This window comes from Merops nubicus, unplaced genomic scaffold (genome assembly GCF_000691845.1).
Source record: "Merops nubicus isolate BGI_N331 unplaced genomic scaffold, ASM69184v1 scaffold19844, whole genome shotgun sequence".
Classification (NCBI taxonomy): Eukaryota; Metazoa; Chordata; class Aves; order Coraciiformes; family Meropidae; genus Merops; species Merops nubicus.
Window position 1 is genome coordinate 1,427 of NW_008606472.1, and position 52,085 is coordinate 53,511.

The following is a 52,085-nucleotide window of genomic DNA, read 5'->3' on the forward strand; positions in this document are numbered from 1 at the left end:
CACCGGGCCCCGGCCCTTCCAGTGCCACCTCTGCGACAGGGCCTTCTCCCGGTCGGACCACCTGGCCCTGCACATGAAGCGGCACATGTAGCCCGGGGGCCGGCCGCGGGCGCTTTCACTGCTCAGGGGCGGAGGTGGGGCAGAGCGGTAGCTGGTACTACGCAGGGAGCCCCCGGCGCCCCGGCCGCGGGAGCTGGGGAGGACTCGACACGAGGAGACTGAGCCGCTCATCTCCTGCAGCGCATCCGACGGGACTGTCACAGCCCCTGCCCGGCGCGGGCGGGGGGACGGGAGTTATTTATGCAGCTTCTGGGAAGGGCAAACTCCATAAAACTGTATAGATTGTATAGAAGAAGCTGTAAATATGTTTTGTTGTTGTTTTCTGATTTTTAACTGCCCAGTCCTAGGCTTTACGAGACAATGTTTGTATGGAAACTGCCTGAAGTTGACCCTAGACGAGATTAACTGAACGTTACTGTAGCTACCGATGTTATTTTAGACCCCAGTCGAAGGCATGGCTAAGAGAACACTCCTATTGTTAGACTGTTTGTTTCACAGGTGCAATAATATTCTTGTCTGCCATGATCTACACTAGAAGTACAGGGCTTGATGTCTTGTAAGAAAATAACCTATTTTACTGTAATTTTTTTTTTATATATTGTAAATAATTTTATACGATGAGAAATATTGTATATGTAAATAGGAGACAAATGGGTATTCTGCCCATTTCTGTTTTTATAAAAACGTAATTTTTCAATGTTTGAAAACTTCTTATCTTTTTAATAAAATAAGTTTTTAACTGCTGTGATTTTTCTTCTCCTTCGAGACCTCCCTGTTAACTTTTTCCCTTGATAGGCTGGACCAACAACCACCTGGTTATGCTTTAAATTGTAAGAAGACTGGAAGAAGATGCTGAAAAAATCTGAGCTCTGGAATTTTCCAAATTAGATAACAGAGTAGGTGATTCATCCTCAGTGGTAAACAAGACACAGTATGGTGTTTTATCAAAAAAATCAAATAAAGTAGATTACATTCAAAATACACTTCCTAAAAATGGTTAAGTAAGCAACACTGTAATTTCAGTCTCATTTCTAGTTTATGCTAGACTATTTTAATAGCATCCTTAATGTTTTCCAGATGCAGTTATAGTTTTGCCAGCAGTGTGTGGGTTTTTACTATAAATTTAAACACTGCATTTTTGTAATTACGGGGGCTTATTTTAAGGCATTCTTGTACATAAATTATCCTTGCTCTCAGGAGCTCGGTGCAGAATTCCACTAGAACAGTAGTGGAATTCAAACATAAATTCACAACACGGGTTAAAATACCTTCATAACTCATTCCCCAAAACTTCACTTCGAAATTTGCAGCCCCACCTTGATTTCAGGAGTTAAGAATGATATTAACTGTTGGGGAGGAATAGAAGGTAGCCACGAATCCAGCTTCTGAAAACTGATTTTAAATAAGCTGGATACTACAATTCTTATAGCAGGAAAGAGCTGCAACAAGTTAATGGAGCTCCCACCCCCCAGCTCTTCCACAGCTGTAAATGAGATCACAACTCCAAGTAGTATTTCTATGCAATCACTCTGAAAAGCTGATGAGGATCCTCTGTTTTTACAGCTACGGTTTAGTGGTGAGCCTTGATACTTGTAGAACAAAATCAGTGTTAATTAAGTATGCAGAGTCAGCTTAATATTGAAGCATTTTTCTGGAACATCTGGATGCTTGGCACTTGGTTTTAATCAAGGTTGTGACATTTTTCTGACTTTACAAGTTAGAATACACGAGAATGAAATCAACAGGAATACATTTAAAGTAAGTACAAATATAGCTATTCTTCTGTGAAAGCAGAGCCTGCAGTTGCTCATGTGGAACAGATGTATTTTGGGCCTCTAATCATTGACATGGAAGAATGAGTACCACATTTCACTTTTATAGCTCTTTCAGAGTGAAATATAAGGGAGATTTAACATTTCTTCATTAAAAACAAAACTCATTTATCTGCTAGAAAAAAAAAAAAACAAAAAAACTTGCACAATTTAATTCCAGAAAGTGAGGATGACTTAAAGATGTTCTAAAATTAGCACATTCTTTGTTGCAACAGTTCTAGGTATTTCCTTCTCTTTCCCCATAGCCGAAGATTTTCATATTTCAGCCCATCCTTTGGTGTTTATACCCTTAAGAGCACAATTTTTGAAATTAATTCTTACCCTTCCCTTTCCAGAGCCACCTGGCTTTCTCTTGCTCTTTCTGAAGAACTGACAATGTTTTTCAGTCATTTCCAGGCTTCAATGATACACCACAACCTTAAACTAGTCCCTCTTTCGAAAAGTAACTCCAAAAATCAGAGTTTTTCCCCCTTGCTGCTGTGGGCACTGCCACCCCGCAGCAGGCAGCCCCACATCTGCCTCAGGAAGGTCCCCAGAGAGAGCTCTCCAGCACTGGGGGAGAGCCTGGAAGCTTCACAACGTGCTCATCTGGCTCTGCTCAGCCCCAGCCGTCTCTGGGTTGCTGGGCTAGGTGGCCCTTTGGTCTGGCCACTTTTTTGTCCCCCCAGATGACCAGGGTGGAAGATGGCTGCAGCCAGTGAAGCAGCACGAAGTGCACGGGTGCTGCACGGTGCCTGCACGCAGAGAGAGACCTAACTGCCTTCACCAGCCCCAAAAAAACCTCATGTGGCTCCTCCACAGCACCCACCCAACGGGTGCTCCTCCTCCCTCCTCCAGCATCTCTGCACCAAGACATCCAAGCTTCCCTCTGCTCCACTCTAGCTCTAAAGGTCATAACCTCTGTTCCCTCTGCTCCTGTTCACTAGAAGGTCCTCTGATAAGAGACTTGTTATCTGCATGACACTGTGTCACCAGACAGCTCTCAGATCAGGCTGAACAGTGCAGACATGTTCTGCTGTGTGTCGCTCACCCTGTGGAGATGAGCAGCTTGTGTCCTCTGAGCTTCTAGCTGCAACTCAGCTGAGAAGACAGCAAAGCTATCCTCCCATAGAAACATAAAACCCCCCCTCAACATTCATAAATACAGGCCTCTCGACGTGGGGAGGGGCAAAACACTGATAAAAGCTCATGACCAGCTTTATTTTAGATGGGTAAGAGAGGGCATCTATGATAATTTCTGTGTGGTCTTTACAGGAAACTGCAGGTTCTTGAATCTCAAGATAATCTTGTAGCAGAAAGAAAGAGATGCTGATCTCATTCTTCTCACATTCTATTATGAGTAATTGTCAACTCTTTTTTTTTTTAATTGTGTTAAATTACTACATCCAGAGCTGTGTCAATGTGATTCCACCAATGTATCAAAGCCTCCCCTGGCCGGCAGGAAATCACTAACGCTCTGCAACCTGCTAATAATAGACCATCAGCTCGTCATCTTCTAAGTAATTTTGTCCTAATTAACACCAAAGACCCGGAATCCAGCTGCCTCCTAGGGAGTGTGCAGCAAAGCCCTGCCCTCCCCATCTGCAGCTCTCCTGGATTCGATTCTGACACACTAGGGAAGGACAAAAAAAAAGAAGTTGTAGTTATACCCGATGGGAGGAAATGTAGAGTCCGTTGTAAACAACAATTTCACACATATTCTTATAAGATACCACAGTGATGGGCTCACTATACTTGCAAGATAGATTGCCAGATTAGATAGAGCACGTTAAGTACAGAAAGCAGCAAATCCTGCACAAGGTTCCTAGTGAAAGTTGTAGCAAGTATTTCTGAACTCGAGACACCATCCAGAGGAGCTACTGTTGAAAGTCAGTTAATTCCATTCTGGGTTTCAGAGCTTTGTGTTTCGCTCACTGAAAACGGTTTTTCTCTCACCTGCTGCCTGCAGAAGAGTCAGTTAAACCTGCCCTGCACGGGAACCCAGCTCCAGACAACACCCCAGCGCCGGGACGGCTGCTGCTGACCCAGCCCTGCACCAGCACCCCCCAGCAAGGGGGCACGGAGCCTCCAAATCCAGGGGTTTCAACCCCAAAGAAGTGGAAGGCTGGACTAAACCCCCCCCTCGCCCAGCTTTTCTGAAAGTTGATGTTAGATTTGCAGAGGAACGGGGATGGGGGAGTTCTAGCTTTAATTCTGGCCGTAGCTCACCTTGCAGGGGGATGGGGGATTTCAGCCTCTGAGAGTCCTTGGTTACAAACGGCCTGAAAACATCGACTCGCTCTAAACTTTGGTCCTCCATCTGCAAGAAGTGCCAAAAAAAGTTTGTCCATTCTTCAAATTATAGGATTGTGCGGTTCTGTGGTTTTCTGTGGTAGAGGCACTGTGGTTTCTAAAGCTATTTTGTGCACCTATAACACAGAGTAGCTGTTAGGCTTTTCTTAAATTGAATTTTCGAAGCCAGAATCCCAAGCTCCAGCAATTTCTTTTGCTATATTTAAATAAAACAACTACAACGAAGTCATGTAGCCATTGCCATGGTAACAAGCAGTGTTGGGGGGAAACATAAAGAGGAAAATTCAATCCAAACCCCATGTAATTTAATAGGGAGAAAGCTCTCCTTGTTGCTAACATCCAAAACATACTTGGTGGCCTCCACAAACCTTAAAATTCCTGCGTGTCCTTGAAGCAGCCGCTCTCAGCTGGGGCTCTAACGGGTCCCACCTGCCCGGGACTCATCCTGTGTGCCAAGAGCAGAGTGGTTAGAGCTCCTGAAAAACCCTGGCACTGCAGCAACCCCTCTCTGCCCTGAGCAAAGCCCCAAGCTGAGGCACACCCCCATTCAGAAACGTGCTTCCTATAGATTTAGAGGAGAAGGAATAGGTTTAAAAGCCAAACACCGGTAACCTAAAGCACGTGGCCATACGCAATTCACGGGCTCTGGAGGTAACTGGCTCAACTTATTGATTCCCAGAGACTCCTTAAAGCTCCACTGGTCCCAGGCAGCCAATTCCCCCTCGCCTCGGCTCAGATTTGGCACCGCCTCTGTCACCGAACGGTGCTCGAAGCTTGAAGTGTGCAGAGGAAGCAGGGATTTATCCTAAACTTGTTAGGCAGAAAATACGTTTGATTTAATCTTTTGAGGTCTGACTTTTCAGCCACAATTATTTGATCTTATAATATTTTATGTAGACATGAAAAAAAATGAGTCATATGCACTGCTTTATATGAAGATGCACTAGCTTTACCCAAACCACCTTTCCAAGCACAAGGAGAGCAGCAGCATCAAAGTTTTCATTTACTCTGTCACCAGTGTTAGCATTAGTTACCTGCTTATTTACCTGCTTCAATCATAATTCCTTTTAGCAAATCAAAAGTATTCTGCCCTTTGTTGTAAGCATAAATTCAGCAACACAGAAATTGTAGATGAACTGACCTATTACAGGGTTGTAATTAAATAGGGTATCCCTTTAAATCACTTCTACTTTGGTTTCTTGTACTTCTTACAGCTCAGAGCATTCCTGGAGTTCTGACCTATCATTATGTCATCAGGAAATATCACGTTGGACGTCCCCTGTGACATTTAATATATTAGGTGAGAAGCTACTGAGCCTTAAACACAAAACAAAACACACACCAAACAAATCCTCCAATCCCAACAACCTCTTCTTTTGCAGCCCATCCACGATGACAGCATGAGTGGGTTTTGATGTATTGATGATTTTATATGGTAAGCACTTATAAAACAAGGTGTATGATACCTGGGTGCCTTCCTGTGGGTGCAAGGCATGGGCAGAGAGGGCACGGGGCTTAATTCTTCTGTACAGTTGCCTTCTGAAAGGTTGTGATTGAGGACAACATTTATAGAGCATTAAACAGCAGAAATAAGTTATGTTTGCAGCTGGCAAAGAGTTACGAGAATTTATCAATAGGGAAGAACAGCATTTGTAAGAAATGCTGTATCAGCACCAATAAAAAGTTTTAATTGTGGTCATTACATTAAAAAAATGCTAACCAGACAGGAGGTAAAAGATAGTCAGAGTGACTACATCGATAGTCACGTCCAGCAGGCAGGAGATTCGGCAAGTTTCTCCCCATAGCACCTCCCTCAGAAACGTCCAACCACAGTTCCTGGGGCAGGGAGGGCAGCAAGGGCTCAGGCTTTCACAACACGGGCTGGGCTCGGGGAGATCTGAGGTACAGTAAACACGTTACCTACATTTGCTTCTGAGGTTTAACAGCTGGAGGCTTAGAGTCGCTTTATGCTCGAGGTTCCACTGGTCAATGCTTCTCCCCTTCCCCATGAAAGGGCCTCTCCTCGCTGCCTGGGACAGGGAGTTCTTCTGGGAATGGCATGGGAAGTATTTGGGAAAGTGCAAGGATGAGGACACTGTATATGCCAGACTCCAAAAACTCAGGTGGGAGCAAGACCCTGAGCTGTGGCCGTGGTTTTGGGAGCGAAGAGCACGACGCGACGAGAGAAGCTGGGTAGGAAGTTGTGCCTGGATGTGACACGCCACAGGCAAATCCTGGCTCCCAAATGTCAACATACTAAAAATATTGCTGGAGAGCAATTTCAAGAGCAACCTGCCTCGGCGATCCGTCCTGAGCCGTGCCAGCCTGTGCAGAAGCAGAGCAAATAAAACAAACAGACGGGAGAATAATGAGTCAAAGTGAATAACGTCGAAAAGCATGATGGTGAGGTGTGTTTTTCCAGCAGGCAGAGAGGGTTTGTCTCTGGTGAGCTCTGTAACCCCTCCCAGTGTACACGGCCTGGATGTTTAGCATTGCACACAAATTGTTTTGGAAAGGGTGTGGTGTTGGATTTTCTGACTGGTCTGTACAGACCAAACGTGGCCGGGACAAGAGAAGAGGAAGGACAGCACAGAAAACAGCACGTCGAGGGCATCAGCCCAAGGCATAAAGATCCCAACACTGAGAATTCATCTAAGGAAGAGTCACAAGTTTGACTCCAAAGCTTGTGAATCCACAGAAAACTAACAACAAAAAAAGAGTAAAGAAAGATTGTCGAAGTCTCAGAGCTCCAAAAAGTAACTTCTCATTTATTATATTAAACAATAACATTTCTCTTATTAAACAATAAACACACGAGATGGGTTAAAATTAAAATACCTTTCAATTTGTTACGATATTTGAAAGATAAATATAACTACAATAATGTACATATTTGGAGATATTAGTCAAATTTAGGCCAACATTGCAGTTTCCACTTTGTGTTTCCACCTATTTTAGGTCAGATTAAGGAACATCATATTAAAAGGGATACCAGAAGAGCACTCTATAGTTGTAACAGCAGAAGGAACCACAGTCACTAGGAGTTTTCCTTTGGAAGTTAAACTTAAAAGGGGAGGCAGAAGTTGGAAAAATGAACATTCCATTTTATAACAAATTAGCCTTTATTTATAAAACTTTCAAGTAAAAAGAATAGCATATCAACTGATAAAACAGGTGTGTCAATGAATAATAGTTAACATATTTAATCTAAAAATAAATCTTCTATGATTCCACCATACTCCAAGCAAAAGTCCTTTCTAAGAAAAGAGTTTTGTTGTGAAGTCTACGGGAGGTGAAATGGTTGACACAGAATGGAAATGGAGCTGTTCCTCTGGGACAGGGAGATATCTGAACTAGAGCATTATCATCACAGATCAATCCACTCTGACAGAGTTCCAACTCTAAATGAGGATTAAACAGAAATGAAATTCCTGAGAGGAAGGAAAAAAATGTAGAAGGAGGGAGAAATCAAACTCTCACACGAGGGAAAGCAACAATTCTACTTGGACCAAAATTCCTTGGGCCTCAGTTCTACAGAATAAATACTCTTCTCAATGGAGAAACACTAAACGAGCAATAGTAACCCCAAAAGGATTATAAGAAGAATCCAAGAAAAGTGCATTATCTTTGAGCATAAGATGACAAAATAACTTCTACAAAATTTCTGCAACAGATTTCACAGACAGGAATTAAAAAAAAAAAAAATAAATTAAAAGTTAGTCAGACCCAGCTTGGAATTTCCTACACTTTGAGAGCACATTACAGGAAACAAAATACAGTAAGGACTGATGATCCTCATAGGGCAGGGATTTCATAAGGAAAAATTTGCCAATATAAAAATATTTCATCTGTAGAAGCACTGCTTTTATGAGCATCTGTTTTTATTGCAGAATGACTGGTATGTTTTACAAGACTGTTTGGATATAACTTAGGGAAACCACTGGAGGCAAAGTGAACGTCCTGCTCTCTAAAGGACCACGTGGGTAACTCAGTACCTGTGTCCTACTTGCAAAGTTTGCCTGCGTAGGTTCAGCGTGGGTTATTGTCTGTCTTTCCTGCTCGAGCTGTTGTGCCTCAGTGCTGGGTGCAATCCACACTTTTCCATGAGTCATTCCAGCAGTGACGGCACTCGGTGTAAAACACACGTGTGCCACTATAAAAGGCTACTAAACTCTTTGTGATTGCTCAACGTACCACAGAGCCTAATAATTTATCTGAGGAGAAAGTAGAATCACCTCCATTCTTCCCTCAAAGCCAAGAATGCAGTGGGTAGTCGTTCCTCCTGAAGGAAAAGCTCAGGTGGAAACGGAGGAAAAACAGAGCTGAAATCCAGATGACGATTCTGTGCAACCTATACAACTGGAATGAAGCAAGAAAAACGTGTTTTCCACCTTAGCCTGTGACTGTTTGGGGTGTACATGTGGAGGGGAGTAGAAAGGGGAAAAAAAAAAAGCATTTCTAAGGAAGGAGGGTAAAAAAAAAATAGGAAGAAGTGAAACTACAAGCAAATGTAGGAGAAACATTATTGCCTCAGCCTAGAGAAAAAAGCAAAGATGACACCACCTGACCACCACACGCCAGGAGATCAGAAATTGAGCCTGCAGTTCAAAAAGACACTTCAAAAAGTCAAAAGAATGTGAGAGCTCATCCAGAGCAGATGACACCTACTTTCTGCCAGGTCTCCTGTGCACTGGGCACTGCCAGGGAACACAGCCTTTCAAGCCAATGAAACTAATCTGGAAACAAATTTATTAGAAGTAATTATTTCTCCTTTTTTTTTTTTTTTCTCTTTCACCAGAACTTTGAAATTCTAAGAGCCATGTCCTAATCTGCATGTCTGTAAAAATTCCATTTCTGTATCCACCTCTGCTCAGCGAATACACAGAGACACACAAGCCTCAATATATAGAATATATAGGTATATTCTACATAGCCATTGTATATACACAGTTATGTACAGCACAAGCAACTATATAGGAGACATTTATAGTATGTGGACGTATATAGTATATACACACACTATTATTACATTATACAGTACACTATATATATATATATACACACAGACACAAATCATATGGATCTCATCATGTACACTCTGTCTGCTTTGGGTATACTCACATTTTATGTCTTGCATTGTACAGGTTTTCTCTGCCCAAATAGCAACAGGCCTATTTGTGCTTTAAATTTCACTGTTCTGGAGGGAGAAGGAGACCAATGTCTTGTGAAAAGAGGTTTCTCTTAGAGGAACAAGTGGAGGTATTGTACAAGACATGGAGTTACAAGAGAAGAATGTGGGTAATCTGCCTTTTTCTAAAGAAAGCTGTATTAAATATGATTGGAGAAATCACAGCTAGCTTCTCTTCTCCTGCAGGGTCTAGCATTTGGAGGGAAGTGTTTCAGTAAAGCTAAAGTCACTAAATCTAACACACTGTGCACAGAGAACGTGTTCTGTCCTTCATTTGCTTGATCTTCTGGTACTGTCCAAGCAAACATGAAGAATGAGTCAACAAGGAAATGGGGAAATGAGCAGTTAGTTCTAACGCTATGTGGAATGCTAGATTAATTCACATTTCTGGCTTCCTGCTACTGCTGAACATCTTGAAAACACCAACTCACTGCCTTAGAAGCATGATAAATTACAGTGTTTTAGAGCACTGACAAAGTAGCAGAAAGTCTTGTTATGGTACATAACTCAGAAAATGAATCAAGCTATTTAGCTCATCCACCCCGTCCCACTGGAGTGACATCAGCCAAGGAGTAGTCCAAAAGTGGTTTTCCTTTCTAAAATGGCACTACACATGAATGGGGGTTTATTGTAGCAGAAGAGACACCACACTCCCAAAAGAAAATGAAAAGGGGAATCTTACACATGGATACAATTTGTTCAGCTTCACTAAGAATCCTGCACCCATTCAATTTTGAAAACTGCTCTTTCATAGCAAATGTTTTATCTCACGTTAGCTACACACACACCCAAGTTTGCTCTCAGAGACTTCAAGTCCTGTAGACCAACAGCATTTGTTGCCATTTTAGTGTGTTTCAACATTTAATCTAACATATTTTAGAGAAAAATAACCACAATGGAAAGAGATTTCAAACCAGGTTCTGCAAAAATTAGAGATATCTCCTACTGCACTTCAAAATAGTCATTAAAAGACAGCACTAAAGATGATTATATGCTTAGGTTTGATACCAGAATGACTCTTCTCCCTTTCTAAGGGGAATGACTGATTCTCATTAGTTGCAGTACCATTAGCACTGGAGACACAAAGCAGGCAGGGAACTGTGGCTCCTAAACCTGCCTTTGGAGATCTGGGGTTTCAGGTTAGTCTGTGTAAATGGGTGGATGTGTGTGTACACGTACAGACACGCACTCACCCATCAACCTACTCACAGAAGCCTGAGACAACAAATGCCACATCTTAGCTGCATTTCTGAGCTGAAAACTACTAAGAAGATTAAAATGACCCAATCTGATTCTTATCTCTGTGTAAGGAAAGCAGCCAGAGTAAGGCAATTACAACAGAACAGGGAAGGATCGCTTTCATCCAGTCAACAGGCACTATCATTGTATTGTGAAAAATAAAAGTAAGGAAGCGAGGACATAAAACATAGAAATGCATTAAAGATGCTGAAGGAATACCACATTTTCAAATAAAATAGAGAAACTGTTATAAGGGATGACTCAGTAAAAACACAAGACTCTTAAGATTTGTATTCCTAGAGAGCCAAGGACAGGAAAGCAGATCTACATTAAGGATATTTTAAAACTTTTACACTAGATGCCTACTCTATTTAGACATAAAAGTCCAAGGCAGAGACAACTGAAGTTTTCAAATTCCTGAAATCAGAAAAGGCATTTTTAGCAAGTAAATAATTCACAGACTTATCGTAAGGACTTATTTTATATGTGACATGTAAATCACACTGTGGTACCCTTACCAGAGGGAAGTTGTGAGTTCTACAGGTGTATATAAAAACTGTTCTGTGCTTGGACTCACTACTGCAAGCCGTGCTGTAAAGCCACTCCAGCCTACCAGTACTTCTCCAACCTACACATGAACCTGTATTTGGCAAATAAAATCTATTTCAGCTTAGCCAGATTTCAGCTAAATGATGTTTGATCTGTAACCGTGTAATAGAAGCGAGGTGGAATTAAAGAAGCAGAGGTAGGGGCTGTCTCATGCAGCCAGTGGGTCACACCAAGAACGTGGTCTATGTTCTGGGAGTAAAAGAGGGGAAAAAGAGCTGTAGAGATGAACACTGCTCAAGCTTAGGAAGTTTTCCACTGCTTGATTTTACATGAAAGCAGCACTCAAACTCATATCACAATCCTGCCATCAGATTTGCTTATGGGATAAAGCAAGATTTTACCTAATGGTTTAATTGCCAAATCATTTGTCTGATTTACTACAACTGAATGAACTCCCTCTTTTACAACTCTGCACACAGTCATTAAAACTCGATGCAAACAAATGTTTGAATTAGAAGAACTACTTCAAATGGGTAATACTTCACAGTTCACTATTTTTGTACTCATTGTATGCAAACTGTCAGATTCTTTTGTAAAAGCCACACCTCCTGGCTAAAAAGGGACCATCTAATAATGAACTTACTCTGAAGACTTTGACAGAGATGGCAGAGGTGACATACTGATTAGCCTACAATGAATTATTAAATAAATGTAACAAGTAAAAGCTAATTCTATAAATATTATCTTTTGATGACATTTTCTTTGAAATTCATACTGCAGCCTCAAAAAGTCAATGGAATTCAGGTAATAAAAAGCCAGACTCACAAGTTGCAGTTTACTAGATGCAACCTTGTCTTCCAGATAAAGAAACTTTGCTTTCAGTATCTTAGGATCATACATTAAATTTCTTACAAGCAGTAAATTTTATCTAGAACATATAATACAGCTTATACAGTGCTTCCTGCATATTATGCACTTGAAAAGCCACACAGAGCCCAGGTTGACGTAACCAGCCAGTCTTGTTTAGAGTTGAAGGTGACTTAAAGTTATTTTCACAACATAAACCAAGAATTTAGTAATTTTTATAAAAGCCACATTTAAGGGTTCCACTTGGAGAGGGGGGAGCCAAAACCCCCTGTTTAAGAGTTGGGCATATCAGCCTTACTGAGTGCAATAGCCAACTCAAGGTCTTCTTGTTCTTGTCTCCGCAACCGAGCTAGTCTTTCTTGCTCTGCCTTTTCACTCTCACGTTTTGCCCATGCCAGCTGCTGTTCTTCATTTCCAAACTAAAAAATGAAAATGGAAAACAAATTAATACATTTACCGAAAAGCTAGAGGAAATTAATGTGAAAAATACAACGAAGCAGAGTGATTAAATATATGAATCAAGTATACCAAGCTGTCTGCGGGTAGTTCTTCTGGATTAAGATAAAAATGCACTCACTGATTTCCTGACTTCATCCTTTAATTTATTTCCTTAATTTCTTCCTCCTCCCACCAGGAAACTAACCCATCTGGGCTGCACGTCCCTGCATCCATGTCTCAGTTTTGTATGAAAATGGCCAGGGGACTGGAGCCAAACAAAAACTCCACAAACACAAAAAAAAGCAAGTTAGTGGTTTAGGAGCATAACAACCTACATCCATTTTTAAGTATAGTAAATAGCTGTTAAAAAACAAGAGTTATTTACTCTTGTGCAACTCTGTTGCAGAGTTTTATTGTAGTAGTTCCTGCTAAGGGTGAGAGGGTTTAATAATGACTCTGGAGACTGCGGATTTGTGGGAAGTTTCATCACCAAATCAAAAGTTACAAAAAGTGCCTCTGTCACTGTTCATAAAAACACTTGCAGAGTTTTTCCAGTAAGAAATAACGTAAGAGAATCCAATTTACTTCAGCAGAAAACACTAAGGAAATAAAATGCATTGCAACATCCAGCTTCTAAGCCTGGTTGAGCTCCCCAAAACACATTTAAATCCACTGCAGCAAAACTACTCCAAAACTATATTCCAGTATTTACCACTGCTTGATGCAGGAGGTTTGCTTCTTTGATTTTTTTTTTGCACAAAATATGAAAACAGTTTATTGAAACTGTAACAATTAAAAAACTAAAATATAATTGGTGTTTAATTTTAGCCTTCCCTGAAGAGGATGATGGTAACAGAAGTGTTTGCAGAGCTGCAGGCAAGTGCTTGCATTAGATGTCACTTCTAAAATTTGCTTGACTGTTCCAGACAACACCTGATGGACCCTCCCCAGCCTCTGCCCCAGCGCTGTAATTCCTACCTTCTAAATAAATGCACTTATTTGAGTTTCAACCCAAGTCCAATCCCTATTTACTCATCATCTAAATTATGCTTCATCTCTGTGCTTGTGGATGCTCATGATTCCTCATTTCATTTCTCTCAATACGATTTTTCAGATGATTTGATGTAAGAAAAGGATTCTTTTAAAATTACTTTTCTTCAAACAATACCTCTGCTTTCATCGCTATCAAAATTTAGATGAGGACCTTTGCATTCAATGTTATTAAAATACAATAAAAGTGCTGCTCATTTTATGATATTTTGCTTCCAAAATGAAGAAAACCTACTATTGCTCCTCATTTGAATAATGACAGCTGACAGGTAGGGTTTAAAAGCTCACTAAGACTTAAAATAGATTTTTTTAAGATACAGTAAAAACGGCCTCAAATGGAAGCAGGACTTCCCCACTTATTCCAAGAAATCAAAAAGATCATATAAGCCAGGATGGAAAAGAACAGTTACTATTTTCAGAAATAAAATAAGCTTCGGTCAAACCCTCTGGGGTGTCTTTTTTTTAAAAAATAAAAATTTAAGAGAGCAGTTTTACTTCTATAGCTTGGATCTTAGGATAAGTCTTCCACAGCTTGCAAGAGTCCCAATCATGACTTGTTTATTTTACATAAGTTATGTTTTTGTGGTTAAAACTGCTGAGTGAAAACAAAAAAACCAACAACAACAGAAAAGGAAAAACAGGCAAGTGATTCATTTGAAACAAATCTGGATGTGGCTTATTAGAAATTGTTAGCAGGAAGTCAAGTTTTCAGGAGCATGACTCTGACCATCAGTGGGATACAGAAGAGTTCATTAACGCCACTGACTCTTGCACAGGTTGCCTATAAAAAGGTAACATAACTGAATGATAAGTCATTTCATACAATAACAACTGTTTTTTCACTTGTCCAGGTTTCAAGATGTCTATAAATATTTATCACAGATCTGCCTTTTCATTAAACCCTTTTCTTGAGACTGAAGGCATAAATGAGGAAAAAAGCAGACCAGCAAAACTGAGCAAATGCACAAAAGGTTACATGGACTTGGGCTTGGCTCAATTACCAGCTGGTATTAGGAGAAAAATTGGAGTTTAGTTCTCAGTGCTCTGTGTCTTGGAAATTTAAACGCTTTCTGTTGGCAGAAAGGTTGCTTTGCTTGTTGCTCTGTAAACTGAAGCTGGAACCTAGAAATACCTGAATTATGAGCTACCAAAAGATTTTGTTTTGTTCCAAAGAGTCACATTTAATGACAGTGGAAAAGTTAAGAGTGCAAGGAGAATATACTTAAACTCGGTGCATCTGTTTGCCAGTGTCTCAGAAAAAAAAAAAGCCAAATTTTCTAGGGTGCTACTAAAATCTAGTGAAGGTTCTCATGTTAATTCTTTGCAATAGTAAAGAATTCCAATTAAAAATCAGGTTATTCAATTATTCAAACTTACATGATGCTATGATTCTGTTCTCAGATTCCATTGACTCAAACTATGTGTCAAAAAAGCTTCTGTAAGTAAAATTGCTTTTTTCATTTCTGTTATCAACAAAGTTTCCCAAACATCAGGCACAGAGAAGCACATTCTTGCTGATCACAAGGTTAACAAATGTATTTAAATCTTCATATAGAAGGATTAGGAATGATCAAATGCAGTAAAATAACTGTGTTATAGGCAAGCAAAGAAAACAACCAACGAACTGACAAGGGATCAAGTCTTTGTCTTTTCAGCCAGATTCAGTTAGTACTTTTTTTTCTTACAGCAGTAGAAATTCACAAAACCAAAAAATTCATTTCATTTGATGAAGTGCCACTTAATAGTAATTATAAGTGGCTACTGCTCAAGATCTGATTTCTCCTAATCTTCTAAAGTTAATCTCACCTCCTGAAAACCTGATGGCACAGCAAATTTAATAGTAAAGCACCCACTGGGATGGGGATCAGAGATTTTGGTTAATCATTTGATACAATCAGTTGGTGTAAGCCACACTTTTAAGTTAGGAAATGCAGTCTGCAAAGTCAGATGACAATAGCTGGGTAACAGTCACTCCATTCCATTATTGGTCTTTCATTGAAGGAAGAGATTAGATGTTGGTCAAGAAATTGCAGATAAAGCAAGTTTTGTGTCTTGTTTTTATTAAGAATGTCACCATTTTGTATTACAATCACAGAATTTAACTGTGCAAATTCAACAGGCTAGTACTAACTGTGGTAAAGCATACATCATATTTGGAGCTTGGACATCTTCAGTATCATAGATAAATTAAAGCACTGAGGCCAGCCAGAAGTATGCAGAGATGACCTCCACTAACAATATCAAATAGGAAGGTGATACACATTTACTGTTGGCTACTAACTAGGGGGGAAAACATTAAAAATAAGCAACCTGAAAGATTCGGCTTAAAGATCTCCACTTGTTGAACACTGAACTCTGCCCACCAGACTTCAGCACCAGGGTAAGCTGGCAGCAACAGAACAGAAACGTGAAGGGAGGAAGGAGCCAGGGGCTGTGGATGGAGCAGATTCCTATCTCCTCAGGGAAGCAACAGGAACCACACTGCTGCTCATTGACAGGGATTTCCAACCCAGGGAGGCACCTGCCAGCACTGGAAACAGAGCCGGGCTCTTAGAAACCCTCTGTTTTATAGGGAATGGGTGCTTGGCTTGGCTTTCAGAGCTCCTCACACTGTCTTTTGTAGCAGTATGGGCGTTTCTCTGTCGGTTCTACAAACCCGTTTTGTTTTCTTTGTCTAACAAGGGCTTTTCTACAGTAGCAGGAATTGGAACAAAATTCAACAGCTGAACTTTCAATCTCTGTCGGGTATATGTATCCTTACGATCACATTTCATCATATACAGCAAACATTGTGACAGGATTGTCAGAACCTTTTTCACAAACAATTACAAATACTTTGTGGAATCCTTCCCTTTATGGATCTGCTTCTCAGGATATGGTAAAATTGCTATATAAATGTTTTCAACAGTTGTTTTTGAATCTTTACAGCATTGGCTTCCAAAAAATCAGTTTACAAAATAGCCTCCATGCAACAAAAACAATACACAGATTCTGCTACAAAGAATTTGTGAGTAAAGGCACACTGTACTAAAATAATTTAAATGCAAGTAAACCCTTTAAAATTTAGTATGAAACTTCTTTTTTTTTATTGAAATAATGCCTTTTTATTACAGAAATATTAATACAAAAACAACGAGGACAGCATGAAGGTACTAAGAGACAGAAGCCAGTGAACAGTAGGTTTGCAGTTAAAACAAAAACCCAAAAGATTGCTGCAAGCAGAGCAGAAAGTGGTTGCTCAGAGACAATGAACTTAACTTACAGAGCTGAAGTCTGCAAACCCCAAGGAAGAGTCTTTAGAAGTTTTACTTGAAGAGGAAGGAGCAAATGGATCTTTTCCACTAAATGGGTCCCCAAACCCCTTTTTACTTTGAAACGGGTCACTGCTGTCAGCCCCAAATGGCTGGAATGGATCATGGGGCTTGGGAAAATCTGAAGACCCAAGGTGGCTTACAGGAGTACTTTTACCTGGAAAGTTTAGGAAAACAAAACAAAACAAAAAACAAAAGGAGAAAAAGAGAAGTTACTTACCATGGACAATGCAACCCCCTTACACAGGACACTGTTCTGATACACTATAGCATCATCCATTCCTCCTGGGGTGGTTTAAAGTTTAACCAAATATAATTCTCATTTCTGAATATAAATCATCTCAAACAGTTGATTTATTTGAATGGATTTGTTACCTTACCTATACGTAAAGCAATTTTAATACCATCAAGATTTTAAATGATAAAACTCAATATAAAGACATTTGGTCAGAAGAATTTGACAAGTATGACTTCAGTTCATTTTCCAGGATTAGAAATATTTCACGTTTGAGTCTTGGATTATATAAAAGACAAAGTACTTTAAAATATATATCACTAAAGACACATAACTGATCATGTTAAAGAGAATTAAATCGTAACTTATCTGTGACTTTACAGAATGCATGCATCCTGGTTTTTCCTGGAATTGGTTTATCCTCCTACCACCACTCTTACATGAGAAAGGAGATTGATTTTAAAAAATCTCCTTGTTGTGGGGTGCTTTCTGTGCAACCCACCTTCAGCAGGTGACTGCTCATTCTTACATTCCACCCCAAGAACAAATGGAATCACAGCAACTATTGTGTGTGCTCACAATTACTTGTTGCAGTTAGAACCTCAGTGGTTAATTTTTAACTCCCCTCACAAAAAACGCACTACTTGTTAGGTCAAATAACTGAACAGACAAATGTAATTTCTTTTTACATTCTTTTTTCTTTAGAAAAGATTGCTCCTGACAGACACACAATCTAACCTCCAGGGATGAACATCCTCCTTGGATGAACAATCCCAATTATAATGTGTACTTGACAAATGATAAAGGAAAATAATTTTAAATATTTTAAATCTTCCTGCATAATAGCCTGGATTGCATATATTGTTGGAATTAGTAAAGGTATCCTTTTTGAAATGTCTAAATCATTGAACTGTAAGTTAACAGGAATCTTGTAGTTTATTCACATCAGGACACACATACTAGGACAGCATGGAGAAAATGAGTGGAAATCCCAGATTTCAGATTAGGTACTTGGCACATCTGAGACATTTTAAGAAGGTACTTTGGTAGCTGCTCATGAACTTCGTATTTGCCCAAATATGTGGAAATGCTCATTTATCAAGGAGAAATAAAGAACAGCAACTCTCTACACTAAGTCACCCATCCTTCAAGGGCTGTGAAACCACAGCTCAGCCTCTCCTATCCCAGGGGCCAGCCCAACATCCCCCTTCCCTTGCCCTCAGTGGGTCCATGGCCATCAGCAGGCTCCACACCACGCTGGTGGCACCTCCTTTGTGACCACAGAGGGTGCAGGGGCCTGCAGTGCTCCAGCTCAGCCAGGCAGAGGTTTAGAGGGGAGCCAAAGGAACCCTGCAGACTCTTATCTCATTAGTGTAGTGCCAATGGCAGACTCAGGCCTTGGATGCAGCACGGTGACCACTGTGGAAATGTGAAGCAACAAAGTCCAGAGCTGAACAAGCAGACAGAAAGAGGAGCAGAAAACAAGACACATGGAGGAGGAGATACAAAGAATTTGCTTAGTCTTAAGAGTATTCAAGAGGAACCTGACCATACGCCTGCAGGCAAGTCTTCCATCAAGGCAGAACCTAATTAATTTAGTTTTAACCAAGAGAGATGTACATTAGACAATCTGTAACATTTCTGAAGTTGAGAATACTCCAGCCTGCCTAGGGAACCTGCTGCATTCCAACGTCGTGTCCATGGGCTTTGAGAAATCACACTGGTTTAGCTGCCTTGAAGCTGGAGGATAAACAAGATCTTTTAAAGCTCTCTCAGTACTATTTTTCATGGATTGGTATGTGCCTCCATGCCAGTGAACAGATGTGGCAAGGATACATGGACCCTCATACCAGCAGCCACATGTGGGACTTCAAAGACAGGCAGATCAGACCAGTGATTTGTCCTCCATGGAAGGAAGTGACAAAATGTACAGGAAATACCAGCAACATTTGCTCCCCTCACCAGCATGGACCCTCCCTCACCACAGTTTCAAACTGCTTTTCCTATCAACAGGGCACGCTTTGCTCTCTGAATTGGAGTGTGGCAGCAACATCCCACTCACCACCAATCACTTCAGGAGACTCACTTCAGCCACAGCTCTGCAGTCCTAGGGAACTAAAACATGCTACAAGAGGAGTCATTTGGTCTTTTGTATCTAATTCTCCAGATGAAAAAGCAACTTATTTTAACTTGCAAAGAGAATTCAAGTATCTGCATTTCTAATTTAAAATCAAAGCAAAACAAGAGCCCTCTACATTTTTTCTCTCCTTCTCTCTTCCTCTATTTCCAGTTACTAGCAAGCAAATTCCCCCTTGTACCCTTCACCCTACATTGCCCCAAACCAATTTTGACTGACAGAAGCCAAAATGACCCATTTTAAGCTGCCCCCTTCTTAGGTTAAACCTGCTGCTGCCAAAACCACTCTGTGCAATTGGTGACTGTTAATACAAGCGCAGGGTTTGCAACGTATTTGCTCAGCAAACCTGTTTTTTTAGGTGGCCTGTTTAATGTTTTTGCACAAAGCCCCTAGTGGTTTCAGAACCAGGTACAAAGAGCATCGGGGTTTCTCCTGCTCCAGCTTCACAACAGATCACAACGAATGGCTTTGCTGCAGAGGAAATGTCACCATGAATGCTAGAGTTACTGCTAATGATATTGAAAAGATTCATTTTACTCCCTGAGTGCTGTGTTCCTCAGGGCTTTTAGATGTTAACGAACAGAAGAGGGCTATAATTGTTCCTCTGAAGAGAGAAACCCCTGTGAAATCAGGTTTATTTCTTTGCAGAGCAATTTTAGGCAGTGCCCTTGCTGAACACACCAATCCCAGCACTCAGGACAGAGTCCTCAGAGTCCCTCTTCCACTACACTGGTTACAACACTGCGTGCACTTTGTTTAATCCTGCCAGGCTCAGCAAACGTGGGTTTGAGGCCTGGCAGAAGTTTGCTTGGTTCAGTTAGATGTTCAAACTTACTCATTGATTAGCCACAAACGAGTAATAACGACACCAGAATTATCTTTTTGACATCTTTGCTGGCTCACCCCGTGTGTGACTCTCTCAGTGCACTAAGTCTATACTGAAGTAGACAAAGATTTTTGTATTCCTGTGTTTAGTATGTCAAAAATGTGGGTACAGTATTTCTATAATGTAAAGCAAAAATACCCAAACCACATTAAAAAGTCACCAGCTGAACTGAAGGACATGGGTAAAATCATAATGTTGCACAATATATTCTTAGTAACTGAGATTGCATTAATCTTATATTCACTAGAGAACGTTGCATTGCTACACGATGCCTCTCACCCTTTGTGAGGTATGGCGGTACAAAAGTGGAGCCAAACAGTTTTAACCCTCACTTATTTGATTTTTCTGCTAATAGTTTCAGGGGAAAAAAAAGTTCAGAAAAAAGCAAAACAGGTCCTGTTCTGAAACCACAGCAGTTTCAGCAGTTACCCAAGTGGTGCACCCAAACCACACCGAGGACTCACTTCAGCAAAAAGAGACGATGAACAAAATGGTTTACCACAGCAAATGCTGTTAACTTGGAGTGAACTCCACCCATGTGGAGGGTTTGTCTCATTTCATACTCCACAGCTAACTTCAGGGTCGAGATCCATCGTTCCAGGCAAATATCATCTCACTGGTAGGGTGCAATTACAGAATTGGTCCTTGTGAATCACAGCATACTGACAATGAAACGATTCAGTGAAATATTGACAGTTTTCTCTGTATTTTAAGTTCCAACAATGGTCCTGTCTTTCTGCTTAGAGGAACATCTTAGTGAATTACAAGAATTATGTTTTCATGTGTTTGCAGGCTGCACTGTGCATGCCCACAGGCAGACCTGAGATGACATGACTTTAAACTTTCACTAAAGAGCTACACCTTTCCAGGAAACCTTCTCAAGTGAAAAATATGCTTTAAGAAGACTGAGCTGTGCTACACAAGATAAGTACTGATATTGTTGAGTTAGGTCCATTCCTGTGATTATACTTGAACATTAACAGCAGGGTTTCTGCCTCTCACATCTTTTCTATGGCAGAGGAAGTGTTACTCCAGAAAACTTCGGAGCCTGGGCAGCAAGTGCCTCTCAGCACATCTTCCTCTTGGCACTTTGTCAAAATTATGCATCATTCCTAACTTACTCAGCATGTTTTTCACCATCCTCTTAAAATTATCCAGCTCTTCCACTGATGCAAAATAAAACTTTCACAAACTGTTGACTTTAAGGAATTACAGAAAATTACTCGTTTTCAAAATGTGCTAGAAGGTTTGTGACATTAAAACCAATTTTCTACAGAATATTCAGAGGTCTTTATCTTCAGCAGGGGCTATTCTGCACTGTATTTCAAATTCAACTGTTTGGCAATAATGCCCTTTGCACAGAATCACATTATATATTTTTAGTAGCAGAAGGAAGAACTTTTCCTATGCAAAAAAACCCTCAAAAATATTTTTGCTTAATATTTGCAAAATCTGCACCTTGAGCTAGCCCGTAACTCTGAAAAACTTAGCTTAAGAGAAATATTCTGCAAACTACAAGCTTCTTGAAAGGTGAGAAGAGAAATCGTTATACATTCAGCCTAACAATCTGTTCTGAAACAGATTCTGAAAAACCTCCTTCCACCGTCGGTACTGAAAGATCTTCACTGTGAGAAATCAGCACAAACAACAGAATCAAAGCGTGAATGGAATTTTTAGTTTGTGGCTGGGCAGGTGCTCCACCCATGAGTCATTTATCCTACACAACAAGGGATGCCTGTGTTCTAATGCAACTGTCAGGGCTTCTAGAAGGCATGAAAAATAATAACTTTTTTTTTAAAAAAAGTTTTCCTGTCAAACTTTGAGGCAAACATTTTCACTCTCGGCTGCACATGAGGAAAAAACCTGAAGGTAAACAGGCACTGTGCTACTTGTGAACAACCCTGAGCAGCAGAAGCTCTGAGGAAACAGGTGTGTGGTACCACTCACACAAACACAACGCCCCTCCACTCCTCTGAGCACCCAACGAATAAAACCAGGACTCTGGACAGAAACCCAGGACTCTGTACTGTGATTGATCCCCACAACCTGACCATACCCATGCAAACAAATGCAAGGAAATTGTTATTTTTTTCCCCTCTGATGAATACAATTCTTTCTTTTATTCAGGTCTCCTGATTGCATCTATTGTACCTAACATGGCTTTTCTTCTTGAAATTATCTCACTGAATACACACAACAAATTTCTATGCAAAGTCAGGACATTGCACATGGTGCAGGTCAAAATGAATGGTCACAAAAATGTGATGTGTTTAAACACTAAGTATTCATAAGACATCATTTCCTTTCAAGAAATGAAATCAGTAGATGCACACAACAAAGCAGTCAGGCTTTGGTTTGCATGAGTTTTTAAGCAAGGTACTGAACTAACTGTAAAGTCTAAGTCATTTTCATGACTCAATAACATTTTCATTTCAGACTCAATAAGTCATTTTCGTCTAATGGAGACATTGAAGACACAGCACAGGCAAACAAACTATTAAAAAAACCATAAACCCCCCATTTTTATGCCCAACTCAACAGCAGCAAAGATCTATTCTCTTTTTTTTCCTCAATGAAAACTGTCAATATGAGTCAGTGTGAACTGACAGTGCTCCTCTGCTGCTTTAGAGATGAAAATGGTCTAAAATGGTAAAAATAAGTAAAATTAAATCTAGAGAAGTGACACAAAGAAAAAAAACAACTGTGTTTATCGTTGACATGAAGGAGGAGGAAGCATCAAAGGAAGACAGCAGCAGAACAGGGCTGTACAAACATCTCCTGCCCGCGAGCTGCTTGCTCTGCCCTTCTGGTTCATGCTGACAGCAGGGAGCAGCTGATGGTGCACAGCAGTGGTAAAAGCACCTAAAACGGTTCAAGGGGTGCAAAAACCATCCCACACAGTGGATCTAGCTTGAAAGCTTCCAGCTGGACAACCCTGGCCCTGGTAAACCTGGAATACACATCCAGAGCCAGCTGGGTATCCACTCACTAAAGCTCTGAAGGCAAACTGCCTTCAGAACATCTTCCCTCACTATACTTTTTAATCGTGAGCAATTAAGCAGGCAAATCTATCTTAGATTAACCTTTTGAAGTCCATGCACCACACAAACAGTATAAAAAACTGCTTTGTGAGTTGGCAGTTAATTTTTCTTGTATTTCTAGCTTCTTCTACCTGACAACAACCTCCTCCTGCCACTACACTTGTGAAGAAAGGGCAAAGGATCCTCACCAAAAACTAGAGAATTATTATTTCTGTAGATGAGGAATTACAACATGCATCAGAGCTAAAAGAGTTTTCAGATTAGTTCAATAAAATACAAAGATCCTGCAGATCTAAAGAGAACTTTAATAGGTCTTAGAGCCCTGACCCCCTTTTTTTTTTTTTAAGTCATCAACACGTTCACTTATCGTGTCTCTTTATCTGCCAACTGGCAAGATGAAAAAAATAGGACTTGATCAGTCAGATTTTGCTTAAGTTAGTAGGGGCTTTTTCTGACTTTGTTGGTGGGACAGCAAAATACATCTAGCAGTTCCCCAGCGTGTGATTTGGTAAAAACACTGAACACAAAGACCCTGGCTGGCTATGTTTATTATCAAGAACATCATTACTATTATTTTGCAATCATTTCTAGTCACCCATATTAAATCCTGTGCAAACCTTTGTGCTTGCCCTGAGCAATTCTGGGGTGCCACACAAGCCAGGCATCTCTGAAGGACCAGAATCATACTCAGGCAGGCTGGTCAGTCCCCTGCTGTCTTCTCAATATTTTCTCCAATGTTTTGACATTTCAAAACCACTCCCAGTCACAAAAACAACATGAGAACAGTACCAAAGTCCTTAACTCAAACACAGAGGTGTTAACCACCAACCCCTGAAATGCCAATTTTATCAGTTCAGCTGCCATCACACATAAGAGCTATAAAGAACAAATGGATCAAAAAACAAAGCCAAAGTTCTTTGACAAACTCACTTTGTGCAGTCTGAAATAATGTCTCAATATAATTTATTTGAATACCTGTGTTTCAAATAGGAGCTAAATAAATCCACTTAATTTCTTTCTTACATGGGATTAATTCAGAGTCCTTTGAATTCCAAGTTACAAGACATTTTTCTGCTTATGTATTGGCATCCCAAAGAAAAACTGAATTTTTAGAAGTTAGCACTGAAAAAGTTCATTATTAATTCAATGCCCACCACCTCTATTAGTCACTAATACATAATATATTTAGTGTAAATTATAACATTTATATAGGCTAAAAAAAAAGCTAGTGATAAAATAATTTGGTTTATTAAATAATCACTGCAAGAGGAAAGCACATTGAAATTGGAAAATGCATTTTCCTCCTGCGTTTTTAGAACTTTTATATTCTTTCAAGGTTAAAAAGGTCAAAACCACTATAAGCAAGCAATAAAAATTTAGCAGAGGTTGAAGGTTACACACTGGTTAGTGGTGAAGGTTCTTCCACTAATATCACTGGTTAACAGCACTGTTATAACCGCAATGTGGAATGCATGGGGCTGCATTTAAAGGAAGTGGTAAGGGTGGGGCAAAAGCAGTAGGTCCCACGATCAAAGCACTAGAGCATTGAATTTTACTTATAACCCAATCACTGACACCCACACAGCAACTTCCTGTACTTTAAAAAAAAAAAAAAAGAAAGAAAAAAGAAAAAAAAAAAAAATCTGTTTCTCTCTTTTTGTAATCAACAACTTTTACCTAGAAACTAGTTAGTGGTGAACTCCTGAGTGATTTCAATCTGCAGCTCATGGCAGAAAACAGAATTTTTAACCTGTGAGAACCTAGAAAAGCCACTTTAACTGACAGGTTTCAGTCTATCGGCTCTCTCAGACTTTATTCTTAATTGCACAAAAGTCTTACAGAGCCCAAGAACTAGTGTAGGAAATGTGAAGTTACCAGTTCAGTAGTGCTGAACACTGCAGGCAACCCTGTGACAGAAAATAAAATACACTCCTAAATCTACAAAACTTAGCTGTGTTTTGGAACAGCTCGAGAAAAATTATTCACACTGGAAATTAGTTCCCTGTCACAGGGCACCTCTGCTCAATATACTCCATTATTTTCGTTAACATAAGTAATTAATATTGTCTTGTTTTCCATTTATCACAGGCCATGACACAAAGCACAAGGCTGCTCATATCTGGATAGTTCTGTGGTGTCTTTTAAGCATTATTCACAATACAGCATCAATAAATACATAAAACTTTCCACTTCTGTCTGAAGAAACCTTCAAGTTCTCCAGTACCACCTGGTGAACATCAGATTACTTCAGCCAAGTCCTGGGGGAGCTGTATGAAACCAAACATCCATTGGGAACCTCATGGACTAGGAACACATTCCTGAAGAGAAAGAACATGCACAGAGGCCCATGGGGATTCTCCTTAGAGCAGCCTGGTCAGAAGAGCTAAGGAGCTTTTCTCTAGCTGATCTTCCCCAGCCTAAAAAGAGAACCTTAAAGCAGGCAAGGGACAGAGATACTGATTTTTCAAATGTTTGCATGTAACAGATATGTTGGAGCTTTGAAGTGCACTGGTATCCAGGCTGGCTGCTTCTGAAGCACCTTCTTGTCATTCTCTTTTTTCATTCACTCATTTATTTGCCTTCCTCTGATTCTGTCCAAAGATTCTGCACATTACATTTAATTAGTTATAGTGAAAAAACACAGTACAACATTTAATCAGAAAAACAAATATATGCAATTTCTCTTGGACCAAGCAAGGAGCAGTTTAAGACTCTGTAACATCTAAAAGACCTTGAAAGGCTGCAGTTCAAGGATGAGAAAGAAGGAAAATGATTTATGAAGAAAAGAACAAGTGTAACCCTGAGATTTAGCCTAAGATACAAGTTTAAGGAAATAATCTCATGATTGTCACCCCCCTCTCTTAACTTTAGTCTTTGAGAAGGGAAAGATACAGATCTTGAGAGTGTCTAATCCATGCCACAGTGTTTGCCTGTCCCACACAGCAACAACCACAGACAGCTGTTAACTGAAGTATCTGCTAACACAGTCAGCAGATCCCAGCTGCTTCTCAATGTCCAAGCTATGGAAAAAAAAAACCCCAAAATCAAATGATACCAAACAAACCAAAGCAACCAAACCACTTTTCAAGCAGCCAGCAAACAGGTCAGGGTATATTAGGCCAGATAATGATTTCCCTGCAATCCTACTACTGACAGAGCATGGGATGAAGACTGTCTTCAGAGCCTTTCTATGAAAGCAGCTAATCTCAGCTACAGATTCCTTTGACATGTTTTTCAAGGTACATCTGAAGTCCTTTTGACCTGGCTTTCACTAAACAGTAAACAGAGGCTATGTGTGAAGCATTTCCCTGGCCCCATGTCCAGTTCCAAAGGTTTCCTCTGCCTTTGTCTTCATGGAGAAGTGAGACCTGATGGGCAACTCCTCATTCATCTGCACAAAACACAGCCACGTGGGCGAGGTGGGAACTCTGGCCTGCTTTGGTCACACCCTGATCACCCAGAACACCCTGCAGCACCTTGATGGATTGATTGGACAATGCCTGCACGTCACATAACTCCTAAAAAACTTTGCATGTAGAAAATACACTGAATTGGGAACAATCCCTGGTGGATTCTGCTGACTTCCCCTATCAACAGCTCCTTGGGCAATCAGACAGCTTTCAACTGTCTGCAAAAATATTTATTAGGGTTTTCTACTTGACTAAAGAGTGCTGAGGATAAATAAAGCTTTAAATTAGACCTTCATTGCACTTGCTTAACAAAATGCAAGCAAACCACACAAGTGCTTTTCCATATTAAAAATCCTCTGCAACAGAAAGAACCATTTTACTGAGAGGACAAACTGGGAGCAGAAAGGCATGCGACAGATTTGTCTAGTAATAACTAGCATTTATCCATCCTTCAGCAAGATCTTTATCACCTGCTTGTTTTTTAATTAAACAGGCCCATGAGAAAGGTAAGAAACAACGGAAGTTTCTTGCCTGTTGTTTGTTTTCTGAGCAGTGTTCCCATTTCTAACAGACACTTGCACGCCTGTATCTCTCGCTAGAATCACAGTATATTACTATATAATTTCTCATGCTTCAAGTAACCACTGAAGATTGCCTTAGTTGTGGAAGGAAGGGAGGAGTATAACTGCAGAAGCACGAGGCCCATTTGCTTTAAAAAAAACCTGCTTTGTTTCCTCCTTAGTCTATTTTATCATAACAACATTTGCTTTTGCTAGAGCAGCGGAACCTTTCAAATATTGTGTTTCCCAAGGTACAGATTTAAACAAGTTTTTTTTAAAAGTCTGATGAAAGGCTGAGTGCACACATCTAAATTCAAAACAAACTATTAGAGCTAAACCTTCTCCACAATTCCTCAATATGTACAAAAAAGGGCATGAAGAGACATCAATCAAAATAAAAAGCATGCAAGTGAGTGAGTCCTGTGGGATGTGTTGCTCATCTCTGCTGCTACTATTCACTGTATTTTTCAGGGAATAATCATGTTTTGAACAAGAAACCAGAGGAAAGAGATAATGTAGGTATACTTAGTATTTGACTCATTCAACTTCATATGGCCTTTTAAACAGTAAATTGTTTTATGCAGACATTTTTTAAAAGGAAGAGATGACCACTTACATACTTTCCTTGAAAACCAAATAAAGAAAGGAAAATAACATCATTCAGAATGGCAAATCAGATTTGCTGTAGCTTTTATATATCTGCTTTTATTCATGTCCTATGAGCTTCTGTTTGTCAACATTACATATTCTGGGTTTTAAAAAATATTTTTACTTACTAAAAGCTCTCTACTACCTCAATAGTAAAAGATATTTACACAAAGCAAGCATGGAACAGACTGGTGCAAGACTTCACAATCCTAGAGCATTTCCTGACAAATCTTTACCAACACTCACCTCCACAGAACTTCACCATTTGACTTCAGGGTTTTACTGTGCATCATCATCTCTTGAGCAATAAAACTACAGTAATAGGAACAAACTAAAAGCAGGCCACTGCAGCAGCATTATGTTTACTTTATTAAATAGCATTTTCCAAACCCTGGATCAATCTGTGGGATAATTAATGGTATCTTCAGGATGCTCTGGAAATAAAAAGCCCTTTTCATATTATCCATGGAGCTAGTTTGAGCACAACTGGTTTGCAAAACCAGCCAGATCAACAATCTCTGTTATAAACAGGATGGGTGCAGGGTGCATGCTTTGCACCAAGATGCAGCAGCAGAGAAGGGGACAATCCACACAGCCAGGGAGACATTAACAATGGCTCTGTTCTCCCTGTGTTATGCTTTGGAACACTGTCAGTGGATACATGAGAACAGCAGATGTTGGCCCACATGTCTGGTGCCTATTCATAAGCTGAATCAAGGTGCTGGGGGTTTGTTTTGGTTTTTTTTTGAGCCAACTAAATGTTCACTGATAGTATTCTTTGGAACGCTGTCAGTGGATACATGAGAACAGATGTTGGCCCACATGTTTGGTGCCTATTCATAAGCAGAATCAAGGTGCTGGGGGTTTGTTTTGGTTTTTTTTTTGAGCCAACTAAATGTTCACTGATAGTATTAACTGAACTATACCAGTGCTGGTAAAAGGAGACTTGAAACTAACAGCTCTAAGTGGCTTCAGTTCTTAAAACAGTTTCACTGGTACCTGAGTATTTTGAAAATCAGCTCTAGGAAGGGTGAGCAAGTAGAATTTGTAGCCCCATTAAACAGATCTTATTTTCAATTCAGGAGATTCATACATCTAAGAATTTCCATACATAATGGACTTGAAGAAGGAACAAGCCAAATGTTCAGGATGTGTTTTCTACTTAATGCAGCAATATGTGCATGCAAGGATGACCATACCTGGTCAGATCAAGACAGCTCTATGGAGCCCTGTACCCTGGTTTTGTTAGGATCCAGTGGGATATGCCTCAGGAAGAACACCAAAACAAGGCAAAGACACAGCCATGCTTCAGACTACCCTGCAGGCATTCAGCACCACAGGAGCCAGAGACAGCACTTTGGCTTTTGGTAGACCTTGTTGCTCCTGTGCAATTTTTCTTCTAAGAATTATAGAGTTTAAGAATGATCTAGTTCTTTTTTAAGGCCATTTAAACTTTTTTGCATGCACCATTTTCTCTGGAAAAAAAATAAATACTAAATTTAGAGTCTTCTATAAAACCAAACCTCTGCTTATTTTGAAGGTGCCATTTACTAATCTCATCTGTTGCCTACAAAAGTTTTCCCCCTCCCCTCATTTTTCCCTGACACAAATGATTTTACAGCTCTATCACACCACTCCCTAATCATCTGTTTTTCAGTCTGAAGAGTTCCAGTCTGGTTCACTGACAATTTCTGCCAATTTACTGATAATCTCGCATCTTCCCTCCATGGCTGAAATGTAAGATAATGAGATAAAGACAAGCTGACAAGTCTTCTACTTCAAAAAATACACAGAAAACTGGGGGAATTGGCTATTAAAAAGAGAAAACCTCCTTACCACTGGGTGGCTTGGGGCGTGGAGGGACATTTTTCTTCGGTGGTAACGCTGGTGTGTCTGATTTGCTTTTGAAAGGGTCATCTGAGAATCCCACCCCTCCAAAAGAGGAGGCAAAGGGGTCTGGAGCTACTGGCTAAGTGAGAAAAAAGAAAAGAAGAAGAATGTAAGCACATTGTAGAGTATCTGTTGTTTCATGAAAGCTACAAGTTAACTCAAGTAAAAGCATTAACTGAAGAAAGGAGGACAGATGTACAGTGTTGTGTCACTAGTGTGAATTGCTAATGCTCACTGACAGCTACTAGGATTTCATTTACATTCCAAAGTGCTTATGCTCTTCATCAGCAAAGTACTTCTCAAACTTTTAGTTCCTAGCAAAAAGCTGATGCCAAATATAAAAGGAAGTAAAACTCTGCTTTTTACTATTTGGCAATGAATGGTCACACTACACTCTGGACTTGTCTCTGATAAACAGAATCACGACAGAAACTGGAAAAACATGGCAGACTGCAGAACTGAGAGATTTTTTCCTCAGGCTTTTCTTCAGTTATGCACAGATATTTATCCTCTTTGTAAAAACTCAGGGAAGATTCCTAAACTATATGTTTAATGTTCCCTATATTCAGCTGGTTCTTGTGAAGTACTCTCCTACTGATTGCAACATGCACAAAAAATTATGCCATGCAGGGAAGTTCTGTGGAATTCTGTGGGCTAAGCTAAAGCCTGCAGTCAGACCTTCACTACAGCTTCTAACTGAAGGCCAACAAATCAATATTTGTGAAGACTGTTGCCACCTAGTGGAGAGCTAAAACCGCACAAAAAAAACAGTAAGAAAACTTGAGGAAAAAAAAGCCCAAGTTCAACTAGTCAAAATGATATGATGATCTGTTTTCTCGTTATCATTTACTCCACAATGTTCAAGTGTTACTGTGGAGCTAAGTGTAAGAACTTGGGCAGCTGATGGCAACTGATACCATTTGCAAATTCCAAACTCCCATCTCAGAAAGCTGAGACTGTGACTGATCCAGGTGTGGGGGTAGGGAACTAGTTCTAGCTGAAATACCCCCAGTATTCAGTTTATAGTAAGAAATCAAGAAAACAGCAATTCTGTTAAGAACTTCCAAACAACAGCACACCATGTTTTTCCACCTTCCTCTGGTTCCCTGTACTCATGGACAAGTTTAAGAACAAGTCAGGATATTATAAGATGAAGTATCCCAGAAGCAGACTTCAGGACACAGGGGAAGGCTGGACACTGAAATATATTAATACATCTGGAACAACTACTATTTTTTTTTTTTTTTTTTACAAGCAAAAACCAAAAGTTATTTCCTTGGCTTCTCTGGTTTTTGAAGATGTTTGTGAAAGGTTGATTTATCCCTGCTGAATCCACCAGCCTTGGTAAGATTCTTGCCTTCTCCAAAATGAATGGAAAATGCTTTGCTAAATAACTGGTGAGTTTGATGGGGAAAAAATGAACAAAAGTGGGTAGGTTGCCAGCTGAACAGTTGCAATCACATTGCACCCTTAAGAAAACCAGTATCTGCACATACATTTTTAAAAAGTCAGTTGCTTTCCTTGTAACCTTTACCTTTGACATCTGACTGAAGTCTGCAAATCCCTCCCCACTACTGAAAGCACCACTTCCAAAGGGATCCAGTGTTCCAAATGGATCTGAAACAGATACAAAGAAAAAAACAATGTTACTTAAAAATAATGAATCATGAGGAATGCTTGGTGCCAATGGAATGCAAAACTAGACAGGTGACTAAAAAATACTTGCAATTGACCTGATATGAGATGTTATAATTCCATAAACCAACAGCTTTTCTACCAGTTATTTGGAGGAACAAAAAAAAGAAGAGAAAAAAGTGAAGTATACAGAGCATGCACAGACTTCATCTTCATCATCACTACACTATTTGTCAACAGTTCACAAGACACTTTGTCTGCTCTCCACTTATACATTTGATTCCTCTCTCCTAAAGAGATCTCTCCTTATTCATCTCCATAAGAAATATTTTTTCCTCTTACCTGGACCTTTTGAAGAGATGCTGGAAGACGTAAAAGGATCACTGCTTTCAAAAGGGTCAGGCTAAACAAGAACAGATATACACAGTTATAATTCTGCTGCACAGTGCACTTGTCTTTTTATGCATGTCAAAATCTCTTTCTTTAGGACAAACCATTTCAAATTTCAGGTCCCTCTGTTCAATGGACACATAGTAGGATAAAACAGAATGATTATGTGAAATTTGCATTATCAGTGCATTTGGCTATTGAACAAAACACCAAGTACCTATGAGCAAAACACACTCAAGTGAGAACACTGAAATACAAACACTATGAGTTACCAGGGCAAAATATGAAGTTAAACCCAGAAGTGTTCAGACTTTAAGCAACAGAGATTGAATATTCAGGTTGAGCATTTACATTATTATTCATTCAGAAAGTCCATATATCACTTCTTTTTCAATAGATGGTGTTTACAGTTGCTCTTAGTTAACAGCAGACTTTACAAAACTAAGTAAAAACCTCTACTGCAAGACAAACTAAACTCCCACTGACTGATACTGAGTGTCACTAGTCAATGAATGTCATGAAAGATTAAGAAACAAACCAAAAAATCCATCACTCCACCAAACAACCACACATGTACACATAAGGACTGCTCAAGAACACTGACTACACATTTGACAAACATGTCCTGTGCAGTCCTTCTGCTGTGTTGGCTCTGTTGTCTGTTGGGGGCTCAGTAATCCTTTGGCCACATCAGCTCCTCAATGGGTCCACAAATGCCATCAATGGAATGGAGGGAATGGTGGGAATGAGTGGGTGTTGGTCACTTGGAATTCCCAACAGAGAAAACAAATCTACCTAACTGCACCTGCACAGTGAGTATACATCAATATCACAGAACTGGAGAGAACAAACTGCTGACCACCTTACCAAACCACACTTCAAAAATAAATTTGATATTTGATCAGTTATGATATTTCATCCCTTTGAGCTTTTAGACAATAAACTTGTCAACAGTAATGAAATCTATTATGTGTAGACTTAAAAATTACTGACCTTTGAGGGTAAAGCTGGGGGTTTTGTGAATGGATCTGAGGTAAATGGGTCACTCTTCACCTGTTTCTTGAAGAAATCTTCAGGGGCAGAGCTACGAAATGGGTCACTTTCCTTAAATGGATCCCCTCCAAATGGATCTAGAAGGAGCAGCAAAAGGTAAATGGGATGCAGCACCTGGGGTGTCCCTAGTGAACCATGCGGTATCCACCTCTTCCACATAAAAACACACAACCATCTGGGAAATCTAAGAAACTTCCAGATAGCTCTCTAAACAGTGTATTTACTAAATTTGAACAAATACATGTTTTATATTAAGGTTATAGTCTTAATACAGTGTTACACACATGCTGTTAACACACTGATCCTGAACTCACGCCTGCCAGAGTTCTATGTTCACGCATGCAAAGCAAAAATCTGAAGCTGAGGAAACCTTGGAAATCTTTGTGTTTGGCTACAAACAGTTTGTGTCACATCTGGCCTGTCATCAAAAGGGCTATTACCTGCTGGAGCAGGTGGCTGTTCTGCAAAAGGATCATGCTGGAATGGGTCACCTATGCAGAACAGAAAAATAATTTGTTTTATCCACTATTTGGCAAGATGAGAAAAGTTTGTGAAAATGTCATTTACTCAACAATCAGTCTTCAAAGTCCCAAGGTAAGCTGTAGGTCACTTACTGCCTTTGAAAGGGTCTGCTCCCTTAAATGGATCTGATTTGAAAGGATCTTCTGACTGGAATGGGTCTGTATGCAACTCTTGTGTATTATTGGTAAACATCAAGGCTTTATTCTTAAAGGGATCATCCTAAAAATCAAGAGGAGAAAGATTACAGCAACTTACCATGATTAAAATGCTCAGTTACACATTTAGAAGAAATTCTATGGTATCTTGATTTATGTTTAATGACCTTAATAATTACTTTCTGAAGAATTTTCTGACTGAGTGGTTTCTAAGCAGAAGTAATTACACAGTACAAACAAAAATGTAGCCTGAGGCTACACAAAACATCCAGAGATAACAATACATAGCAATAAAAGGTTAAACTGTTAAAGTGAAGAACTCTTAATACTTCTCAGAACAGCAGGGAGGAAGGAAGAATTAAGAAACAGGAAAGGGGCAGAATGGCTTAAAAAATGTACTATGAACATATAGTGGAGTTTTCTTCCAGTGAGTGATTCTGTGGTTTTGCAACTAAGAGAAACGTTTGGAAGTTTCCACTGGAAATTAAACATAATGTTTACACCAGCCATGCAAGCACAGAAACTAAGTACTAAAGTGGTTCAGGACCATGTCAATGTGTTGCTGGTTTTCATCTACACTTTCCTTCTCCTGAGCATTCTGTGTTTACAGAGAAAGTGTAAAGCATGGCATAAAGGCAAGCATGCCTGCTGAATATTCATTAATATACTAAACACAATACATATATACCTTCCTAATAAACCCATAGTAAATACTGTGCTGACAAGGATTCTGGAAGCTATGTTTCCCTAATGAGGAAGCACCAAGTAGATGTGCAAGTAGGATCAAGCAACTATGCAACTTTTATATTTGAAGTAAAAGAATAAGCTTAAAAAAATATTAAATCTTTGTGATTCAGATATTATTAAATATCCAAATCAACAATAGATACCCAAAAGAAACTAACTGGGAAAAAAAACCTTTAAGAACCTGAAGGATCTTATGAATTGGGAAAAACAGTGACTAAATGGAAATATAATAAAGGGGATAAATTATGCTGGCATTTTTTAACCAGAAAACAACTATCTACGTGTTTTGGGAAGGGAACATGGTTATTGCTGAAATATGTAATAAACACAACTCACTGCAAAGAAGAAACTTGTATAGCTTCTTCTGGAAATAAAGAATAATGATTAAGGGGAAGATTACAGCAAGAGAAGGTGTCAGTCACATTGGTCATCTGGAGAACTTGCAAGAAGAAAACAAAACACTTGAATGGAAATAAAGTCCTACCTACTTCCTGAGACTAAAGAAGTGACGGTTTACAAATGAAGGACTAACATGACCTTTTCTTTTTGTTTCCATACTTACACTTTGCTTACATATCTATACTACTACTGTTGCACAGGCATGAAATCCTAGCACAAGATCTAACCCAAAGCTTAAAAATCAGTTTATTCTGCCAGCATTAAAATCTTTGTTGTGCCTTGCACTGGAGATTGCTGCCTTGCAGGGATCACAGTATTGGCAAACACACCTAAAGTCAACTTAAACTTCTTCACTATTTCACTTTAGGTGTGAGACACAAACCTAATGGTTGTCAAACACTCTAAACACCAGTGATGTTTTTACCATAGCTCCATAATTGTTTCTTTCCGTCTGCCCGAGGCCTTCACTGATGTCTGCCAGATTTGTCAGGCTGCCACCATGAATCCCATTGAGAGCTTCGTTATATTCTTCTATACTTTTATTGACTTCTTGATGGCTCTCTTGAAGTTGAGAAAGTTTACTTCTTGCCTAGGCAGTGAAAAGTGCTTTAGTATGTTACACACACAACAACATCATCGTTCCTGTTAAACGTGGTCGCCAGAGCTGCATTTTCCTCCCACCAAAGCTGAACTTTTCCTGACTCAAAATGGGAATTAACCTACTAAGCACCAGCCAAAAAGGTTTATTTCATGAACCATGTGGGGTTTTTTTTGCCTTCTACTCTGCAAAATAATATTTCTAGGTGGTGTTCTTCTCTTGGCCATTCAAGAAGCCAAAAAAAGAAAAACAAAAGCTGTACAACCCACAGTGGCTACCTGGTTTATTTCTTCCTGTGTTGATTTTAAAGATTTGATTATTGTTTCAAGCTGCACTTTTCCAGCCTGGATACTCTGCTCCAGCTGAGTCTCTTCTTGCTGGAGGCGATTCAGTTCTGTTTTTGCTCTATTAAGGTCATCTTCCTGCAATTTTAAATCTGATTCCTGAGATTGAATCTGCATTTTTAGTGATGAAATCTGGAACAAAAAGTTACAACAATCAGAGTCAAATTTGAAATAAATGCAACTTAAAAACGTATGAATTTAAATAATAGAAAGTTGCAAAGCAACCTATCACCTGCTAAGGAAGACAAGAACAACTTAATATGAAGAACTGCACACTTCATATTATGTTACACAAAGCTCTTGATAAAAGCACACAGGACATCCAACGAACCCAAAGAGAGATTAACTTTTCAAATGAAAGACATACCACACTCATTATAAAGTTCTTTCTTAGACTGTTACCATGTAGTTTTGAGAACTTGGCTCATTTTCTGCACTAACATCTATCAAGTATCATAAAGTTGATTCTTAACTCTGATGAGAGTTAAAATGACACAGTTGCACATACCCCTCCTTGTACACTTTCTTACACAGCCTCCTACCCTAAAATAACACACTGGCTACGCTGGCAACTGTATCCCCTGAAACCCCACCTCTACCTCACAATATTGGTGAGGTTCACAGGGATCAAGATATGCAGCACTGCCCATGGACTGTCTCATGGGTCAGGAAATGTTTCATCTATTCACAGAAGAGTAACAGTTTACATAGAAAGAGACCCCTGGAGATCATCTGGCTCAACCCCTCATTCATGGCCATTAAGAAGGGTATTTACACCAGCAAAATCCTTCCTGGGACCTCTGTATTTGTGTGGAAAATGCCATTTATGGTAAAAATGAATAAACAAAGCAAGCTCACTCATTAAATAAACAGAATTTTCTTCAGCATAAGACAATACTTTTGAGCACGTCCAGAACTAACGTACACTCACCACCTGTGTTTCTTCCTGGCATTTCTGCCTCACATCATTCAGCATGTCTTTCAGCTTGGCTTTCTGCTGGTCCATCTCATCCAGGCGGTCTTGGGCGTCTTGCTTCTGAGCCTCTAGCTCTTGCAGGCTACTTGCCTCCCTATCTAAATCATTTTGTAGTTCCTACAGAAAATTCCACAGTTAGTAACTCACATTTAGTGGTTGTCTTACAGGAATGATCAACTACAGCCTGACAGACTAGCAACACCCAAAGGATTTTCTGTGTCTCTGGGCTATTCCCTGCATGCCTACGTTCTGTTTCTGCAAGAGCTTCTAGAAGACATCAGGAAACAAATCAGTGCCCACAAGATGGAAAGAGACTTTGACACAGAGCACATATAATTGAGCTACTCTAATTATCAAAACTAATATTCTTTTAATAATAATTTCCTAAATTATAGTGTGTTAGTCAAGCACTAACAGAAAAGACATTTCAAACTGTTCACGCATCATCTTCTGTTTATATTAACTAGCACCAGAAGAAAACATTTCTGATAAAGAACTGGAAAATAAAGATCTCTCTTTAAGTTAGAGGAAAATCCTGAGAAAGAAGGAAAGACTTGCCCAGAAGCAACATAAGGGAAGACAAAAGAGAGAATGCTTAAGTCCCCATATATGATTTTAGATTAAAATGGAAACTAAAAATAAAAAAGTTTTTACCTGAACTTCATTGGTTTTCTGTCTGATTGATTCTTCCTTTTCCCTAATGTCCTGTTCTAGTGAATACTTTTCTCTGTAAGATAAACAAGTACAAGTATTCATGATTAGTTAAATAATACAAAACACAAAAAAGTCAAAGATTATTCTGGGCACACCACACAGCCAAAAATGCCAGTCCATATTCAGACATACACTTTAAAGGAGTAAAAGTATACACAGAGTATTTTTTGAAGAACGGTTGATATCTGTTCCATAATCAACCTCCTGAAGGCCACTGGTAGAATCCAGGCAGGCCTGACATAATTGGCTAACTATAGGGTATCAGTGGGAGATTTGCCACCAATTTCAGTGACAATTTATGGTAAACTGGCTAGAAGAAAACAAAATTAATGAACACATCAGTCCTATAGATTTCACTGGTTCTCTCACTCCAAGATTTTGTTAATAGCCCACAATTATTACCTCTGCAGCTGTGCAATTTCTTGACTAATATCATCCAGTTCCTTCACCCCTGTAAATTCTCCTGATCCAACGGAACTTGAACTATCCTGTTAAGAACAAAACAGTCTCTTACAAAGCCAAGCTGTAACAAGATCTTCCTTCACAAAGGCTGAGGAGAAAGGTGGGACACAAACCTCACGACCTGCATTTGCAAAATTCTGTGAGAGCCATCAGATTATCATGCAAAAAACCACTGAGCATGCCACACAATTCTACCTGTGGGGCAGAACTTTCTCTATGCCCACTGAACAGATGGGGTAGTGGAAACAGGCAGCAATTAAGGACATGCACAATGGCAACGAATAAACTGCAGGCAATGGCAGAACTAAAACTCAAAACCTAAACCCCCAGCTCTGCTATAGCCAATAGCAAAGCTTCCAAGGATCTTCATGAAACCAGAGTATAATTTCAGCCTCCTTCAGCCCTGCCACAAATTAATGCCAATTTGTCCAATTATACCAAATTTCTCTCAGGTCATTTCTACAGCCATTCAGGTGTAGATCAGGACAATGCAGAGGGTAGCTCTTGCCTTTTAGACAAGAAAATTGTAATTAAAAGTTCTTAGGAAAGGTTCTCAGCATTTGGCACAAAATTTGTCCTTATTATAAAAAAGGTTAGATGGTTCTTTGGAGGAAAAAAAAAAATCATTGCAACTGAGCAAAAACTGCAACACTGAACTCACCACCAGTACAACAAATTGGGAAACCTACCATTTCTAAATAGGATTTAAAGCAGAAGAAAGTACAGTTTGCTTGCTTTGCTTACTCTGAGATTGCTGTGATAACCACAGAAAGTTTGGCTTTATTCAATGTAAAAAAAAACCCCACGAACCCAACCAACAAACCTGTCCTGGTTCTGTGTAAAAAGGGGTTCAGGGCAGGACCCACACGGAACAGAACTATGTACTTGCCTCTCCCACCCCCCCCCTAGAGAGAGAGAGAGAGACTTTGGAAAAAAAAAAAAAAAGAAGCATATTGTTCAATAAGGAACAGAAAACGAAAAAGGGAGGTGAGGAAAATAATATATATATAAAGATTAGGGGAATAATACAAAAGATAAAATATACAAAACCCTCAGAAATGGTTCCAGGGTCCCACGGAGTGAAAGGACAACTTTCCTCTCCGAGCTCCAAGGCAGGAGTGAAACAAGAACCCACTCCCTGCCTCTTATCAGAGTGTGTGTGGGAAGGGGAGGGAATACAATGGTTCACCCCCACCCGGGGTCCTCCCAGTTGCTGGAAGGTCACGCCCCCATTCCAAGCCTCAAACCACAACAAAACCACAAACAGATAGCATAGTAAAATGGGACTTTTTTGCTGCAACAATAGGTGAATACAGTTTAAGTGATTTAAGTCCTCACTTTTGCCTGAGCAGTTCTTTTACTAATATGCCATTAAGTAATCATGAACAGCAACAACAATCCAGACTAATTCTTCAAGCTAGGAAAACAAAAGTTCCTAATATCACTTTTATCCTTTCAGAGCAGACAGAGATTTGCTGGAAGTATGTACTGTGTTTGCTGTACAGGATCATACTGAAGCACTACCCAAGATGATAATGAAATAAATTGAACTGAGCTGCTGCATTGGTTAGGACAGCACAGCTCATCATCCCACACAAAGAGAACACTGAGCTGCTATGTTAACAGTACCATACAGTTTATTTGATGTTATATTCAGCAAAAACCACAGCAGATGAAAAAAAAAGACACAGTGAACTGAAAATTATGGGAAGCTTAAGGCTCTTGCAGTGTATTTACTGCCCACAGCTTCAGATCTAGTACAGGAGTAACTGTAACATGCCAACATCGAGCTGTCAAAGGAACTTCCTGACAGATCCAAAATGTTGAAGGAAGCAACGCCACCAGCCCAGCCAGCAGTACTGGTAACTTCACACTGCTGTGACATTATCACCATGCCAAGAGCAAGTGTCACAGAACAAGAGCAAAGAGACAGGAAAAGGTGTAGAGATAAAAACTCTGCTGAAGTTACAAGTAGCACACATGAAGAAATCTGCATTCTTTTGGATGTTCCAATTACTCACGCGACGCATTTCTGTTAGTGCTGAGATCTCAGTTCCTACAGGGGTCAAGTAACCTGACAGAGTCTATAGGAAAAGGATACAGGAAAAGCCTTGAAAGGTCCAGAGCAACAGCAACAATTAAAATATATATTTAGAAGGCTCAACAGCTTTCTGGTTAGGGAAAGTAAAAAAAGTAAAGGAAAATAGGAAAGCTGAATGTATTGCTGTGCAGAGAGATTTATTCATTAAAGTGTCAGAAATACACGAACACACTGGTGAGGAAAAGAACAAAGCAGGGTCAGCAGGAGATGCTGCAGTAACAAGGACTGGGGACTATCATGCTACAAGGGATGAATCAATCAGCAATCACCAAAAACTGGGAAGTCACCACTCTTCATTTAGCCATTAAAACACGTTACATTTTCTTGGGAGGAATTTGGTACTGATCACAGTCAGGGACAGGCTACTAAACCAACTTTTAACAGTTGCTTTTAACTTAAAAGTTGGAAAACCCCCAACTTTATCTGTGACAAAAAAAGTATTTTTCATGCTAGGCTTTTCTCAGCATTGTTATTCCTTTATTTATGGAATATTCTATTGCCTCTTTACTTACTGTCTTCTGCTGTTAAAAATTTACGTATATTTTCAAATGTTAAAGGATTTAGTGAGAGAAGAGAAAAAAAATCTACAATTCTTTACCATAATATTACAAAAAAAAAATAATTTTACAAAATCAATACTTAAAACTGATTTCTCTTTATTTACTGTCTTCTGCTGTTAAAAATTTATGTATATTTTCAAATGATAAAGGATTTAGTGAGAGAAGAAAAAAAAAAATATCTACAATTCTTTACAATAATATTACAAAAAAAAAATAAATTTACAAAATCAATACTTAAAACTGATTACTTCCAAAGCACATAAGCTCAGTCTTATCTACAGATAACGAATGCCTTACCTGTATGGGAGTGTTCCTCTCTGAGGGAGGGATCATATCTGGGGACAACACTTGTGGAGGATCAATCCCTTTACTGACCTTCTGCTGAATGAGATACATTGCTAGTGCAAACTGATCTTTGCTCAGCTTTCCCATCTGCCTCGTGTCTGCTAGAGCCCTGGTAAAAAATAGATCACACTTATTAACAAGAAAAGTTTATTTCTCCTCTACCAAGAAGCCTGAAATACACACATACATTTCATTCAGCTTCATCAGAGCTTGTTTATTCCATGTGAAAGAGATTCATAAGCAGAGCAGTATTTTATTAGACATATTTACTTGAATAGTGGTACTTTGAGAAAACATTTATACATTTCATTCAGCCTCATCAGAGCTTGTTTACTCCATGTGAAAGAGTTTCATAAACAGAGCAGTATTTTATTAGACACATTTAATTGAATAGTGGTACTTTGAGAAAACATTTAGAGCACTAGAACTTGAAAAAACAGCCAACCAACCACAGTTCACAGACTGACCTATATTTTCCTTCCAGAAAAGCAAAGTATTTGTTTCTCCCTTGTTTTTCCATACAGCTCACATATTGTAGAATGGCAACAGGACAAGTTAAGGAGGTTGGATTTGGTTGCTTGGCTGTTTTTTTTAATGCTAGCATCTCAATTCTGGCTGGATAATCTGACTTCCCAGATCAGCAAGTTACAAAATCACAGCTACTAGGAAATTCTTACCATATATGTGCTAGGAGATTCTGAGACAGACCTGAGTGCATAAAAATGTCCTTTACTTCTTGGCCACTCACAAACCCATCCATGTCTGTGTCTGTTTTTAAGAAAATTTCATCGTATCGGACCTTCTCAGACATGGGCACGACCCAGTTCACAGATGGCTGCAAAACCAAGTTTTGTGTTTCAAAAGGAGATCAACAGGCTTTATTAACACACTGAGTACACATGACAGTCAGTCAGGTGTGCTAAACACCTTGCACAATGAAATCTGACTGATAAACAGGTATTTCCCATCTTCCCATGACTGACTCAGCTTAATACTTTTTACCTGAATGATAAATACTGATGAACAGCTAACCATTAGTGGAAAGGCATTCACTCCTTGGAAATACAGACCCACTAGCCATACTAAGTCTTTATGCTAATAACACAGGAGCTTTAGAAGGTAGATTAAGGATTTCTTTCATATTCAAGCAGATATGTGAACAAAACCTTTCTGTGGTTTCAACTTTTTATGAAAAGTGAAAATTCCCTGTAGGTTTTGCTACCTCAGACTAAAATTCACCTGCTCTTCTTCCGTTCTTCCAAGTCTTACCATTTGCATTTCACTCCTTCCACCCTAACCACCCAACAACAAACATTTTCAGAAGAGTTCTCACATGAGGCAGAAATCAAACAGCAGTTTTATTTTTTTCATAAAGTTTACTGGTTAAAAAACAAACAAAAAATAAAATGGAGGAACAGGAGGGGAAGAAAAAAAGTTTTGTACCTGTGCTTGTTTGATGCTGTGCTTGGGAGACAGACTCCCTGTGCTGTTGAGACTGTTGACACTACCATGAGATGGGGTAGAACGGAGGCTGTCTTTTGGTGGAGGACTTGCAGGGAGGACAGGGACTGCACCAGGAAAGACAGGAGTCTTCTTTCTTTTAGAAGGTGGTATGAGAGAAGGGGGTAATAGTGAAGGAACTGGCTCTTTCTCAAGAGCTCTATAAACCAAATGCATTGCCTGCAAAGGCAAAAAGGTCAAATAACATTAGCAATTAGAAGAAAAAGCAACAAGATTTTCCAGTGTCTGTCATTTACATATTAGTACAACAAGAGACTAGAGATGTACACCAGAGCAGATCACTTTGAATGGAATTTTAAACACTTTAATCTTGATGACAGGCAAGAAAGAGTCAGTAGATGGATTTGAGAAATATCATTTAATAGCTCATTGAGAACAATTTAGATTAGACTGTAGCAGAGAAAGCCACAAAACTCTTGAGAAAAATCCCAGTGATTTGCTCTAGCAGACACACTGTGAATTGAGGATTTAAAGCAACCTACCACAGCAAATTCATCCTTGTCCAGGTGACCATCTTTATCAATATCACTGAGATCCCAGACCTAAAACAATGATTTAGAGAACAAGTTACATTTTGTGCTTTTGATGTTATCATTTTAAGTGTGCTCCCTAAAGACTCCTTATAGGTTTTTGTGAAGATCATTAGTTCTATCAGACCCAGCTAAACATGCTCTGATAAAACAGACTGGATTACAATTTCTGGCATTGTGAATTAATCCTGGCTCTAAGCAATTATGGATGCAGCCCAGGCAGGTATTTCATCTTTCTACATTGCAATTAAGGAGTTACCATGCTGACTGAAAACATCCAGAGGTGGCTTTCAGGATGGTCCAGAGGATGGGAGCTAGCACATTATCCAAATTTGTCATGTAAGAAAGGGTAAGTCAACATATTTCTAATTTGAATTACATTGTTAAAATTCTAGTTTTCATTTTTAGTAAAAAAAAATATATATATACACACACCCTGTACTCTGTACTTACTAGAAGAGAGAATTTAAACACCTATTAACTTTAGTTCATTATTAGGTTGAGTACAGTGAACAAAACTTGCAGGAGATTTAGAAGGATACAAAACTCTGTGTACTTTAAGACTCTGTCATCAGCTAGCACTATTTAATCATCAGCATGGTTTGGAGACAGTAGTGTGGACAGAAAGCTATGACTAGAGGCTCAACCACCTGAACTCTACTTCCAACTTTATCTCTGGACCCCTGCACAAACTGAAGCTCTTTGGTTAGTCCTCCAACCACTTCCTCAGGCCCATATCCTGTTTGCAAACTTTTCTGGAACAGGAAGAAACTTCCTGAACCTCTATCATGACAATAACGAGATAACATATAAATCTTTTCAAGACTCAGTACTTCACAATATTCAAGTAAAGCATTAAAACAAGTCACACTTAGACTTTGTAGATAATACAGAGAAAGAGGCAGTTCTGAGGAGATGAAAGTTTGTAATGCAGCTACAGCTCTTACATAGGATGTCTTCATTCTCAGCCACACCAGTACACAAAACATTAAATAAGTATTTTAAATGGAAACAGAAAAACACTTCACGCTTTGCTTCCCTTGCAAATATGCAGTGGATGCACTGAACTCAGATCTCAGAAATATTTATAAATATACATGAAAAAAAAAACCAGTAACTTGACAATTGGACAGCTACAACAGTCTGGGATGTTTTAAAGTGTTCTCTTGTACAAACAGTGAATAGATTTAATGGTATGTCTCATAACTTGCTATTTGGAAAAATGACAAAACAGTGAAGTATTAATTTATAAAAGCTAATATAATTTAGGAGTTTTTTCTTGGTTCTAAACAACAAAAGTAAAAATGTCCAGCTCTTAAAATGAATACACAGATAATGCAGCCAATCTGTTCTAGGCCCCAAATTACTACTATTATTCTTATTTTTAAGTGGAAGACTTCAGAGCCTCCTTAATGTTCTTGCTTTATAGCATGTACTCAGTGTAAAATCTCAGCCAAAACCTGATCTATGTTGATAAGTCACGTTTAAATATTTAACACTGCAGCAAGGAGAAGCTAAATAGAGAATAGCCAAATCCAAACAGTGTACTTACCCTTCCTAGGATATCAAGAGGTAGCTTTGAATTCATCAGTACTGGTTTTACTTTGTCTCCTGAAAGTAAACCATTTACTGGCAAAAGGCTTTCAAAAATACCATCAAACTTTGCTTTTTCTTCCACCTAGTTGGTAAGAAATAGCCTGAATAAGTAAAAAAGTGTGCCTGTGTGAGTGTTGAAAATGAGATCTTGCAAGAAATTAAGACTGGTCAGTAATGTATGCATGCTAAATTTCCAAGCTTTCTTGCAAGTGCCACCATGCTACAGTTAAATGTCAACCCCACGGAGCTAGATTTAGGAGTTTAATTATCAAAGCTAAGGGTACAATAGCTAAGAGCACACAAAATGTGTTTCTGCAGTGTTCTAAAAGGACAATGCATTCTGATTCAAATGCTGCTGATCAGATTTTAAACAAACTTTGACAAACTCTGTGGAACTAAAAACCATTCTTCCCAAATAATTTGCTTTCAACTTTAAAACACAAAACAAATAAGTAAATAAATATATCTGCAGTAGAAGTTGGTTTATTAAAATTTTACTTTTTAGAAAATGTTTGCATTTGAAAATTAACTAAATACAAATATCCACATGTATTTATCAAAAGTTACTTTTTCCTGAGTATATATATTTTGTGTATCACTGAATACTAATTACAACATATGAATTCAAGCTTTAAATTAATACTTGTGGATGGATTTGGTGAAATGCTTTGCTGTTCTCAGTGGGGTTCCTTTATACAAACATGAAAGTGCCTACTATTAGGTTCCTGGAATAAATCCAGGGAGAAGATTAAAATTCATTGTGTCTTAAATACATCACACCAGGGGTTGTCAATGGCTTGTTTAATACTTATTTCAAACATAAATCTACAGCTACAATATTCTCTATTGTGTAAAAGTCTGTCATCAGAAAGGGAGGACTTCTGAAGTGGGAAATGGATTTGACACAAAATTCTCTCACTGGGAAAATTACAGACAGGGAAAATATTTACTTTTAAAGAATGGATGGAATGCATTGTCTTTTACACTTACCCTGACAGCCCAGTGAGCCTCTGTTGAAGGTGGTGTGATCAGCAAAGGACTGCTAGTATCATGCTAAAAATGAAAGAATTTATTTATATGTGTATGTATATGAAAATACACACACTTCTGTCTCTGATCCTTACTAACTGCTTTAAGAAGTGGTTCTAGACATGATGCTAGCTTAACTACACTGAAAAGAAGAAAAAAGGCTGCACATGCACCGAAAGAAAAAAAATGTCATACTGATTTCTACTACAACATTACTTCACTAAGGACACTGGATACCCAAACACAGAACCAAGATGAGCTAAAGGAGGTTCCACAGCAGCTGCTGCAGGCAAAGCTGCAGTCATGCCCTCTGCTACACTCTCCTGCTGACCTAGACCAAAAAGAATCTCTCTTCTCTTTTCTGTTTTCATAAATTTAGGGTTTAGCCACATCAGTTTCCTGAACAAGCAGTTCTGCAGTCCAGGAAGGGACTGGCACATACTACTCAGGAAGACAGGACTGTGGCAGCCACCACTGCAGTTTATCTCAAGGAACACAGCAGCTTCAAGTCTCAGAACTGTGACATTTATGAAACAGAAAATTATTCCAGCATTCCAACTGAAGCCCTAATTCTCCTATAACACATACAAACATTTAGGGAGATATTACTTACAAATTTAGGAGGTGGCACAGTCAAGTTTAGACTGCTCAGGTTGACATCATGGCCGTTCTGTGCACATGCCACGAGGCGCAACGCAACGTAGAAACCCTGCCAAAAACAAACAAATGGTCTAAATCAGTCTCTGATAACCCATTCATGATTTGTACTAACCCTGCACACGTGCAACTCAATCCAGTTTGGAAAAACAGATGTATGTCCCCATCCATTAACTGCACAGTGACAATTACTCCACTGCTTTAACAGATGATTCAGGAAAAACTTGACAATAACATGGAACAAAAAGTAGAAAACTTTTAAGGACTTTCCAAAGTTTTTAAGGACTGTCCCATAATTAAATATGCTTCAGCAATTTAAAAAAAAAAAGTGTGTTTTTTTTTTTTAAATCTCCATATCTAAAAGTAACTTGGTATTTGATATTCCCATCCAGTTTTAGTAATTCTAGTTGCATTTTTCATCCATGAAGACTTCTAAAATAAATCTTAAAATCATAGCTTTTATTTGTAAAAGACTCAACAGCAATTTTTTTTTTTAAATCTCCATATCTACAAGTAACTTGCTATTTGATATTCCCATCCAGTTTTATTAATTCTAGTTGCATTTTTTCATCCATGAAGACTTCTAAAATAAATCTTAAAATCATAGCTTTTATTTGTAAAAGACTCAATGACGATGTATCTGATTATTTACAAAACAAGAGAGAGAAAATTTGATCCAAAGTTCTCCAGCAGCCTAGGCAACATACTTGGATTTGTGCAGTGCTAAGAAAAAAAAACTCATATTGTAAATGAACACTTAAAAAAAAAAAAGCTAAGGATAGCTACTACTGATATCAGGGGTTTCCTGATATCAGTAAGTGAGGCTAATCTGTGGAAGGTAAGGTAAGAGGTCTACAGACACATTTCATTTACCTGTTTATCCAAGTATCCCTTACCCTCTGGGTCAGCCAAATCCCATATCTGTGGAGATAGAAAATAAAAGTCATTGTGATTTGAAAATAGAACTTAGCTCAGTAGTTCACATTGTAAATCTTCTCCAACTGTTCATTGCAGCTTTGATGTTATCACAGACAACGCTGATTAATTCTCAAGTTAACAGTGAGAATCTTAGAAAAAGGCAATTTTCCTTTTAGACTCCTATGAAACTCAGAACAGCACCTGTGGTTAACCTGATGTTCTACGGATCTGATCTGCATTCCACCAGACTCCTTTTTGCAAAACCCTTCTACCCAACGTTAGCTGCAGTTTAGCAAGCACACGAATAATGACTGCATTATCTAATCCCTTCAACTTACTTTTCCAAGGATAATATCAGAGAGACCAGATTTTTTAAGAAACAGTGCAGCTTCACTTGCCCCAACTCTCCCTGTGTACGTTGGATCTACCTGAAAGATAAAAATTCACATTCAGATGAAGGATGTCTGTCACAAAAGGAGAGATAAACTAAACCTAGGCCAAGAGGAGTTACAGGAGCATGCACTGCCACAAAGCAGAGAGCATCTGCAGCAGCTCAGCATTGCAATAGAGAAAGGAGAGAGAAGGAAATCTTGGGGAAGAGGAAGTGCACTTTATTTTTAAATTATTTTTTAAGAACCTACCTGTTTGTAGTAAGTTTCATATAATGGATTCCCAGTAGAAAACTGAAAAACAAGACAGATGTTAAGAAAACAAAGAATGAACTGCAATCACAGATAGCCCACACTTAGGGCCTGACCAAAAAAAACTCCTACAGTATTTTGTGTATTAATTCTATCAAAAATATAAAATGGTTGGTTCACTTGCTCTGTTCCAAACTGGAAACTGGAAATCTAAGTGTGGATAACAGAGACACCCCAAAACTTGCAGACACCAGACTACTGCCGCCTCTTAAAACTTCTTACTCACTGGCATTCATACTTACACTTGTATTTTTAATTAACAACATTATATGGTAGATAATAAGGTTTTGTGGAACAGCTTTGAACTAATTGCCAAGGTATTTCTGATCACTTTACTAATAGCAAAGGCTGGGTTTGCAACTCAACGCTGACTTGACTACCTCCTGCATTGTTTATATACTCATGGAATACTTCCAGCAGACAATTACACACACAGAGACAGAGCCCTGGTATCAAAATGTGCCTGTGCTTATGCATCTTCAGCACTAGGTTCTTAAACTGGAAAAAAAAAAAAAAAAAAAGACTGGTTCATTAGCAAATATCACAATTCCCTGACAAGGTTCTTTGTGGATTTCATCTTGGTGTTATCACTGCACTACACAAAAGCAGCAGACACAAAGGCAGGCCCTTCTTTTTTGGAACACCAAACAGGCAGGCTCCTCTTCCCTCTTGCTCAGATTCCAAGCAAAGAGGAACTGAAATGCCAAAAGAGGCAGAAGCCCCAACACCTGTCTTGCCAGTTGCCACACAAGTTCTTGCCACGTGCAGGTTGCTCCTCCACTCTGCTCTCCAGCCCCACTGCTGTGAGCAAAACCATCACAATCTGGTCTCAAACAAGTCACCACTTAGAGCAGTCAAAGGCCTTAAAAAACAAGCAACAAAACAAGCCAATAAAGATAGCTCAATAAATGAGACACAGAGATGTTGAAACATCCCAAAGCTTGCTTAGGACAACTGCTCTCCACCTACAGGACACCCGCCAGACACATGATGAACAATTCCTCTGCACTAGCTGTGATCACTGTAGGTCACCTCCCAAACACTCCCTCCTTCCTCATCACCCACGTGGATTTCCTGATGCTCTGCCTCCACTGAAGGGAAGTGAGACAGAAACAGGATGAAGGAAAAGACCAATTAAGAGTGGGGAATTTTGTTTTACATAAAAAGAATCTTCCTGTCAGATTACAACAAATACACCAAATCTTACTTGAAGGAGATATCCAAAAGAACTAAACCCTACTAATCAAAAGCAAGTGAACATCAGGCTCTTTCCAGGCCAACGGTTCTGCTTGGCTAGGAAGATAATGCATTTTCAGAAGAGCTTCCTAAACACCTTCAGTGTACTTCACTTGCATGCATAGAAGCTCTTGCTCTTCCAGAAGCTGGACAGGAATTCAGAAGAAAGCTCTGGCTGTAACTGATAAATCCAACTCATTGTTTTGCTGGGTTGTAAGTGATCAGCACAGGTAAGCACTGTGTGCCTGTCCAAAGGAGGAAACACATCATTTGGAGAAAAGATGGAGGTAGGAAATAATTTGTCTAACTTGGAATAAAATCTAGTATGTTTTAGCCAACTATCACCCAATTGCCTCTTGTTTATCAGAAGGCTTGGAGGAGCTAGCCAAAGACTAGCTACAGGCTCCTCTAGTTTGATGAGTGCCCTAGAGCACAGAGACAGGGCTCCTGCCAAGACAGAGCAAACTGCTCCAGCAGCAGCAGCACTGAATGACCTCACCCCATCACCAGACACTCCTGTCCTCCTCCTCTGATACTGTCAGCCACGACACAGAGCTGACTTACCTGACAGAGGTGGAAGGAATGCAGGGTGATGTGCCTAAATGCTGTGCAGTTTCTTCTACAGCAGCATATTCATCCCAGTGCTGCTGGAAAGCATTTCATCACCCAATGCCCTGCTTGCAGAACTTTACAGAGATGAAGCCTCTCTGACTGATTTACCTCAATGACTGCCTCTCTGTGATGGAGCAGACCAGACAAAATGGGCTCAAGTGACAAAAATAGCACAGCTGCCTATCTGCCCATCGCCACGTGTGACTGTATCAGTCTCAGTCAAGAGGATTCTCTCATCTGATGCCTTCTGATGAAGGCCCTACACACAACAGTGTCAATGCTGGCAATCAGAGAGAAATATTAAGAATTTGCTTTGAAGAGTTGATGAGTGATTAAACGATATAACCTGTTACCCAGTGGCTCAGTCTGACTTAGTGTTTAACAACCTTCTGGTTCCTACGCCTACTTCCAACTCCCCAAAACATCACCTAAGACCAACGCTTTACACGACCTCCCATGCAGACACTTCAGAACCCTGGTGCTTTGTTGTTTGACCTTTAAGTTGATTTCCTGTACAAATATAGAGTTCAAGTCTCAAACCTACACTCTCGGAGCAGACCTGGTACACTGCATCTGTGGGGTACATGCACACGGATAGGTCTCCATGTCCCTTAACACAGGCCTGGGAAAAGGCAAGCGTAAGCTGCTGCCACCAGCACCACTAATAAAGCCCATTCCTGGCAGCCCTCTTTCCCAAGGTCATCTCAGGGCCACAGAGAACTCTGAATCAGATAAATTACTCTCTTTAGTTTCCTTGGTACATCATATGATGAATGAAAATATGTACTATGAAAGGGGAAAAAACCAAGGCACCCCACAAAGATGAGAGCCAGAAGAAGGCTGCTGCTGCCCTAGAAGGATTACCTTTGCCCTCTGTCCTGGTTTGGGATACAACAGAGCTGGTTCTGTTCAATGATTTTACTTTTCAGTTAAAGCTCTTCTAATTAACTGCACTGTCTGAAGTTAGCAGCATGTTTTTTGCAGACTGTCTGCTTTTAGTAGGGGTCACACTCCATGTTTAGAGCCACTGCCAGGGGCTGGTGTGCAGACCGAGGTCCCTGCTAAGCTTGTGTACCACACAGAGGTGGGCAGAAAGTAAAGCCACACCTGTGGGGAGCCCCGTGTTCCTGAACAGAGCTCCAGAACCCAGCCGGGGCTGAGCCCAGCTAAGGGGGGCTAAAAGAGAGCATCTGTTACAGGTCTGGGGGCAGCCCTGACCCCAATCCATGACATCCTCACTCTTCTTGCCAAGTATCCTGAGTTTTCTCAGAAGGAGGAGTTACAAAATACTCTGTGCTGTCCCAACATCTCTAACGTAACTCTTCATAACCTCCAGAGGCTGCAGGTTGAACATGCCTGGCCCAGTGGAAATACCACTGATAAGCTGATTCAAGAAAATGAAGTATCAAAGATAAACCACAACTGCAACTGGACTGGATCTAACTCCAAGAACTGATTTCACATGCTTGCTCTTCGTTTTTATGCACAGCCAGTTGAAACAAAGCTGAAATGTTAGTTTGCATACTGTTAGACATGTAAATTCTTTCATAAAAATGTAACTCCATAGAACAAGAGAATGATAATAAAACTCATTTATGAGAATAAATATGATTAAACACTTTCACATGCTTGAATTATCTGTATTGTTTATAGCCAGTATGTTGACAGCAATCAATATTCTTATATCTTTCTGAGCGACCATGCTTCAACACAACACACATAACCTCTCCTATTCCTTTTAATGCCAGTTCTGGCATTTATTATAACTAGCATGGATCTCTGCAGTAATCTCACCACAGTGCTTCACTTGAAAACTTTTGGTAATAGTTTGTATGTGCATGGATGTTTTCAGGTATTTCTGAACACGTTCATTTAGCTAAACACGTTTATCAGGACTCCTAATGCTACTGAGATGCTAAAGAGCAGTACGCTCCCTTAACAAGACACAGCAAACCACATATGATCCAAGGATCACTCTATTGATAGATAAATTTTCAGAGTATCACAAACAAAAGTCCATTATTAAAAGCAAATCTATATTATTGAAATAATTTGAACTACTAGTAGCAGTTGTTCTCAATTCCTGACTGGCCTAGCTGCAGTGTAGAAACCAGCGGGCATTTCAAAGCATTAGGGAGTGGTGGGGTGGTGTTGCTTTTCAAGGAAATAAATAAACTGACCATCTTCACAGGAGAATGGAAAAGAGTAAACAGATCACACTGTTCACGTTTAAATTCTGGGTGAGAAATTAATAAAAAAACCTTACAACAATAACAACAAAGATCTGTGCAAGGATCCCAAACATTAAGCCTGAGCTCAAAACCCAGCCTATCGGAGGCATGCTACCCTCCTTGAGTGAGCCAAACTCCAAGGTTCAGGGTCTTCCACTCCCCTGCAGGAGCCTCATTCTCCTGCCGATGGGTGAAAACCTTCTTCCCATTCCTGCGGACCGAGTCCTTTACTGGCGTACCTGCGCCTATGGCTACGCTACTCAAGCACCTCTCAAGTATTAAGCACAGTCACGACACCCCAAGAGTTAAAGGTGGCATTAAGCCCGTGTTACAGAGGAAAACGGGGTGACGCGCCCAACGCCAGGAGTCCGGAGTGGCAACGCGAGCCCGGCCCCGGCCCTCAGCGCCCCGGGCCGCCCT

The 52,085-nt window shown here is 39.6% G+C and overlaps 2 protein-coding genes across 2 annotated transcripts in view; one reads left to right on the forward strand and one right to left on the reverse strand.

Moving 5' to 3' along the window:
- Window positions 1–91, forward strand: part of LOC103772336 (Krueppel-like factor 2) — a gene marked incomplete at its 5' end in the record, with an annotated part of 1,466 nt that extends 1,375 nt beyond the window's left edge. Inside the window, 1 exon segment of the mRNA XM_008939663.1 lies at window positions 1–91. This exon segment is cut by the window's left edge and continues 103 nt beyond it. Coding sequence (XP_008937911.1) covers window positions 1–91 — 91 coding nt within the window.
- Window positions 92–12,299: 12,208 nt separating this feature from the next.
- On the reverse strand, window positions 12,300–44,273 carry EPS15L1 (epidermal growth factor receptor pathway substrate 15-like 1). Its single transcript, XM_008939662.1, has 19 exons — window positions 44,238–44,273; window positions 42,638–42,697; window positions 42,078–42,314; window positions 41,312–41,469; window positions 40,587–40,743; window positions 39,650–39,712; window positions 37,569–37,654; window positions 37,107–37,179; window positions 36,408–36,569; window positions 35,411–35,608; window positions 34,959–35,123; window positions 33,326–33,452; window positions 33,152–33,202; window positions 32,652–32,788; window positions 31,611–31,671; window positions 31,168–31,250; window positions 29,580–29,712; window positions 16,778–16,983; window positions 12,300–12,446 (listed from the first exon to the last, which is right to left on the reverse strand). The coding sequence occupies exons 1-19, from the start codon at window positions 44,271–44,273 to the stop codon at window positions 12,300–12,302; spliced, it is 2,340 nt and encodes a 779-aa protein (XP_008937910.1).
- Between the last annotated feature and the right edge of the window lie 7,812 nt (window positions 44,274–52,085).

Excerpts from the sequence above, each read along its gene's own strand:
- EPS15L1 (XM_008939662.1), bottom strand. The coding sequence starts at position 44,273 with ATGAATTCAAAGCTACCTCTTGATATCCTAGGAAGG. Across the intron at positions 40,744-41,311 it reads AATCTCCTAGCACATATATG|GGCTCTAGCAGACACGAGGC; the intron begins GTAAGAATTTCC and ends ATTTTTTACCAG. Across the intron at positions 29,713-31,167 it reads ACTTCAGTCAGATGTCAAAG|CCAGTAGCTCCAGACCCCTT; the intron begins GTAAAGGTTACA and ends TTTCTCACTTAG.